Source organism: Rutidosis leptorrhynchoides, chromosome 6, assembly GCF_046630445.1.
Source record: "Rutidosis leptorrhynchoides isolate AG116_Rl617_1_P2 chromosome 6, CSIRO_AGI_Rlap_v1, whole genome shotgun sequence".
NCBI classification, from domain to species: domain Eukaryota; kingdom Viridiplantae; phylum Streptophyta; class Magnoliopsida; order Asterales; family Asteraceae; genus Rutidosis; species Rutidosis leptorrhynchoides.
In genome coordinates this window covers 177,956,002-178,028,090 of record NC_092338.1, presented here as the reverse complement: position 1 = coordinate 178,028,090, position 72,089 = coordinate 177,956,002, and positions in this window count along the sequence as shown.

The window sequence follows — 72,089 nt, the reverse complement described above, 5'->3', positions numbered from 1 at the left end:
TTGTGATCAATACTGAGATATGTATACACTGGGTCGTGGATTGATTCAAGATAATATATATCGATTTATTTCTGTACATCTAACTGTGGACAACTAGTTGTAGGTTACTAACGAGGACAGCTGACTTAATAAACTTAAAACATCAAAATGTATTAAAAGTGTTGTAAATATATTTTGAACATACTTTGATATATATGTACATATTTGTTATAGGTTCGTGAATCGACCAGTGGCCAAGCCTTACTTCCCGACGAAGTAAAAAATCTGTGAAAGTGAGTTATAGTCCCACTTTTAAAATCTAATATTTTTGGGATGAGAATACATGCAGGTTTTATAAATGATTTACAAAATAGACACAAGTACGTGAAACTACATTCTATGGTTGAATTATCGAAATCGAATATGCCCCTTTTATTAAGTCTGGTAATCTAAGAATTAGGGAACAGACACCCTAATTGACGCGAATCCTAAAGATAGATCTATTGGGCCTAACAAACCCCATCCAAAGTACCGGATGCTTTAGTACTTCAAAATTTATATCATATCCGAAGGGTGTCCCGGAATGATGGGGATATTCTTATATTATGCATCTTGTTAATGTCGGTTACCAAGTGTTCACCATATGAATGAATTTTATCCCTATGTATGGGATGTATATTGAAATATGAAATCTTGTGGTCTATTATTATGATTTGATAATATATAGGTTAAACCTATAACTCACTAACATTTTTGTTGACGTTTTAAGCATGTTTATTCTCAGGTGATTATTAAGAGCTTCTGCTGTCGCATACTTAAATAAGGACGAGATTTGGAGTCCATGCTTGTATGATATTGTGTAAAATCTGCATTCAAGAAACTTATTTCGTTGTAACATATTTGTATTGTAAAACATTATGTAATGGTCGCGTGTAAACAGGATATTTTAGATTATCATTATTTGATAATATACGTAAAGCTTTTTAAACCTTTATTGATGAAATAAAGGTTATGGTTTGTTTTAAAATGAATGCAGTCGTTGAAAAATGTCTCATATAGAGGTCAAAACCTCGCAACGAAATCAATTAATATAGAACGTTTTTAATCAATAAGAACGGGACATTTCAAAAGTAATGAAGTATCTTTCACCATTCCTAGTTATGGGCTTAAAGGGTCCACATACATCTGAATGTATTAATCCCAATAAGTCCTTAGCCCTTTCATAGGTTCCTTTGAAAGGTGCTTTAGTCATTTTTCCTTGTAAACAAGATTCACATACATCAAACGAGTCTAGTTCATTTGATTTCAAAAGGCCATTCTTTTGAAGTGTATGCATTCGATTCTTGTTTATGTGACCAAGGTGACAATGCCATAAGTAGGAATCACTCAAATCCCTTTTGAGTTTCTTGGTGTTTGCATGGTATATTGAGCTATTGTATGATGTGTCATCATGAACCAATTCATAAATACCATTCGAAGGCGAAGCCTTAAAATAGAACACATTATCTAAAGAAACATGGATATCATCATTAATAAAATTAAGATTAAAACCATATTATTTCAAACGGGATACAGAAATAATGTTTCGAGATAAATCGGGTGCATACAAAACATTTTTCAAAATAAGCTCCAAACCACTTGGTAGCTTTAAAACAAAGTCTCCTTGAGCTTTCACTTGCACCCTTGCTCCATTTCCCATGAAGAGACTTGTTGTTCCCGCATCTTGATTACTTCTTTTGAACCCCTGCAAAGAATTGCAAATATGAGTTCCACATCCTGTGTCTAATACCCCTGTATTAGAAGAAGTAATACTAAGCTCAATGTATACCAAATATACATTACCTGAGGTTTGCCCTGCATCCCTCTTTTCTTTCAACTCCTTTAGGTAGACCGGGCAGTTGCGTTTCCAGTGACCCATTTCACCGCAACCAAAGCACGGATCTTCCTTGGGGTTTGCCTTTCTAGCAACCTTTTGCTTCTTGTTGTTGTTGGTTGGGGCAACCAACTTCCCCTTTCCCTTGCCCTTGCCTTGGTAGGCTGGTCCTTTCCTCTTAGCCACCTTCTGTTAGAAGTGTTATTGCTTTTGGACCCGCCTTCATTGATCATAAACATGGGTGAAGCCCTTTTACCCATGCTCCCTTCGGCCATCTTAAGCATGGGATGTAATTAGCCAATGCTCTTATCCCATCCATTCATGATGTAATTCATTACAAATGTGTCAAACCTCTTTGAAAAAGAATTAAGGATAAGGTCCGTGGCTAATTCATTAGACACGTTGCAGTTTAGACGGTTCGCTCGATCAATTAGGCTTTTCATCTTAAGGACATAAGATGAAATGGATTGGGAGTCGTCCATCCGACATGCATGAAGCGCTCGAACCGTTTCAAAGTGCTCGACATGAGCTTGTTGAAGGAACATCTCCTTCAACTGTGTGATCATTTCATATGCACTATGATGCTCAAAATCCTTTTGGATTTCGGGTATCATAGTCCCAAGCATGAGGCAAGAAACTTGCACCAAATCGGTGCAATATTTCTCCCAATAAGCCATGCCTTCCGTATCATCCTCGTCCGGTTGATCGAGAATGGCGTCTTCCAACACATACGCCCTATCCTCTAGTTTGAGGACAATTCTTAGATTGCGAAACCAATCCATGAAGTTAGTATGGTTGAGTTTTTCCTTTTCGAGGATTGACCTCAACGATAGGTTGTTAAAGTTGATTGGTGCGTTTGGAATGTTGTTTTTATTGGCGGCCATCTACAAAATTTAACAAAGTTTTTTAAGTATTAATTTTAATTTAACAATCAATACCCTTTAAATCCAATTGATATTTATTAAATTTTAGAATCCAACGGTAAACCAAATTTCGGTTAGGTGACCTTTATCCCGTCATTTAATTTAGCTAGGTTGTCATTATATGACAATTGCAATCCTTTTGCAACTTCTAAGTTATGGGATCATGCAATCCTTTTGCATGGCATATTTATCCCATCAACGCCTATTTGTTCCTCATGCTTCGGTGACCCTAAGTTCATTATTCCCAAATCAAGTCGTCCTACTTGTGTAAACGTGTAAATTTAACATACAAGTGGTTAGGTGACCTTTATCCTACAAGTGTGCTAAATTCACCTTAATCACATTAGTTTGCTCATAACGGTTAGGTGACCTTTATCCCATTGTGAGTTCTCTAATATTTTTAAGTGTCACACAAAAGAATGGCGTTTAACTTGTTTGCCTTGTTAATTAGGGATTTTAAGTTTTCATTATTTCTAGTTTAAGAAAACTTTTATGCCATACACCAACATGCATTTAGTGTATGGTTCATTTGAAATCCATTTTCAAGTCTTGTAATTTTAGCCAATTACAATATATATGATCCTTATCATGTTCTTAATAACCGTTTATTAATGTCCTTTTAGCCATTTTTAATTTAACCAATTAAATTGTCGTTTTGCATGTCGTTTATTAATGTCTAATTTAACCAATTAAATTGCTATTTTGCTTGTTGTTAACTTGTGTGATTAACTTTTAGCATACAAACATACAATCCACAATCATACAATAAACAACCATGCATGCAAAACAAATATGTTCACAATCAAGCCAATTTGGTGGACATTTGTTTAGCCGAAAACAAATGTCACTGGTTAAGGGGTTATAACACAAAGTAGGAGATTTTAAATCTCCCACTTAATCTTTCATCCAAATGCTCCTTCTTGTGTTCTTCAAGTCATCATCTTGCATCTTCATTTTACAAAATATATCTTAATACATTTTTCTAAAAAATGAAATACAACCTAATCTATTTTATATACCACATATAAAATAAATTACATAACCAAAATAATATTATTACAAACCAAATTGAATGAATATTACAACCACGTGAATGAATTAATATTACATACCAAACGAATTATTAATAATCATCCAAACATGCAACCATTCAAACAAAAGGTCAAGGCTTCTTCAACATACAAAAAATATGACCAAAATGGAAGAGCCCAAACCCACTTTTGGGTCTCCCAAAATTGGCCAAACAATGCAACCCTCCCAAACCCAAAAATTTTTGTATTCCATTTTCATGCATGTACTTGGAATGCAAATATAATGGGTTTAAAGACAATATAAGAAGCATAATCCATAGACCTCGGCTCTAGATACCATTGATGGAATTTAACAAGTTCATAAAACATGTTCTTATAGTTAAGATAATAACAAAAACCAATCTGTATAAGTGTTAAAGCAAGCGGAAGCATAATGTTAAGTTCATGTTTATATGTAAAGCTATTAAGTTAAATTCCATGATAATATCAAGTCTTGGATAAATGCTTACAAATATAATAAGTAGAGAAGATATATATACCTCCTCAAGCTAGTTGAGGGTTGTTTACAAAGTTGCAAGATGATGATGGAAAATGGAGCTCCAAAATGTGAAGCCTCAAGTTGTAATACCCCAAGCCTTTACTACCAAACCTTTGTACTTTAGTTAGGATTTATGAACACTTGATTAGAGCTTGTAAAGACCAAAATATGAACTCCCTTTGACCACCAAAAGGCTACGGCATTCAGCAGCCAGAAAACTGGTTTGTGCAGTTTTTTTTTTTATCTTTTTGATGTGTATTTTGCAAGTGTGTGTTTTAATGAGTCAAGCCTTGCATGTATATGGAAATGGGACTTGTAATTGACCAATAAAAGGAATCTCTCGCACTCTTGCTTCCAACTCCAAGGCCACTACTCCATTAGTTTATAAAAGTTAATTTTATAAAAGTTAGATTTTATAAAATTTATTTTATAAAACTTCCATATTAATATTTATGTACATTTCATTATATAAAACTAATTTATATAAAATGTAACATAAATTAATTAATTATTTAACCTATAAATAATTAAATCCATATTATATAAATTATTTCATAATTTATATATATATATATATATATATATATATATATATATATATATATATATATATATATATATATATATATATATATATATATATATATTTGTACACATCAAGTAGTATTTCAGAAAACCATTTTTCTTAAAGTTCAAGTGTCGCGTATTTAATCAATGATCCAATCGCTAAGATTAAATACGAATAAGGTTTCGGTAAGCTTGTTATTGGGTATGACCCGACTTGGATCAAAACATATTAGCCACGTTAATTTAATATGTCTCTCGGGCATACGAAATACCTTCACTTCTGATTGTTGTTGTTGTTGCGGTTGTTATTGTTGTTGAGATGATTGTTGTAGTTGTTGTTGTTGTTGTTGTTGTTGTTGTTGTTGTTGTTGTTGTTGTTGTTGTTGTTGTTGTTGTGCCGTTTGTTGTAGTTGTGATTGATGTTGTGATTGTTGGGATAGTTGTTGTTTTGGTGACTCTTATCACCGTTTTCCTCCCACTTTCTTTTGACTAACTTCACGTTGGCCTCTTCGGCCGCCTGTTCTTTAATTCTTCCCTCAATCTGGTTCACTAGTTTGTGAGCCATTCTACATGCCTTTTGTATGGAGGCAGGCTCGTGTGAACTTATATCTTCTTGGATTCTCTCTGGTAACCCTTTCACAAACGCGTCGATCTTCTCTTCCTCATCTTCGAACGCTCTCGGACACAATAGGCACAATTCTGTGAATCTTCTTTCGTACGAAGTAATATCGAATCCCTGTGTTCGTAACCCTCTAAGTTCTGACTTGAGCTTATTGACCTCGGTTCTGGGACGGTACTTCTCGTTCATCAAATGCTTGAATGCTGACCACGGTAGCGCGTAAGCAGCATCTTGTCCCACTTGCTCTAGATAGGTATTCCACCATGTTAACGCAATACATGTGAAGGTATGCATAGCGTACTTCACTTTGTCTCCTTCAACACACTTACTTATGGCAAACACTGATTCAACTTTCTCGGTCCACCGTTTTAATCCGATTGGTCCTTCGGTCCCATCAAATTCTGAAGGTTTGCAGGCAGTGAATTCCTTGTAGGAGCATCCTACACGATATCTTGCAACGTTTGCTGTATTGCTAGATTCAGAGTTATTGTTGGTATGTAGCGCGACCTGTACTGCGGCTATGTTTGAAGCAAGAAAGGCACGAAATTCCTCTTCGATCATATTCAAGGTGTGTCGAGTAGTCGGTGCCATTTCCTTCAAAATAGTCAAATGAAACAATTTAATAATACAGAATATTAAGAGTAGTCAATAGTATCTCGTAGCATAATATGAACTCATTTATAAAAGCTTTTTCTTCATATTAGCGTTTTATAATTTTAAATTCGGGTACTACCTACCCGTTAAGTTCATACTTAGTAGCTAATATACAATTCAACTACTACAATTCCATATAAAAAACTGATTATAATAATATATCATATACAAATATTCTTCAAACTTACAACTTCGCTATATTACATATAACATGAAATATAGTACACTATGATACATGATAGTTTTGAAGATAAATCTAGTTAATACGCAAGTTGTTCAGCAAAGGAAATAAAGACACGTAATTCATAAGTCCAGAAACAAGTCATGCATTCTGGTTTTACTAAGACAACTTCCCATCCTTGGTCTTGTAGAAAATAACCGTTATGACCATTAGCTAGGCAGCATGTTGTAATGTCGTCAAAAGGACGAGGGTTTCGTAATGTCCAACAGCCCCGTAATAATCTAAAAACCTTGTTTCTCACCCCAACTACTGAATCTGTCACTTGTGGGAAAGTTTTTTTTAAATGCTGCAATCCGATGTTCTTTTTCTAACTTTGGTAAAAAAGCGAACATCACTAACCCGTAAGCATAACATGCTTCTTTATGTTGCATGTTAGAAGCTCTTTCTAATTAACGAAATCCTATGTTGGGATATGTTGAGTCAAAATAGGTTCTTAACCCGTAGCGTAAAATTGCATTTGGGTTCCCCGCATTTAACGCTTTAAAGAAAACACGGCGTAACTTAAAGTCTTCCCAATGTGATATACCCCACCTATCAAAGGAAAGCCTTTTATAAACTAAGGCATTTCTGGAAAGTCTTTCAAATGTTTGACAAGTTAATTTTGCCATAACTAAATGTGCTGATGTCTGACCGACTCTAGACAAGATTTCCTCAATCATATCCTCTGGTAGATCTTTTAAAATATTCGGTTGTCTACCCTTAACGTCCATTTTGTTTTTATACTGTAAAATAGACAAGGATTAGATTCGTAATAACAAACAATACAAGCAATTTTTACATAGAACATAAAAGTACAAGCACACTACAATACATTTATTACACAACATGCTCACACCCCTTTAATCTGAATCACTGGTTTCTTCTTCTTTGGACTTGGTTCTTTTTCCTAATCTTCTAGGAATATATGATATTCCTCTAATACGAGTCGTCATTTTCCACATTGGTTTAGAAAAACCTGGTGGTTTAGAGGTTCCCGGGTTATTGTCACGATATTGAAAATACGGGTGTTGACAGTACATATAAAGTTCATCGGGGTCGGAATCAGATTTCTCTATTTTGATGCCTTTTCCCTTATTATTTTCTTTTGCCTCAATAAATTGGGTCGGGTTAATTTCTATAACATCATCGGAATCCTCATCAGGATCCGATTCATCGGAAAATTGGTAATTTTCCCAATATTTTGCTTCCTTAGCGGAAACACCATTGACCATTATTAACTTTGGTCCATTGGTTGAGGATTTTCTTTTATTTGGCCGGTTTTCTGTGGTTCCTACTATTTCCCCTCCGGAACCTCTTCTTCTTCCGGTTCCTCTTCTTCTGGTTCCTCTTCTTCCGGTTCCTCTTCTTCCGGTTCCGGTTCCTCTTCTTCCAGTTCTTCGGGAACTTGTGAATCTTGTAAATATATATTCGACTCTTCGTTATTATTAGGTGAGTCAATGGGATTTGTGCTAGAGGTAGACATCTATCACACAATATCAAACATGTTAAGAGATTAATATATCACATAATATTTACATGTTAATAATATATAGTTTCCAACAAAAATGTTAAGCAATCATTTTTAAAGAAAACACGGTCGAAGTCCAGACTCACTAATGCATCCTAACAAACTCGATAAGACACACTAATACAAATTTTCTGGTTCTCTAAGACCAACGCTCTGATACCAACTAAAATGTCCCGTTCATATTGATTATAAACGTTCCATATTAATTGATTTCATTGCGAGGTTTTGACCTCTATATGAGACGTTTTTCAAAGACTGCATTCATTTTTAAAACAACCATAACCTTTATTTTATCAATAAAAGTTTTAAAAACATTACGCAGATTATCAAATAATGATAATCTAAAATATACTGCTTACACACGACCATTATATAATGGTTTACAATAGAAATATATTACATCGACATATGTTTCTTGAATGCAGTTTTTACGCAATATCATACAAACATGGACTCCAAATCTTGTCCTTATTTTAGTATGTAACAGCGAAAGCTCTAAGTATTCACCTGAGAATAACAATGCTTTAAACGTCAACAAAAATGTTGGTGATTTATAGGTTTAACCTATATATATCAAATCGTAACAATAGACCACAAGATTTCATATTTCAATACACATCCCATACATAGAGATAAAAGTCATTCATATGGTGAACACCTGGTAACCGACATTAACAAGATGCACAATAAGAATATCCCCATCATTCCGGGACACCCTTCGGATATGATATAAATTTCAACGTACTAAAGCATTCGGTACTTTGGGTGGGGTTTGTTAGGCTCAATAGATCTATCTTTAGGATTCGCGTCAATTAGGGTGTCTGTTCCCTAATTCTTAAATTACCAAACTTAATAAAAAGGGGCATATTCGATTTCGATAATTCAACCATAGAATGTAGTTTCACGTACTTGTGTCTATTTTGTAAATCATTTATAAAACCTGCATGTATTCTCATCCCAAAAATATTAGATTTTAAAAGTGGGACTATAACTCACTTTCACAGATATTTCCTTCCTCGAAAATAAGACTTGGCCACGGATCGATTCACGAACCTATACAAATATGTACATATATATCAAAGTATGATCAAAATATAATTACAACCATTTTTATTATGTTTTAAAGATTTGAGTGTATTAAGTCAGCTGTCCTCGTTAGTAACCTACAACTAGTTGTCCACAGTTAGATGTACAGAAATAAATCGATATATATTATCTTGAATCAATCCACGACCCAGTGTATACACGTCTCAGGCTAGATCACAACTCAAAGTATATATATATTTTTTTGGAATCAACCTCAACCCTGTATAGCTAACTCCAACATTACTGCATATAGAGTGTCTTTGGTTGTTCCAAATAATATATATACATGGGTCGATATGATATGTCAAAACATTTGCATACGTGTCTATGGTATCCCAAGATTACATAATATATTAGAATACATGTATAATACAATATAAATTAGCTAGGATATGATTTGGATAGATTTGTTAAACATTTCCCGTAGCTAAAAAGATCAAAAATATCCAATCTTGTTTTACCCATAACTTCTTCATTTTAAATCTGTTTTGAGTGAATCAAATTGCTATGGTTTCATATTGAACTATAATTTAAGAATAAAAACATAAAAAGTATAGGTTTATAGTCAGAAATTTAAGTTACATGTCAATTACTAAAGAGGTAGTCATTTTCGTCGAAAGAACGACATCTTGATGACTATTTTGAAAAACATACTTTCACTTTGAGTTTAACCAAGATTTTTGGATATAGTTTCATGTTCATATTAAAAATTATTTTCCCAGAAGAACAACTTTTAAATCAGAGTTTATCATAGTTTTTAATTATCCAAACCAAAACAGCCCCCGGTTTCACTACGACGGCGTATATCCGATTTTATGGTGTTCATCGTGTTTTTAGGTTTTAAATCATTAAGTTAGCATATCATATAGATATAGAACATGTGTTTAGTTGATTTTAAAAGTCAAGTTAGAAGGATTAACTTTTTTTTGCGAACAAGTTTAGAATTAACTAAACTATGTTCTAGTGATTACAAGTTTAAACCTTCGAATAAGATAGCTTTATATATATGAATCGAATGATGTTATGAACATCATTACTACCTCAAGTTTTATCCACTGGAAATGAGGAAAATGGATCTAGCTTCAAAGGATCCTTGGATGGCTTGAAAGTTCTTTAAATAAAATCATGACACGAAAACAGTTCAAATAAGATTTTCACTCGAAATAAGATTGTTATAGTTGTAGAAATTGAATCAAAGTTTGAATATGAATATTACCTTGATTTAGAAAGATAACCTACTATAAATAACAAAGGTTCCTAGATCTTAGATGATTACTTGGAATGGATTAGAAATCTTGAAAGTAGACTTGCAAACTTGGAAGTATTCTTGATTTTTATGAAACTATACTTATGGAATTTATGAAGAACACTTAGAACTTGAAGATGGAACTTGAGAGAGATTAATTAGATGAATAAAATTGAAGAATTAAAGTGTTTGTAGGTGTTTATGGTCGTTGGTATATGGATTAGATATAAAGGATATGTAATTTTGTTTTCATGTAAATAAGTCATGAATGATTACTAATATTTTTGTAATTTTATGAGATATTTCATGCTAGTTGCCAAATGATGGTTCCCACATGTGTTAGGTGACTCACATGGGCTGCTAAGAGCTGATCATTGGAGTGTATATATCAATAGTACATACATCTAAAAGCTGTGTATTGTACGAGTACGAATACGGGTGCATACGAGTAGAATTGCTGATGAAACTGAACGAGGATGTAATTGTAAGCATTTTTGTTAAGTAGAAGTACTTTGATATGTATCTTGAAGTCTTTCAAAAGTGTAAGAATACATATCAAAACACAACATGTATATACATTCTAATGGAGTCGTTAAGTCTTCGTTAGTCGTTACATGTAAGTGTTGTTTTGAAACCTTTAAGTTAACGATCTCAATTAATGTTGTTAACCCAATGTGTATTATATCAAATGAGATGTTAAATTATTATATTATAATGATATTATGATGTATGAATATCTCTTAATATGATATATACATTAAATATCGTTACAACGATAATCGTTACATATAAGTCTCGTTTCGTAATTCTTGGGTTAGTAGTCTTGTTTTTACATATGTAGTTCATTGTTAACACACTTAATGATATATTTAAATATAATTTTATCATGTTAAATATAGTGTATCAATATCTTAATATGATACATATGTATTTAGTAGACGTTATCATAACGATAATCGTTATATATATCATTTCGAGTTTCTTAACTTAGTAATCTCATTTCTTATGTATATCACACATTGTTAATATACTTAGTGCGATACTTACTCATTATAATCTTATGTCAACCATATATATATGTCTATATATACCACAACATGTAGTTTTTACAATTTTGTAACGTTCGTGAATCGCCGGTCAACATGGGTGATCAATTGTCTATATGAAACTTATTTCATTTAATCAAGTCTTAACAAGTTTGATTGCTTAACACGTTGGAAACATTTAGTCATATAAATATCAATCTCAATTAATATATATAAACATGGAAAAGTTCGGGTCACTACATGATCTATTCACCCTCTTTGATACATTCTTAAGCGCAAACATTGATTTACTCAGCATGTAGACAACTTCAATTTCATTTACCAAATCCAAGATTGTTTTTTTTTTTTTTTTAGAAAAGGCAGCCAGCCACCAGAAATGCTCAACTTTTATGGTTTTGAACCTTTATCCGATATGAAGCACCACGTCACTTTAACGCCATCGTGCGTTAACAATGTCCGCAGGACCACTATTTTCAACTCCAAGAATGTTATAGAACTCAGGTGGAATACGCTATATAAAACCAAATAAAAAGTACAGTATTAGAAAACATTTTAGTGGAATATGAATGAAATCTTTGTGTAACATATATAAAATATAAATAAAATAAAAATTAAGAATAAAAATGTGTTAATGAAATTGAGTTTGAGCACATCAGTTAATTTAAAAGGAGAAGAATCATACAAAGCATCTTGCTTTGAGGATTTTAAAGTTGATGAAACGATCTTCCACATTAGATGTTGAAGGAACTTCATTGTGCTGATGTTGTTATACAACATAAGTAGAAGCTTCCTTCATAGGTGTGGTTAATGGTTTGTGAGGCAGCTTAGTTCCAAGGTAGCTTATAAATAGAAAATTATCATTGTCTACAGGCTTGAAGATCAAAATGTTGAGCTGCTGGAGCTTCATTGTTTCCAAAAAAGTTTTCCATCCGGTAGTAAACATTAACTGCACATCATCAGAACTGATCTTTATGATCGAACGATTACCTATGCTGGTTTTAATGAAGACTACAGAAGGAGGAACTATATTGTGATATGTCATGTCAGCCCACTTTAAAGGTAATACCTGCATAACAAATCAATACAAATGAAGTTAATAATATTTAGGTTCATTAAATAATTCACTAAATGTAAACCTAAATGTAATTAATAAACATACCATGCTTGGGTCATGACAATCCAGCAACCATTTCATGAACATGGGTGGTCGATGTTGTGGAACATGAATTTCAACCAAATCATCACTAAAAACAGCCAAATCAAGTGTTTTCCTATCAAGTAATGTGATTAGAAGTATGTGTTTCTTGGTAATCTTAAGATCTTCCACAATCTAACTCCACCCAGTTGAGAAAGTCAGATCTTCTACTATCCACTTCAATTCAAATTGACATTGATAACCGGATCAATTAATGATGTTCATTAACTTGGAGGTTTTAATTTTCCTAAAGTAGTTGTTTGCAAAATCATGCGGCATAGTCTGAAAATTAACGCGACATATGTATAAGAAAGTATTATTTGCACTTGTCATTATATAAATTTGATAACATTATAAGTAAAATTGTTTATTTAAAAAGGTTAGCATCGTAATACCTGTAATGGATCATACAGGCACCTAAACATGATAATAAAAGAAGGAACCCAGAAAGTTTTGGCCATTGGTTGAGTATATCTATCTAGGAATTAAAATAAAATATATTTATATAATGAAGTTCTGAGTATATGATAAAACAAAATTTTAAACTAAATATTAATGTTTGTATATTTTGAGAACATATGTAAGTTACAATGTAATGTAAATAATATAATTATTAATGATACAGATTTGTAAAAGCACAATCTTATTTTTATAAAAATCACATCACAAAGTTAAAATTAAAGCTTCTAGTTTTATAAATTTAGAAGAATATATAGATTCTTTAGCTAATATTATCAACAGACATATATACTAACACAATATTCGGATTAAAAGTGTCAGATAGAAGTATCTATATCATTAAAATCAATATACGGATTTATACTTGAAAATCAAAATTACAAAGCCGATTTAACTCTACGGAAGGGGGCATGCATTCATCCATTAGCAATTTCTTTTACATGGAAAAATTATTAAGAAACTAACATAAATACCATTACAAACCCTAACAAATTTAATAAAATCGATAGCAATATAACAACTCGAAAAAATAAATACATTTATAGATACTATAGATAGTTGAAAATCGAAATACATATGGAAAAAAGAAACTAAAAAAAAGAAGATGACAAGGTATATTGTGGTCCGTGTGCGTAAAAGCGGTTTCGAAGGTCGAAAGATTTTGAAGAAGTCAAGGCGACAAATATATGTTTTTTTATCTCACCTACCTTTTTTATTTTACAATAAAAATTAAGCACAGTAAAAGGGCTTTTTTTTGTTGGACTAAAAAAACATGGACTATTTTATATGTACTATATTATATTGGACTGAAGCAAAACTTAAAATGTGGTTTTAAAAAATTATTGGGCCTCTATACAACGAAAACAAATTAGCCCAAGATTAAAAAAAAACGAATAAAAAGATTAATGCTGTTGTAATTAATCGAACAAGACGAATATCAAGACACCTACTCTAAGAAGCAAAAAATATCTTTTTTAAAAGCCGATTTTTAGAAAATAAACAGACATTAACTGGCGAAGAAGAATATATCATTGATTGTAAGTACAAAACTGTTTCCATCACTTTCTACTTCATTTGTTAAATCAAGAGTTGTATATGGTTTGGTTGTATACAAAGTTGTTTATTTAATAATTAGTTATATATATATATATATATATATATATATATATATATATATATATATATATATATATATATATATATATATATATATATATATATATTTGTGCTGTTAGGGTTTTTAAAGATCGTAATTTTAAATTATTGTAAACATGATCATCATTTGATAGATAAACTTATACGGATTTATTTGTTTTGATATTTTTATAGGTTGCATGTATGTTAGTTGTTGGATAATAATAAGTGCTTAATATATATAAATCCAAAATTAATTATGTGACGACCCAGAAATTTTTGACCAAATTTAAACTTTAATCTTTATATTATTCCGACACGATAAGCAAAGTTTGTTAAGTTAAATCTCAAAAATTTTAAACTGTGTTCATACATTCATTATAACCTCGACCAAATTCCGACGATTCACGAACCGTTATATATAAATAGATATGTATATGTATATATATATATATTATAACTTGAGAATATTAATAAAGTATTAAACGTATAATACTTTACACGAACGTATTTGTTTCAATATGATTTTCGACGAAATAAAAAAAATATATATATTAAATGATTGAATTATCAGAAACATTAAATTATGATTACAAGTCTCTATTGAGAGGTCCACTATGATTTGAGAAAATCTATTCCTCTTAACGATATTCAGAATAATTTGTAAAGCTATTTATAAATAAAAACATAAAGTGTCATTTACGAAAATTAGACAAAAGTTAATGGAGAATTGGTTTCCATAATATTCTATTAATCTATTTCCAAGCGTACAATGACGTTTTCAGTTTAAAAAGAACTTTATTATTAAAACGTATATACTTTTATAAATATCTAGAATCACTTTTGACAACTCATTACTTAACCAGTATAATAAATATAACGATATTTATATTTTATTTCATTAAATATATATAACGATTTAAATTAATATTATATATATTTATACGCGCATTATACATACATAGTTTTTATACTTTTACTATACTTTAACTTTACCTTTACTTTACTTTTACTTTACTTTAACTTTAATAATTCACTTTAATAATTCATACTTTAATAATTCATACTTTAATAATTCACTTTAATAATTCATACTTTAATAATTTACTTTAATAATTCATACTTTAATAATTCATACTTTAATAATTCACTTTAATAATTCAAAAATCTATTATAAATAGAATTCAATAGGTTTCATTATTTCATAGAAACTTGAAAATATATTTCTCTAAACTCTCTCAATCGATTTATATATATATATATATATATATATATATATATATATATATATATATATATATATATATATATATATATATATTTACTCTGTATTATTTCAAGATATTATTAGTATACATAAAATATTATGACGGAGTGCTGTCCGAGTGATTTCAAAATAGTTTTTTTGAATGAGTCGAAGCTAAGGAAATTATGGGTTATAGCTATGGAGGTGATGGGTATGGTTCATGGGTATGCTCGTGAGGTCAATCTAGTGTTTATCATCTTCGTTGCGTCTACGTACTTTCCTGCAATATTGAATCTCAATATTGATACGTTCGTGAATCTGAGGCCAACCTTGCACTTGTTAAATGACTTTATATGTATTTTTACTACGAAATACAGTATGGTGAGTTTCATTTGCTCCCTTTTATATATATTTTTGGGACTGAGAATACATGCGCTGTTTTTATAAATGTTTTACGAAATATGCACAAGTACTAAAACTAATTCTACGTGGGTTTAAACCAGAAATATACCCTTAGCTTGGTAACATTAAACTACTTGTCTATGTACGGTAGGCGCGAATCCTAAAGATAGATCTATTGGGCTTGACAAACCCCATCCTGACTATGAGATGCTTTAGTACTTCGAGGTTATTTTAAACACACCTGATCTGGTGTACTTCAGAGGGTAAAAACTGAACGTTAAGGCTTGTTACCGGGTGCCTACAACTTATAGAATACTTTTATACACTTGTGAGTGTACATATATTTATAAACGGAAATCTTGTGGTCTATTAATATATTGAAATGATTGTTATGATAAACCTATGAACTCCCCAACCTTTTAGTTGACACTTTAAAGCATGTTTATTCTCAGGTATTAAAGAAATCTTCCGCTGTGCATTAGCTCATTTTAAGGATATTACTTGGAGTCATTCATGGCATATTTTGAAAGACGTTGTATTCAAGTCATTGAGTTCATCAAGATTATTATTAAGCCAATTATAGTTGGATGTATTATGAAATGGTGTGCATGCCGTCAACTTTCGTTGTAAAGAAAGTTTGTCTTTTAAAAATGAATGCAATGTTTGTAAAATGTATCATATAGAGGTCAAATACCTCGCGATGAAATCAACTATTATGAATCGTTTATAATGTATATGAACGGGTCCTTTCAGTTGGTATCAGAGCGGTGGTCTTAGCGAACCAGGTCTGCATTAGTGTGTCTAACTGATAGTCTTTAGGATGCATTAGTGAGTCTGAACTTCAACCGTGTCTGCATGTCAAAAGTTTTGCTCATCATTTTTGTCAGAAATTACCTGCTTATCATTCTTAGTCTAGACACATTTTATTGCATTGATTGCATGAATAGTGTATAGAAAAAATTCATATCTTAGCGTATCTGCTAATTCATATCTTAGCGTATCTGTTACTGTAAACTTTGTCTGACATATTCCGTAAATTCCTCCGTAATCTACGAAACTTTTTGCTATATATAATTAGAATACCACCCGATAGCCGGAAAATCATTTCATATCGAAAAATTCTTTATTCAATCGTACGAAATGGAATTCGTCATTAGTTCAAGTCCCTCGGATTCCGAAATGGAATCCCACTCATGTTCCGAAAGCAGTGTGACCGGAATGGATCAACCAATTAGTCATCATCTATTCTGGATGAATTGGGGATAGGTTCGTAGCCTCCTTAATCATTGGAGACAAGAAGAAGGTGATCCCTTCCATCCACCACATTGCCCTCTTGGCGAAGAACCTGAAGCACTTACCGGTGAACCTATCTGAAACACCATTTTCTCTCTTATTTCTAGAGTATCTCGTCACGATTACATACTACACCAAATTCTAGATTTTATTTATCCGCTCATCCGAACCGACAATCACCCCGGTGTAATAGAAGAAGTCAACGAGCTTCGCGCTCTGGTAGTGGCTTTGGAGAATATGGTGCAAAGGTTACAAATACCAGCAGCAGCACTAGCAGCATAAACAGTACCACCATCAGCAACACCAACATTACCATCACCACCACCAACAACAACATCCACATCCCACACCGCAACATCACAATCTGTATCTCAAACATCAACGTCACACGCCCTGTAAATATCCAGGAATATCAACAACAACAAACGATGAAGTATTAATTCATAAACTTCATTGAAGAGATATCTCTGCGGCAGTTATGTAATCTCTAAAATCTTAGAGATTATTTAATTCTGACCGTAAATCGGATGAGTGAACGGAGATGGTAGAGTAGAAACTTTGATCGAAAATAGTGTACGATTTACAAGCTAGAATTGTTTTACCAACAGCATCAACAGGACCGTAGCATCATCAACACAGTCAGTGCCGTCAGTATCGTCAGAATCAACAGCACCTGTAACATCAAAAACTCTGTCAGTTCAAGAATCATTGTGGACATCATTACGAATCAACAACAAATATATTGTATCAATGAGTTATGAAGTATTAACTCATTTCCAATCGAAAGATTTATATGTATATTTTATATGTATAAATTTTTAAACCATAATAAATCTTTCCGTACCAAGCTATTATGTGTGAATCTTAACTACTCAGTTAATTCATATTACAAATATGCAATGATGTACATCCTTCGTCCGCAACTTAACCATCGTTAATTACAATCTCTGTCTCAATTCAATAAAATTCCAATTCATAATAAACCAAGTGTATTATTCGAATATATGTTTGATTTTACACTTTCATCATCGATGTACTCGAAACTTTTCAAATAACATCATTCGTACCTTGCGAAGTTCACAAGAATTTCACGAAAACCAACAAATAACAAAGTAATGATTCATAATTTCAATATTATTGAAGAAATACTTATGCAATTTATAAAGTTTTAGGGATTACTCAATTCTAGTTCCAACCATAAAACAAATGAGTTTAATTTAATATTAACTCATTAAATCTATATTACATCTAAAGAAAATATACACATATATTTTCATAAAGACTGTAATAAACTTCTTTTGTACAAAATATTAATTGTGAATTTTTTTTAACGGGTAGGTAATACCCGAGAGATATATAAATTCACAATTAATATATTATATTTTTCGAAACTGATTCAGCAATCATCAACTATACTCCCTACTTTCACAACAATATCCATTCTTTCATATAAATCAAAACAATCATACTCATTCAAATTCAATTACATATTTTGATTTTGAAATCGCATAATTCAATTTGAAATATAACCAGTATCATCACTCTTAGATTCCTATATCTTTCAAAGCTAAACTTTGACTTCAAAACTGTGTTAGAACATCATATGTATTAACGATTACAATATGCGCTCAAACCCTTCGAAATTCCTGAAGACACTTCAACTAAGGAACAATCGAGATGATGATCCAACCACATGTTACCCACAGTTATACACCTGAAAAACTCTCAAAACCCAAGTCATAGTTAGACACGTATCCGTGTTAGACCCTTTGGCATTTACTAGCTAAAATAACTTTTCAATTCCGTTTCAAAATAGACAGTTTTGTCACAGCTCCAGCAAGTTAACTTCGACTTCTCAATCAAAATAGTCTTATTATAACCTCGATAGATACGTTACCCTTTCGCCAACGTTACCAGGGAATCGTTTATATTCACCACATTAGCAAAAAACTTACCAACAACTTCACTGATCTTTGACTTTCCAAAAAAAAAAATCATTATAATTATCGAAACCCTATCATATACTCATTCGTACCTTATAACAAGAATTGCCATACCAATTATAGAGAATCAGCAATCAGTATTTTGAAACCTCGCAGCATGTCTACATCAACAATTACATATACACACAACGTCTACCTCCAAGACTTACATTCTTTGAATGAGAAATTTCTAAAAAACACCCTAAACTGCGAACCAGTTCTCGAAATTTTGGAAAATGCTGATGAAGCAGCAAAAACTATAAACGACCTTAACAGTAAAAAGTTGGATGATAAAGGATAGTATATTGGCAAAGCTCAGAAAAAGAGAAGCTTTGGAACTGGAAAACGGATTGAGCAAAGTATGAAGGAGGCTGTGGACAAATCACAAAGGCTGAACCTGTCTTCAAAGAATCCAAATGATTCAGTACTTGCTAAAGTCATTAACAAATACCTTGCTCCTGACTTTAAACCCATGCGGACAATATCCTTCATCATCCTCTGATATTAGACATTCTAAGATATCATCGTATCTTTCATTATAGATATCATCCATACTTCTGAAGATATTTTTATAATTATTCTTATCTGAAATCATTTACCTCTTCGCGCTATCTGTATTATATCATAAAAGAAACTATTTTAGTTTCTAAATTCTGAAACATTCGAGTTTAAAATAGGAATATTCTTGAAAAAGTGTTGGGATCTGAAGCATGAGTTAGTATAATATAATGACACTTGATCAACGTGATTATATTACAGTAATTCATGCTGAGTTTCTAAATGGAACATGATGATTCACAGATTATAACGTCATCATGTGCTATGTTACACGACTCTTGTATTCTCTTTGATCTCTAAATATCAAGAAAATATTTCTTGATGATTCGGCCTTTTCCGAGGTATTCTGGTAATTTGACAAGTCAAGATCGTGCCATTACAATTTCCTTCCTAGAACATTAACAATGTTCATTCCGAAATTTATATCTGCGAATTCTGGACCATTACAAACGGTGCTTAATCGCAAGAAGAAGAAACGAAAGGACAAAGCTCCGAACTAGAAATGGGAGTATAAATCATAGCAAATAGAAGAGAGCATTAACTGTGGATGATAATGATTATAGAAGAAGCAAGGACTTTGAAATATAAGGGAAGATATAAAACCCAACAACAACCCAGAAATCACAAACCGTATATATCAATGCATATAGCAATATAAAGACACGGGAGAACTAAAAACACTATAAAACCAAGAGTATAGTAGAAGTAAATAGATTCTTTCGGAGGCAGATGAAAAAGAAGAGCGACAGATATGAAAGTGAGGAGTATATCAAGAATCAGCACTGGATGAAGCATATTGACAAATACTTTAAAATATGAGTTGAGAAGGTGTGAGTTGTAAGAAAACAAAGGAGGTGTATTTATAGTGAAATATCCGACAGAGAAATCAAAATGGATTATCGCATTAATTAGAAGAGGATCATAATTTACTTAATCGCCGAATAATCAAATCCAATATAGATTACAAAGATTTTCTTTTCGGAGATCAATCGTGATGACGTAAAAAGATACGACGAATCACTATTATCTTATTTCATTCGTTTACGATAACTTCACTCACACGCTTCGAGTAATCGAATTATTTTATCCATGCTTCTTGAACATGATAAAACTCTATAATCGTTATAATAACATTCTCATTGTTAGTCATGACGACCTCTATCAAATTTCGGGGACGAAATTTCTTTAACGGGTAGGTACTGTGACGACCCGGAAATATTCGACCAAATTTAAACTTTAATCTTTATATTATTCCGACACAATAAGCAAAGTTTGTTAAGTTAAATCTCAAGAATTTTAAACTGTGTTCATACATTCATTATAACCTCGACCAAATTCCGACGATTCACGAACCGTTATATATAAATAGATATGTATATGTATATATATATTATAACTTGAGAATATTAATAAAGTATTAAACGTATAATACTTTACATGAACGTATTTATTTCAATATGATTTTCGACGAAATAAAAAAAAATATATATATATTAAATGATTGAATTATCAGAAACATTGAATTATGATTACAAGTCTCTGTTGAGAGGTCCACTATGATTTGAGAAAATCTATTCCTCTTAACGATATTCAGAATAATTTGTAAAGCTATTTATAAATAAAAACATAAAGTGTCATTTATGAAAGTTAGATAAAAGTTAGTGGAGAATTGGTTTCCATAATATTCTATTAATCTATTTCCAAGCGTACAATGACGTTTTCAGTTTAAAAAGAACTTTATTATTAAAACGTATATAACTTTTATAAATATCTAGAATCACTTTTGACAACTCATTACTTAACCAGTATAATAAATATAACGATATTTATATTTTATTTCATTAAATATATCTAACGATTTAAATTAATATTATATATATTTATACGCGCATTATACATACATAGTTTTTATACTTTTACTATACTTTAACTTTACCTTTACTTTACTTTTACTTTACTTTAACTTTAATAATTCACTTTAATAATTCATACTTTAATAATTCATTTTAATAATTCATACTTTAATAATTCACTTTAATAATTCATACTTTAATAATTCACTTTAATAATTCATACTTTAATAATTCATACTTTAATAATTCACTTTAATAATTCATACTTTAATAATTTATTTTAATAATTCAAAAATCTATTATAAATAGAATTCAGTAGGTTTCATTATTTCATAGAAACTTGAAAATATATTTCTCTAAACTCTCTCAATCGATTATATATATATATATATATATATATATATATATATATATATATATATATATATATATATATATATTTGCTCTGTATTATTTCAAGATATTATTAGTATACATAAAATATTACGACGGAGTGCTGTCCGAGTGATTTCAAAATAGTTTTTTTGAATGAGTCGAAGCTAAGGAAATTATGGGTTATAGCTATGGAGGTGATGGGTATGGTTCATGGGTATGCTCGTGAGGTCAATCTAGTGTTTATCATCTTCGTTGCGTCTACGTACTTTCCTGCAATATTGAATCTCAATATTGATACGTTCGTGAATCTGAGGCCAACCTTGCACTTGTTAAATGACGTTATATGTATTTTTACTACGATATACGGTATGGTGAGTTTCATTTGCTCCCTTTTATATATATTTTTGGGACTGAGAATACATGCGCTGTTTTTATAAATGTTTTACGAAATAGGCACAAGTACTAAAACTAATTCTACGTGGGTTTACCAGAAATATACCCTTAGCTTGGTAACATTAAACTACTTGTCTATGTACGATAGGCGCGAATCCTAAAGATAGATCTATTGGGCTTGACAAACCCCATCCTGACTATGGGATGCTTTAGTACTTCGAGGTTATTTTAAACACACCTGATCTGGTGTACTTCAGAGGGTAAAAACTGAACGTTAAGGCTTGTTACCGGGTGCCTACAACTTATAGAATACTTTTATACACTTGTGAGTGTACATATATTTATAAACGGAAATCTTGTGGTCTATTAATATATTGAAATGATTGTTATGATAAACCTATGAACTCACCAACCTTTTGGTTGACACTTTAAAGCATGTTTATTCTCAGGTATTAAAGAAATCTTCCGCTGTGCATTAGCTAATTTTAAGGATATTACTTGGAGTCATTCATGGCATATTTTGAAAGACGTTGTATTCAAGTCATTGAGTTCATCAAGATTATTATTAAGCCAATTATAGTTGGATATATTATGAAATGGTGTGCATGCCGTCAACTTTCGTTGTAAAGAAAGTTTGTCTTTTAAAAACGAATACAATGTTTGTAAAATGTATCATATAGAGGTCAAATACCTCGCGATGAAATCAACTATTATGAATCGTTTATAATGTATATGAACGGGTCCTTTCAAATTAGTATGAATTGGTATTTAAATAGGGTTTACAAACCAAAATTACTAATAGAATGTTGTTGTATAAATAATATTTAGATTACATAAATAACTTAACTAAAGTCAACTAATACTTGAAGATTCAACTCTATTATGATATTAGGGATTATGAGGAATAATATATTAAGTTAGAAAAGAATTATGTTCTCATTATACTATGTTTTTCATGTTTGAAATTCTGTTATTGATTTTAAGTTTGATGTATTTGTAATTAATTAAACAAATTTATAATGGATAAATGTAATAGAATTTTGAATTAACTAGTATGTATTAATGTGATTGATCATATAATAGAGTTAAATGGATTTCTCAAAGACTACCTTCGTTTTTGACGGTCATTCATGATCCAAATGGGAAGGAAATGGTAAACGATACACGTACATATTTATTTATAGGATAATCTTCTGTTAAATTATTCAGCATATGCTGATAAAAACTTCTCAATGTTTATTTAACTGAAAATTTATTCATTTTCCAGCAAGCACCAGCAAAATTTGTGAGAAGACATATTGATCCACCAGGTACTATTGATTATTTCAGCATTAAGTTAAGACGCACATATTCTATTCGGATTCAACTGCGATGGGAAGGTACAAAATTGTTCTTCAGTGATGGCTGGGAAGAAATTAATAAGTATTTTCAAATGAACATAGTGACATGTTAAGGTTGGCATATGTGGGTGAGTACACATTTAAAGTGAAATATTGCGTAGCAAGAGATGATTTCTGTGAATGTTTTTCTTCGAAAAAGCCGTGTCTTTCATGCTTAAAAATGAACATGAATCCAGACACATCAGAACTGGTATTGTATTCTGTACACTAATATATTGTACATGATCTGTGATTGTTAATATATTAAACATGCTTAATTATTAACAGGTGTTGCCAACCAAATGGATTGGAAATCGGGCAATGGATTATGATAGAGAAATTAGATTGGAGGTACTCAACATCATAGGATATGTATATACCGTGGAGATGAGTTGTATTAGCAATAAGTTAGTGTTAAAAAATGGTTTTCGAAAAGTGCTAAAGGATCATAAAGTGAATAACTCTGATGTGGTTTGCTTAACGATGATCGATGAAGATCATATAGGGATGATGGTTTACTCTGCTAATGGATGTGATAATCAATACTTGAAAATTGAAGATTCAAAGACATATAAACATGGAGAACCTTCTAGCAGCAAACCGTCTTCATCAATTGACATAATTTCATTGATTCATCAACTGATTGTACCGAGAGTGAGACATCAAAAGGTAGTGAGAATGGTGATATATCAGTGGAAAATTCTTTTGAGGTTGACACAGATGGAAGTGAGAATGAGGATATATCAGAGGAAGATTGGTCTGATGATGACACAGATGGTGTGGAAAACACAGATGTTATAGTGAAAATGACCATTCAAAAAGCAAATATGTTTGTAAGCATTCTTTACTTTCATATAGGTCATACATATGTTTTAATAGTTATTTAATCTGAAAAATCCATTAGTGTTTATGTTTATGATTAACTGCATGTTTTCATAACGTCTACCGGAATAATTCGCTGGATTGCGGGTACTGAAAGATGGGATGAAGGTTGATGTAGTTAATGAAGATGGTATTGAATGCATCTGGGGGTTGAAACAGATTTCACAAAGCGTCAGCTTAATTTATATGTATGTGGTGGTTGGTATGAGTTTAAGCGCGTCAATAATCTCAAACCAGATGATGAAGCAGTTTTCACCTTTAAGAAAAGTGAAAGAAAGTTCATTGTCTCGAATGTAAGGCGAGTGATTTAACAACTGTGCTGTTGTTTAAACATGATGTTATTTCGGCTGATACTAAAACAATTATCTTTTGTAAGTGTTTGTAACTAATACCACTTTGTGATGTGGTATGCATGGATGTTGTGATCAAAAGTTTTTTGTGATTGTGGTAGGTTGAACACTATATGATAAATAGTAATGACTTTTGTTAATTAGCTATAATTAATATGGGGCCGTATTATATGTTGATTGTCTATCTTTTTATAATATCATTGTAGTAAAAAATGTTTATGTTTGATGTATCAGATACAAATGTATGTACATTAGTAATAATGTGTATCGAAACTAATTGACCTGAATATACATGTACATATAATGAGACATATTGCAAAATAACAAAGTGTAATGGTAATGTTTGGATGTTTCACATAAAAAAAAGAACACTAAACAAATTTATAAAATAAACATAAAGAAATAACCACATAACCTTCAAATGATACGCGATAATTGTATTCATAAAAGAAAAACAAAAGCATGAGTCATGAATTATTATTTAAAAACAAACCATAAAAGCAAATAAAGAAAACTGAAAAAAAAGTTCAAGGCACTCTTAAAATCAACTTCTCATATTAAATCTAAACAAAATGCTGCATCTTGATTCAGACACCTTTTTGCTTTTGTTGATGAAGATTTAACAATTGGTTGACTGGCAGAAGGAGTGACTATGGAACCACACTGTAGAGATGAACAATTGTAGAGTAAGTAAAAGAATGAATGAATCATATTAATGAAAAAAGTAAGAAAGGATCTAATGCTTTATCACTTATAAAACTGAATAAATATAGTGTAAATACATTGCACTATTTAAGTAAATATACATGTAGTACTAATTTAAGTAAATATCGTTCTTATATTTGCCCCATAGAGTACAGCTCAGATTAAGGACACTAAGTAAATAAGCAAAAAGATATGATGAATATATTTTAAATTTTAATAAGTAATAAGTAATAAGTTAAATAAAATATACATGTTAAACATAAATATTATTGTAAAACTTAATGCAAATCTTTCAGCTATGGCTTTTCACCGCTGATGTAAGTAACGCTATCCATGACATCTAAAATAATACCAATGATAATAATAGATTAACTTTAATTTAAAATACATAAATAAAATAAATTATTTATTATTTATGATTGGTATTAAAGTTAATGTATTAAGTAAAATGTCACATTGTAAACTGAAATGCCAAAAATTACCTGCACTAATATGGAGAAAATAAAAATACAAAAGAAATTATAAAAAGGTTCTAATCTGAAAAGAGATATATGAAATATACTAAAAACAGATAATGAACACAAACCTCCTCATCCGAGACTATTAGCTCCAAAGTGGTAATATACTGAAAAAGTTCTAATCTAAAAAGAGATATACGAAATATACTAAAAATAGATAATGAACCCAAACCTCCTCATCGGACACTTGCCTTCATCGTAACCATATCATAGCTTTTGAAGGAGCCGAACGACTTTAATTTTAGGTGTAATATTAACTTTATGTCCTTCAATCTCTGAAACCTTAATGATGTTCTTCGATATGGCCATTATTTAAAACTAAAATGAAAAGAATCATAAGTTAGAAAATAATCTTTCAAAAAACACCAAGATTATTGAAGTTGAGTGAAAAAATTAAACCTAGAGATTTTTCGAATTGGAAATCGAGAGAGAATTTGAATTCAAAATAACAAAAATGATTTTGAAAATAATCGTATAATGGGCGGGTTAAGGTAATATTAGATGTGTGAAGTAAAGATATGTTGGTAAATGTGTGCACTTGAGTGTATTTTTGAAAAAAGCAACCTTCTCACCACTTTCTATACTAAAAAGTAATTGTTGAGTTCCCAAAATAATTAAGGATTTAATTATGACAAAACTGTCATTTATTTGCACTAAAATGTTTTTTGCAGCCATCACAAGTTTTTTGATGTATAGACAGTAGATATTGGTGTGTCGAGTGTTTAGTTTGCTGTCTAGTCTGCCAGCACAAGGTAGACAGTATTCTTCAATTAAGCACAGGATGTGTACTCAGCAATTCAAGAATATCAAGTGACTCAGCAATTAAGAACCAGCATAGCTGGAATGCATCTTACTACACAAGACAGCTATGCTCCATTACAAGTATAGTGGTTTCCTGAGTGGTCTACATCAATCGTACTATTCAACAGAAGTCAAAGACAAAGTTGAAAAAAAAGGACACGCGTCGGCGACTGACAAGTGACCTTACAAGACCACGTGGGAATGCAGAAGTTTAACGCATGTGCAGACATGTGTTATACTTTGTCAATGCCTAGGGAACACAATATTCTATTTGTTTAAACAAATAGTGGTGCCAAACCGAATTGGGGTGTTCCTACAAATAGCTACCAAAGAGGAAAGAGGAGAGCACGCTCTCTGATGCATTTTTCCCCATAAGTACAGACATCCTATGTACCAGTGGACAATATAACAATTACACGGATAATAGGACTAGTATAAATTGATGTATCCACTATTGTAACAACTCGTGGTGTGAGTTTGTTTATTTAGAGTCCCAAAACGTGTAATAGCTTAGAACACACTCTATAGCTATACTTAGGTAAATCTGTATCAACCAACTATCATTCCGCCAAGGATAGTTGTAATTCTTTGTGATTTAATTAATAAAGAATAATCGTTTAAAAATTACCTTTGACTCTATTTAAGTTACTTGCTTGAATACTAAATTGTGTTTAACTGTTAAGTTAATTAAAAAGAATTGTATTCACCCCCCTCCCTACAATATTCATGTTGTTTATCAAGGGACTAACAACTGGTATCAGATCTTCAGTCTTAATAATTTAATATCTTGGATCTGAATTCTCTCATGACTTCATACTCAAATACAGCTTACCTTGAAAATGGCTCATCCAATAGACCACCCAAATTTGATGAAGATGAGTATGAAACTTAGAAGGCAAGGTTCATGCTTCACCTGGAGTCTATTGACCCACTCATGCCTCGTATTGCCACAGATGGTCCATTTTTCCCAACATAGACTATTGATAGCATTCCAGCTACTGCTGACACTCCTGCCATTCCTGACAGAGAGGTTGTTCTCACTCCAATCAAATGGGATGCTGAGGACAAACATCGTGTTGGACTTAACCCTAAGATCAGAACTCTGTTAGCTATAACTTTACCTAACCACCACTTCAAACTGATTAAGGGAAAACTGAATGCTAAGCTTATGTTAGACTATCTAGATGTTACTTATGAAGGCATGGATGAGGTTAGGCAGAACACGATTATTGCTTTGAAAATAGAGTATGAAATGTTCTTTGCCTATAAGAATGAGACCTTTAAGCAAACCTTCATTAGGTTTAACCCCTTAGTTGCTGACCTGATTACTTTGAAAATCACATATACTGATTTTGAACAAGTAAACAAATTTATTGACTAATTATCTGCTAAATGAAAACCAGTGACTGACCCTCTAAGAATCACCCAGACTTTAAAGAACTTTAACATGTCTTTCCTCTATGGTACACTCTGGAACCATGAGAAGGCAGAAGCTAAACTTGAATTAAACTTGAAAGAAAACTTTAAGTCTGCCCCCACCACTTCAAAATCTTCTAAAACAGATGATACTACTCTTATTGTTGCTGCTAAAAAGAAAGCTAAAAAGGCTTTACTGGTTCAAAAATTGATAGCAGAAGAAGAGTCAGCTGAAGATGATGTGGATAGTTGATATCGGCTAAAAAGTCACGTTTTTACCCCGGTATTAAGGCCCAAAAACAAGAAAGATTCAAACTTTGTCGGCAAAATACCCACTTCGTCAGTTAGAATTGAAGAACAAGTAATTACGAAGACGGTGCAAAAAGAATCAATAGAATCAGAGCTAAAACGAAGATTCTAGAGCGAAAACGGTGAAAGACAAGAAATCAAGTTACGATCCAGGGAATTCAGGCTGACCAGCAAGCCATACGGCCTGCCATACGGCCTGCCAGTATGGAAACGGCCTGCCAGAAATGTGCCACCACACGAGTCACCAAACGGCCTGCCTTGCATACGGCCTGCCATACGGCCTGCCAAACGGCCTGCCAGGCATATTTGGCAATTTTCAAGTCTATTTAAAGGGTCTTTGTCATTCATTCCAGCACACACTTCAATTCACTTCTTTCTCTCTCTTGTACAATATTAGTCATACTTTCAAGGCCTTCTCACCTCCGAGCGGGAAATTAAGTACCCGGAGGCGAACGCTGAAGATTGTATTAGGAGCGGTCTGGAGTCTTGAAGTTGTCACTTTTGTATTCGGAACTCGTTTAATCTACTGGTACTTCTATACTTTATCTTATATAATGTTTTATGATATTATTGCCATGATTAGCGAGTAGTTATCTTTAGTGTATGCTATGATGTAAGCAGTTATAATGCTGAAATAATATTATGGTCTGTGTATGTTGTCGAAATGCTTTCCGATTATGCTTTAAACTCAATCGCTTTCCATCTAATAGAACGTAGTTATAGGCTCTATTATTGGGAAGTCGCGAACCCCGATTCAGAGTAGACTATCTGAGTCACCCCTTGGTAAGAGAAGTCTATCGGATACAAGGTAAGATCGACCGAGGCACACTGGTTGTAGTAAGTCTATCGAGCTTTGGATTTCAATTGAGGACTCTTTCGTAGTGAAACATCTGACTAGACACTTAGTACATTGTAGGTCCCAGACCATGTTTGTGTAGTCACCAAGCATATAAACTTCGTACGTGCACGCTGAAGCACAGCGGTTGTTGTAAGCTGTACCTCTACTAAGTAAGGCCATGGAACACGGTTAGTGTTGACCAGTACACTGCACCATAACGAGGTCTCAAGCATTGCACCCCGCTTAAGGGATTCTTAGTTAATTAAGGAACTGTTTGTTTAGACACATAAAGGATTAGACCGTTAAAATAACCGAACGTGTTCATGGAAGTCAGACTTGGCTTGGCCATGGTGTTCTTTATGGTTGAACTCTTTTTAAGGGCCTAACTATCACTTACCAATCATTAACGAAAGCATTGAAGCACATCACGTCTCTCGGATATGGTACACCATGTATTCTATTTTGCTTAAGAAAGTTTAGACCATTTTGGAATGTTAATACATCACCCAACTGAGTCGCTCAATTGGATGAGCCGTCTGAACGTGTATGCCTGTAGTCAGACTGAATGGGCGTCGGGGGTAAGGGACGTTGCTGTCTATTCAGAATCTTCAAGCCTAACGCAGTACCCAGTGACATGTCTTATGACAGGGGCGTTTAGGACTAGTGTAATGAATACAAGGCCTCTGCCTATTCATGAGCCAGCATTCCATAATCTCGGCAGAATAACTGATGAAGTCATAGTATGCACTTACTTTAACCTTATTTGAATTACAAATTTTATCGCATTTATTTATCTATCTTATAAACTAGAAAATCCCAAAATAAATATTCACTACTCCCTAACTATCTTAGGCTAAAATATAGGTTCGATGTTACTGATATCTCAAAAATACGACTCTAGGTCATACTTCCTTTACTTATAAGGAGTAGTAAGATTTAGGCCCCGCTAAATATAAATTTAAAACAGTACCCTCTCCCACGAGTGGCTGATCCTGGCGAGCCACGGCCTAACGACACCGCGCAAATAAAAACCGTCCGTTTCGGCCATATCAAGAGAGAACTACTATTTTTTGGCGTCGTTGCCGGGGAACTGGTATCAGGCAATACTGCTCTCTATCAAACTTATTCACAAACATTTAGTGGTGTCTAAGAAAGAAAATTATACACTGACTTGGTTATTGGATTTTCCAAACAGTCGCCAATTATATTGGGACCAAAAGGATACTGCCTCTCCGTAGTCAGCCTGGCCACTTGGTTTGTTGAATAGTTTGTGAGGAACTTTGTTACCGAAATACCAGGGAATCAGTAGCCAGAACCAAAAACATATTCCACCGTAGGATAGTTAGTTACTTTAGATTAGATTAAGATTACATTAGATTACCTTAGATTACCTTAGATTAAATTATATTACCTTAGAATTAGATTAGTTTAGTTTAGCTTGTTATAATTAGCTTATTTGTGAAAATTAAAAACAAAAAGGCATACCTAGTGTATGACCCAAACCCGATCTAGACCAGGGCTGTTGTTATTCGTACCTGATCCAGACGCAATAATCTCTAAAGCACTCAAGGAAGCACGAATCAGAAACCAAATGGCGTTACGCGTTACTTTAGCAGAAAACACGAAACCCTCGATTGAGGGTCGAGGAGGACCAATCAGATTTCCAGAGATTTAAGGACACCCGTTCGAGTTAAAACATCACATCATCCAGCTCATTCAGAATAGCTGTCAATTTCATGGATTACCGAATGACGATCCTAATTCTCACCTTGATAAATTCATATCTCTTTCGAACTCCTACAAACAGCCAGGGATAGGACAAGATATATTTCGGCTATACTTGTTCCCCTATTCTCTCACTCATCATGCTCAAACTTGGTTTGAAGGACTGAAAAAAGATTCCATCACGTCATGGACAGAGATGGCGACTAAATTCCTAACCAAATATTTCCCTCCTTCTAAACAAACCAAACTAAAGAATGACATCATTAACTTCAAACAAAGTTATAATGAATCTCTTTACACTGCATGGGAGCGTTTCAAAACCCTGCTGAAGAAATGCCCTAATCACCAGTTAGAACGGTCAGCCCAAATCTGTACCTTCTACAATGGTCTTACGGTAAATCATAGGACGACGATCGATGCAGCAGCTCAAGGGAATCTGATGAACTAAACCGCAGATGAAGCATGGGAATTGCTCGAGAACATGACGATGCATCATCATGACTAGAACAGTGGTGAAACAACTTCATCATCTGTCCCACTCTCTGCACTTTACAATCAAATGGAGGCCATCAAATCCCTCACGGATAAGATGGAATCTCTTGCAAAGCAACTCAGAAAATTGAATACGCAATCGCAACAGGTTAACCAAGCTCAGGCTTGTGTTAATTGTACCAACCCGCAACCTACTGAAGACTATCAAGTTGAGTACGAAAATCCTGACGGTTCAGTCTGTTACGTTCAATACCCAGCTCGTCCACCAAATCCCGGATTCAATCAACCACCAAGGGTTAATAAATTTCAGCGAAGCAATCAACCTTTTCGCTATCGCTATCCACCTTACCCAGCCCAGCAATCTCAATTGACCTACGATCAACCACTTCCACTCACTGGTCCCCTAGTTGAGGAAAATTCCCCTACCACCCAGATTACAAAAGCAACTAACCCCACTCTCGGAGCTGAAGATTAGTTAACTCAGTTCATTCAAGGACAACAATAGTTAAATCAGAGAACTGCAACCAGACAAGATCAGACGGAGATACTAATGAGAAATCAATTGGCTCTGCTCAAAAGTTTGGAAATGCAGCTCGGACAGTTATCACAACGCCTTGAAACCCGACCGCAGGGAAGATTGCCAAGTAATACTCTCCAGAATCCCCACATAGAAGAAGTAAAGAAAATGGATTTCGTAATCCCAGAGGAAGAACCACGGAGAAGGTCAACTAGGCTCAAGAACAAATCAACATATACTCAGAAGCTGACCCCTGAAACTCCAGTTTGCGTACCTTATCCTGAAAGGCTACAAGAAGAACCATCCAAGCTTGATCCCTTCAAACTTGATGGAAGATTCTTGGACACTATGTCCAAAGTTCCCAACCAAAAGAGATACATCCAAAGGCTGCTATCTACAAAGGAGAGGATACTAGATTCTAACAAAATTCCACTGAGTGAAGAATGCTCTGCATTACTCAGAAACTCTCTACCACCTAAGCTAGGAGATACGGGTCGATTCGTTTTCCCGTGTTCAATCTACCAATCTGGAACCATTCATGCGCTAGCAGATTTAGGAGCAAGTATCAACCTAATACCCTACTCTCTCTATAAGAGATTAGAGTTAGGAGAATTTTCACCAACCAAAATGACAATCCAACTTGCCGATCATACAATTCGATATCCTAAGGGCATAGTTGAGAACGTCTTGGTGAAAGTCGACAAATTCTTGTATCCTACGGATTTCGTAGTAATGGATATTAAGGAAGACCTACACACCCCAGTAGTGTTAGGAAGACCTTTCATGAATACGGCTAGGACTGTCATTGATGTGTACAATCAAACCATGATCTTACGATCACATGGAGAGAGCGTTACCTTCAAAATTGACCGACCAACCGATCTTTCTGGACAGGCAGAGATGTTTGCTATTTCCACGAGACGGATCACTTTCGATGATGAGTCATCACCACCAGCCGACGATATCGAGATGGGTGTCGAATCACAGTCTGTAGACGACCCAGAAATGGAAGAAGAGGATCCCAGCGAAGAAATAGAGGAAAAGGAGGAATCTGAAGAGGAAGAGGAAATGGAAGACGTAAAAGAAACTGCGACAACACCCGTTCCAAGCACTGAGCGTCATGAAGAAATAATGAGGCTTGAAACAGCAGATCACAGTTTAATCATTCGCTTCAAGAAGAAGACCGACAAGGCTGAGGTTAAGGATATAGAAATTGATCCTGTAAGTATCAAAGTAGAGAATCAGAATACTGAAGAAACCCGTTCATCAGACGCATCTTCAGAGGAGCAGGATACCGATGATGACGAGGAAGAGCATCACGAAGACATTCTGACTAACTCACACTCTCCAACTGAAGTAGATCAAGGGGAGTCGGACTCTTCTTCAGATCGAATTCCGGTTATATCCACACACGCAGACATGATTACCTTCATTAATGATACCGATGAATTTGAAGACATTCTCGAAGCCATCCGAAAGTTAACCATTGATTTTTCGCTACGCTTAACAGAACGAATCATGTCTATCTAAGAAGAGCACCACCTCTATCTCCGAAGAGAAGACAATGATGTTGAATTCCTGAAAGAACGCATTCAAGACTTTATCAACTCTCTTCACGATCATATCTATCACGAAGAAAGGCAACGAGAGCACAATTCAGTGGTTTGCACTATTCTCGAGACAAGATTATGTCGAGATCAGAAGATCATTTACTCTAAGGTTTATAACGCCTTAGCCGGATCTGCACTTTCGTTCTCACGAAACCAACGAGCACTACTGACTCTCATCCGGAAGCATATGGATCTTTCCACCGGCCGCCCGACTTATCACTCTGATTTGCAAATGATCGAGGATATTCACAGTATTTTCACTCTTCTGGATAGAGATAACTTCGAAAGCACACCAGACAGACTAGTGATTTACGTAACAATTGATCACCACGCTGATCTGATTATCAAAGAGTTACAAGACGCTGTTATGGAGGAAGCAAGGCGAAACAATCCATTTTCTCATCTTGAACCAGATCAAGTCAACATTACCACCTATGTTACGAAGCAGTTATCACGTATCTTCCACGAGTCCACAGATCCTAGTTTCATATTTAAAGCTGGATGTCGGGAGATATACTCAAAGACGGTGAAATTAATACTCGGATCAAGATTGCTGTTCACTTCTTTCCAGCTTCGTCTTTTAACTAATCTGTGCAAAGCTACAGACTCTTACTGTGGAGATCACCATTTCGAAGACTTCGAAATTCTAAAGATACAGTTTCTTACATTGTTTGAAGACCTCCGAAATGAGCATCCCATCAGAGAAATCATCAACACCAGAACTGCGACCATGATTGACATTCATGGGTCAACCAGCAGAGCTGTGGGTCATATTCTCATCGGACTTCAAGACATATCAAGAGCTGAAACTGCGCACTACTTATCGTTCAGAAGATCTTCAAGAGAAGTACCGGACTTGTTACCATTGTTGGTCCGACACTTTCTCAGAACTTATCCACCAAGACTCACATTCCCTCAAGAAGACCAAGATCACAACCATCAACGAGGAATGTTTGCTTTTTGAAGAATCACTACGGTCGAGCCAACGACCTTAAACAAAAGCGCTTCTCGAGAGGCAACCCGTGCAATAAAGTAGAGTAGAAGAATAAAGGATGATAAGTGAGCCGATAAAGGAGCAAGGAAACCAGCCGCATCTGCTAGGGGTATTTCTTTCTTTCGCTACTAGCTCAAGATTCAAACTATACCACACCCTAGCTTATCACTAAGTGTGGGATAACACCCAATAAAAACACTAGACAAACAATCCCAAATCTTCAACTAAAACTCCTAAGTGTGGGATACACTAGGAACATTGAGGACAATGTTCGTCTAAGTGTGGGATGTTGGTGTCTTTTTATGCTATATCATAATAAACCATTACGAAGATTCCAAGTCCTTAAGCCAAATTTCAATTTTTTTGCAAAAGAAACTCTTTTCGAAAACGTATTTTTGAAAACCTAAAACGTTTGTCAATAAAAATAAGGCTTAAGTAAGGTGGAAATCTTGTTAGATTGAAATCTCTAATAGAGCATTGCATGACTAAGGCATTATCGACCTAAATTGATTATGGTGATGCACCCCAAATAAGACCAGCATTCATCTTTAATGCTTCACTATTTTCCGTTGAGAGTGCCGATGTCTGTGCTCAGAATCAGAACTTGCTTTAGATCTACATCTCCAAGCAGCAAAGCGTGGTTCGGTTGTAATCAAAATAGCTACCCATTTGTCAAACATAAGCCTTCCACACCTTCACTACTTCTACTCCACCACCACATCCATATCACCTTTACTAATTCTCAGAAAACCCAGAAAATGAGATTCCTTCCGAAAACCCGATGTTATAAACCTCTCAAGTATCATGGCAAAGGTCTTGAAAAAGTTTGCCGGCAAAAAGTTTCTCGAGATGAAGTCTCCAAAAAAAAAAAAAATTTTGAAAAAGGAGCAGAACTAAATAAGAAAAATGCCGAAGAGAACTCGACCCGAAAATGATTATCAAACGAAGAAAGGTTCAAAAGTGCTTCTCAAAATACTTCAGCACTCCTATCTATCCGAATAAAAGTCTGTATAAAGACTACATTACCCTTTTATCTAACCTTTCAAAACAACTTCACTACCACTCCAAAATTCCTTTCCATCATTGACAAATAACCCATAAAGCTGAGATTACTATCGTTCTCGCGGTAGCAGAAAGGATTTGAGTCTTTATCAAGCCTATGACGATGGGTGCAGCATGACTGGCTATGAGTGTATTCATTTCTTAGATCTGTAGGGAACCCTAAACACTTGAGTGATTTGAGTGACCCATGAAAGCTAGCCTATGTCATACCCATGAAAGCTAGCCTATGTCATGTAACCTCCTCGCATGCTTGCAGAGATAATTTCAATCCTAACATAGATGACTCACCTTATCTTTTTGCTCTTATAATAAAAGCAAACTGCTTAGGCTATTAGAAAAGAAACGCCGAAAAGATTCTTTAAAATGAGAGTTTGCTTGAGGACAAGCAAAGTCTAAGTGTGGGATATTTGATATCGGCTAAAAAGTCACATTTTCACCCGGTATTAAGGCCCAAAAACAAGAAAGATTCGAACTTTGTTGGCAAAATACCCACTTCGTAGGTTAGAATTAAAGAACAAGTAATTACGAAGACGGTGCAAAAAGAATCAAGAGAATCGGAGGTAAAACGAAGATTCTAGAGCGAAAACGGTGAAAGACAAGAAATCAAGTTACGATCCAGGGAATTCAGGCTGACCAGCAAGCCATACGGCCTACCATACGGCCTGCCAGTATGGAAACGGCCTGCCAGAAATGTGCCACCACACGAGCCACCAAACGGCCTGCCTTGCATACGGCCTGCCAAACGGCCTGCCAGGCGTATTTGGCAATTTTCAAGTCTATTTAAAGGGTCTTTGTCATTCATTCCAACACACACTTCAATTCACTTCTTTCTCTCTCTTGTACAATATTAATCATACTTTCAAGGCCTTCTCACCTCCGAGCGGAAAATTAAGTTGAAACATCCCAACCCGTATTAAAACTGGCCCAATAAAATTTTTCCTTTTAATACGCTTTAAATAATACTTTAGTTAATTGTCCAAACGGACATACACGACCCGACTAGTTTAGTTTCTAACCAAAACCGAGCATGGTGATTTGGGACTACGCTACCCAAATCCTAATCAAGTACAAAAGCAAGATCTTCTAAAGCAACCTAGCCAAGATCTCTAATCCCCAAGCTCACCCGAGCCGCCAAGCATGCGAACCTATAAAAATATCAACAACGAGAGGGTAAGCTAACGCTTAGTGAGTGGAAATATACTACATACATATATATGCATAAAATGGACACGCCACAAAATATCAAATACCGCACACCGGAGCATCCAAGCATAAAGGCAAGCTAATACTAAGCATACCGTACGATCACTAAGCAACGAGCTAAAGATATATCAACAAAATATAAGTTCACCAACGACGATATGAACAACGCCAATAAGCTACACCCGAAGGTTTAGCTACACCACAACAATACATTAATTTATATATATATACAACAATACGACAAACATCGATGTTCACAACATCCATAGTACTCAAGATCTCATGGCTAGCCCAACGAATGGTATCGTCAACATCGAACTTAAATCCCATTCGCCTATATTAATGTGGTATCGTCAACACCGAACTTTAAACCCACATATGAGGTATCGTCAACAACGAACTTTAAACCCTCATCAACGTCACTACAATAATCATATAGCATCGTCAACATCGAACTTTAATTCCATACGTATGAGGTATCGTCAACAACGAACTTTAAACCCTCATCAACATCACAAATATACTCTAGGGTATGGTATCGTCAACATCGAACTTTAACCCATACCCCACAAATAAATAACTCATATACATACGTATATAATTATTCCACTCACAAGCCCATGTGATAATGTACACACGAAGTGTGCACCTCGTCAAAGGTGGTCAACCAAAACGCACATCTGTGCCAATTGGACATGTACACAAGTCCATCAATTCCACCTATATGTGAAGTGAGCTCTATAACCGAGAACCACTTCACCCGACCCGTACCCATCCTACACATACATATGCATATAGGATATTAACACTCACCTTGTCTCCTTGAAGAATGCTTCCAAGTAATCCGCAACTCGTCAATGGAAAGTACCTATTCCATTATCACAATACAAGCAACACAATTAGGGTGGACTTACAAATCAACTCAAATTGACAACTAGTGCAATTTCGACCCAACTGCACTTTCAAGCACAAACCGTGCCCAAACTAACCAATAATCACTAACATAAGTGACAATGGTCCTAATATGCCAATTAAACCTGAACACAAGTGTTAAACACTTATCGTTCTCAAAATCGCCCATAACCCTAATTTTGACCCACTAAGTCAAAATCTCACCATTTACAAGTTTTAACACCAAAACATATTTAACTCGGTTTCATACCTCAACTTAATCCATTTTAAGTTTATAAACCTCAACGAATCGACATTCGGGTCATAACCATCAACAAACCCTAATTTTGACTCTAGTCAAAATTAGTCAACCACAAGAACCCTAGAAGTCTCCAAAACATCAATAATCACTAATACTAGTGATTATACACCATTCTCAAGTCTTAAACATGATTAAATCATTAACCAACCCAAAACCCACCCTTAACACATATAAACCCGAATCTTGGTGTTAATCTTCAATTAACAACTAAATGGGTTCCATCTATGAATCATACAATCAAAAGCCCCAAATTTGAATGATGAACACAAAAACGAAATTCAGAGTTAGAGCTTACCACTAGTATCACCGTGTAGCTAAGAATGAGGAGAACAAACTTGTAAACTACGCCAAAGATCAAATCCCGCTTCTTCCTTTCCAAAAATCCCTTTGAATTCAATTGGGTGTTTGTGTTTTGAGAGAAAAATGAAAATAAAAGGAAAAGGAAATTAGGAAAATGAAATGAGTGGATGAGGTTAAAACCTCAAATCTGGCTCAAATGCGAAATGACCAAATTGCCTTTGAACCTTATTTAAAATTACAAGAATCTAGTACCAGTTTTCCCGTATCGCCGCGCCGCGACTTTAAGTGTGCCGCGACATTTGCCTAGGTCTGGGATCATTTTTAATCGGACTTCTGATCTGGATTCCAGTTAATTGCCGAGCTGCGGCCTCCTTCGTCGCGCCGCGACGTTCAATGTGGTCTGACACCTTTCCTTGCATACAAGACCTCAACACCCAAACATGTCCCGAACCCTTCATACGCCTATCGTACATACACAATACACCTATAAATCATATACATACACACTTCACGGTCCTCAAACATAAGTCCCAACCGACTTTCCTAAGTAATTCTTCCCAATGAAATGCCTTTACCAACTAAATCGTCACCCGCGATTTATGAATTCCACAATCCGAGCACTAAAACTTGCTCAATCCCTCACATCGGGAAACTTAACCAATCTCTTACTAAGATATCGATCCCTTAGCGTACCCTTACCGAGTACAACGTTAAAAGCAACCAGTCTAAACCTAAGGTCAACAACCCGAAACGATGAAGACCGAACCAAACGAATCCTTACGGATAACACCAATCACTAAACATCCCTTGTAATGCGCAATACGACCAATACGCAAACGACCATGGCAACGCTAACCCAAGGTGTACAAAATCGACTATCGTCACACCCGTAGCAACAGGTGAGCGAAACACGGCTATCGCATCACTAATCTTACAACAAGATCCTCACGACCCCACCATTGGCGTATAAAACACCCAATAGATCACACATCAACAACAATACACAATGTTGACATTCGACTCGATGTTGGTCAACGAAGAGCGGTAGGTCAAATACGTTAACCACTCACCAACCATCGCAACGCGCACGTGACCGACGAGGCCGAAGAAAAGTGCCACCGAGACGTTAACACTTACCTCAATCACACATGTGGCCGACGAAGAGCGATAGGTCAAACCTTAATCACTCGCCACATAACCAACTACCTACATGTGACCGACGAAGAGCGATAAGTCAAACATTAATCACTCGTCACATGCCTCACACATGGCCAAACCAAAGCGATTCCTAACAGAAAATGCATTCCACATACCAATAAGTAGCCAACGAAAAGCGAATCCTAACGGATAACACTTACTACTTATCACATTCCAACCGTGGTCAACGAAAAGTGAATCTTCGCCATTGGATAGCACTTGCCACAATACAACAAGCAAACTAAGTATATACGCATACATAGAATCATTCCACTCAACTTGGAATCTCCCACACACGAACCATACGTAGGCATAAAACATTGCAAACAAGATCGAGCAAGAACCACCTATCACGCCCATAGGCACAAAACAATATTTCTCTTAGAAGAGAACCCGACACACACATCCCTTAACTTAGGAATTTCACCTTGCTCGTCAAATACGCCCATTATCTCCCAACGAGATTCACCACATTACCACCCCGGTGATATTTCAAATCCAAATTCATAAGTACAATTTAACCAAAATTGTACTCTACTACAAATCGACCAAAACTAGGTCCCGACACGAATTCCGGATCTATCAAAAGCATCATCCGCAATCTCACACTAAATTTCCTCGTGCGGGAGTGTAACTCCCCCACTTGGAACTATGTTCCATAACCGCATTTTGTACAACCGTACATTGCTACCAAAGATAGACTTTACCAACAATTGGGTTCACACGACCCATCACTACATCTCGCTCCAATCTTCAGCACATGAAGGATTTCAACCAATCCTTAACACTTCGAACGAAATGTGTACCGCAAATTACATAACTCTACCCACGCAATCATCCAATTGCTATAGCTTGTCAAACTTCACCCAGTCACTCATGTAACTAAGGGTTTCACTTCGGTACCCTAAGTACAATGTAACCGCAACATAATCGGAGTCGAACACCACGCTAGTAGGTATAAAAGAGGCACCTAATGCCGCGTCACGTAGACTCCTTTACCAACATACATCGAGACCCAAAACATCCGATTTCTCGAGTTTCATCCCACCCGTCGAACCTCATGGTTCATCAACTTCAACACAAAAGCGAACACGCGCTAGACAACCGAACACCAAAACCCATTTCCATGGCTTGGTAGAAACATTTCCCAAATACTAAGGAACGCTTGGTTGCACCAAGTCTTACGCCCTTCACCCGACAATCAAACGTCACCATAGGGTACTTCCATTAGGAACGTCACCCATAACAACAAAATGCACAACTCAATGCATTTAACAACTCAAACTCAACTTCACTTAATAAATAATCAAAGACATATTTGTTAAAATGAAACGTACCTTAACGTTTCCTTACCGCACCCGTCCCCGCTAACTTGGGACATTTTTACTTACGATGTCCTTCCTCTTGGCAATTGAAGCACACCACCCCATCACCCTTTGGTACTGAACATTCCCAAGACTTGTGACCCCTCACGCCATAATTGTAACATCTAGGCGCACTAGAATCCAATATACTCGTCCGCGTACCACCCATGCGCACGCTCGGACCCTTAGTCCTCTTGCTCGGAGAACCATACGAAACAACCCTTCTCTCACTTGAAGGTTCACTCTTCTTGGATCGCGAATACGACTCGAAACCTCTAGCCAAGTTAAATAATTCCGTAAACGATTTCGCTTGACCCCGACTAATCTTACTCTTCAAGTCGTCATTCAAGGTCCGATAGAAATCCCCCATCAACAAACGATCATTCCCCAAATACTCCGGGCAAAAACGAGCCTTCGACATAAAGGTCGTCTTGAGAGTATTCAAGTCCATAGAACCTTGTTGCAAATTTCGCAACTCGTTTCGCATTTTCGACAAATCGGCTGAAGTTCGAAACTCCTCGAAGAATTCCTTCTTAAACTCGTTCCACGATAAAGCCATAAACATTTCACCACCGGCAAGATCAATCTTACCATCCAACCAATCCCTCGCCCTACCCCGCAACAAACTCGTAGCGAGTCTCATTTTTTTTCTCGGGAGGGCAATCAATAGTACGAAAACACCCTTCGACATCTGAGATCCAAGTTGCGCTTATCAAAGGATCCGGTTTCCCGTCGTACATCGGGGGTTTAGTCCTCATGAAGCTCTTAAGACAACGCTCCATTTCACTATTACGCCGAAATTCGGAATACTTCCTATCCATTTCTTCTCGTAACGCACCCACTTGCTCTGCAACGGCGGCCGCAACTCTGGCGTTAAACCCCAAATCGTTCGTCTCGATCCCATTTCCCGTCGCCATTCCAAGGAATGCAAAGCAATTAGATCACGAACGTATAAACCACACACACAACACCGCCCCTTCTTGCTAAACACTCGTCGTACATTACTTGTTAGACACGATTTGCACCTGTAATAAGGTTTGCAAGTCCTTATTACGCACACACGCCGCATCGACTAGTTAGTACAACGACCGCCTCGCTCGATGATATAAACAAACACAACCAAAATTCTATGTGATACAAACACACGCGAGAATTATTATTACATCACAATAGTATATTAATAATATCCGCATTACTAATATAAACGTTAGTCCACCTACAAACAAGGTACTAACTATAACCCATTCCGACCTGTAATCCTACAAGCCCCACAACAAATTAAGCACACACAAAAGTCTAAGTCTAGGCACCTATCTCAAGTCACCTAAATCCCTTAGACCATGCTCTGATACCACTTGAAACATCCCAACCCGTATTAAAACCGGCCCAATAAAATTTTTTCTTTTAATACGCTTTAAATAATACTTTAGTTAATTGTCCAAACGGACATACACGACCCGACTAGTTTAGTTTCCAACCAAAACCGAGCATGGTGATTTGGGACTACGCTACCCAAATCCTAATCGAGTACAAAAGCAAGATCTTCTAAAGCAACCTAGCCAAGATCTCTAATCCCCAAGCTCACCCGAGCCGCCAATCATGCGAACCTATAAAAATATCAACAACGAGAGGGTAAGCTAACGCTTAGTGAGTGGAAATATACTACATACATATATATATGCATAAAATGGACACGCCACAAAATATCAAATACCGCATACCGGAGTATCCAAGCATAAAGGCAAGCTAATACTAAGCATACCTTACGATCACTAAGCAATGAGCTAAAGATACATCAACAAAATATAAGTTCACCAACGACGATATGAACAACGCCAATAAGCTACACCCAAAGGTTTAGCTACACCACAACAATATATTAATTTATATATATATATATATACAACAATACGACAAACATCGATGTTCACAACATCCATAGTACTCAAGATCTCATGGCTAGCCCAACGAATGGTATCGTCAACATTGAACTTAAATCCCATTCGCCTATATTAATGTGGTATCGTCAACACCGAACTTTAAACCCACATATGAGGTATCGTCAACAATGAACTTTAAACCCTCATCAACGTCACTACAATAATCGTAGGCATCGTCAACATCGAACTTTAATTTTATACGTATGAGGTATCGTCAACAATGAACTTTAAACCCTCATCAACATCATAAATATACTCTAGGGTATGGTATCGTCAACATCGAACTTCAACCGATACCCCAAAAATAAATAACTCATATACATACGTATATAATTATTCAACTCACAAGCCCATGTGATAATGTACACACGAAGTGTGCACCTCGTCAAAGGTGGTCAACTAAAACGCACATCTGTGCCAATTGGACATGTACACAAGTCCATCAATTCCACCTATATGTGAAGTGAGCTCTATAACCGAGAACCACTTCACCCGACCCGCACCCATCCTACACGTACATATGCATATAGGATATTAACAATCACCTTGTCGCCTTGAAGAATGCTTCCAAGTAATCCGCAACTCGTCAATGGAAAGTACCTATTCCATTATCACAATACAAGCATCACAATTAGGGTGGACTTACAAATCAACTCAAATTGACAACTAGTGCAATTTTGACCCGACTGCACTTCCAAGCACAAACCGCGCCCAAACTAACCAATAATCACTAACACGAGTGACAATGGTCCTAATATACCAATTAAACCCGAACACAAGTGTCAAAAACTTATCGTTCTCAAAATCGCCCATAACCCTAATTTTGACCCACTAAGTCAAAATCTCACCATTTACAAGTTTTAACACCAAAACATATTTAACTCGGTTTCATACCTCAACTTAATCCATTTTAAGTTTATAAACCTCAACGAATCGACATTCGGGTCATAACCATAAACAAACCCTAATTTTGACTCTAGTCAAAATTAGTCAACCACAAGAACCCTAGAAGTCTCCAAAACATCAATAATCACTAATACTAGTGATTATACACCATTCTCAAGTCTTAAACATGGTTAAATAATTAACTAACCCAAAACCCGCCCTTAACACATATAAACCCGAATCTTGATGTTAATCTTCAATTAACAACTAAATGGGTTCCATCTATGAATCATACAATCAAAAGCCCCAAATTTGAATGATGAACACAAAAACGAAATTCAGAGTTAGTGCTTACCACTAGTATCACCATGTAGCTAAGAACGAGGAGAACAAACTTGTCAACTACGCCAAAGATCAAATCCCGCTTCTTCCTTTCCAAAAATCCCTTTGAATTCAATTGGGTGTTTGAGTTTTGAGAGAAAAATGAAAAGAAAAGGAAAAGGAAATTAGGAAAATGAAATGAGTGGATGAGGTTAAAACCTCAAATCTGGATCAAACGCAAAATAACCAAATTGCCCTTGAACCTTATTTAAAATTACAAGAATCTGGTACCAGTTTGCCCGTATCGCCGCGCCGCGACCTTAAGTGTCGCGCTGTGACATTTGCCTAGGTCTGGGATCATTTTTAATCGTACTTCTGATCTGGATTCCAGTTAATTGCCGCGCCGCGGCCTCCTTCATCGCGCCGCGACGTTCAACGTGGTCTGACACCTTTCCTTGCATACATGACCTCAACACCCAAACATGTCCCGAACCCTTCATACGCCTATCGTACATACACAATACACCTATAAATCATATACGATGAAAACAGGGCGTTACATAAGTACTCGGAGGCGAACGCTGAAGATTGTATTAGGAGCGGTCTGGAGTCTTGAAGTTGTCACTTTTGTATTCAGAACTCATTTAATCTACTAGTACTTCTATCCTTTATCTTATATAATATTTTATGATATTATTGCCATGATTAGTGAGTAGTTATCTTTAGTGTATGCTATGATGTAAGCAGTTATAATGCCGAAATAATATTATGGTCTGTGTATGTTGTCGAAATGCTTTCCGATTATGCTTTAAACTCAATCGCTTTTCCAACTAATAAAACGTAGTTATAGGCTCTGTTATTGGGAAGTCAAGAACCCTGATTCAGAGTACACTATCTGTGTCACCCCTTGGTAAGAGAAGTCTATCGGATACAACGTAAGATCGACCGAGGCACACCGGTTGTAATAAGTCTATCGAGCTTTGGATTCTGACTGAGGACTCTTTCGTAGTGAAACATCTGACTAGACCCTTAGTACATTGTCAGTCCCAGACCATGCTAGTGTAGTCACCAAGCATATAAACTTCGTACGTGCACGCTGAAGCACAGCGGTGGTTGTAAGATGTACCTCTACTAAGTAAGGCCATGGAACACGGTTAGTGTTGACCAGTACACTGCACCATAACACGGTCTCAAGCATTGCACCCCGCTTGAGGGATTATTAGTTAATTAAGGAACTGTTTGTTTAGACACATAAAGGATTGGACCGTTAGGATAACCGAACGTGTTCACGGAAGTCAGACTTGACTTGGACATGGTGTTCTTTATGGTTGAACTCTTTTTAAGGGCCTAACTATCCCTTACCAATCATTAACGAAAGAATTGAAGCACATCACGTCTCTCGGATATGGTACACCATGTATTCTATTATGCTTAAGAAAGTTAAGACCATTTTGGAATGTTAATACGTCATCCAACCGAGTCGCTCAATTGGATGAGCCGTCTGAACGTATATGCCTGTAGTCAGACTGCACGTACGTCGGGGGTAAGGGACGTTGCTGTCTATTCAGAATCTTCAAGCCTAACGCAGTACCCAGTGACATGTCTTATGACAGGGGCGGTTAGGACTAGTGTAATGAATACAAGGCCTCTGCCTATTCATGAGCCAGCATTCCATAATCTCGGCAGAATAACTGATGAAGTCATAGTATGCACTTACTTTAACCTTATCTGAATTACAAGTTTTATCGCATTTACTTTATCTATCTTATAAACTAGAAAATCCCAAAATAAATATTCACTACTCCCTAACTATCTTAGGCTAAAATATAGGTTCGATCTTACTGATATCTCAAAAATACGACTCTAGGTCATACTTCCCTTACTTATAAGGAGTAGTAAGATTTAGGCACCGCTAAATATAAATTTAAAATACTACCCTCTCCCACGAGTGGCTGATCTTGGCGAGGCACGGCCTAACGACATCGCGCCAATAAAAACCGTCTGTTTTGGCCATATCAATAGTGATACTGGGTCTGAAGAGAGCAGTGATGATGAAAATGATGTGGAAGGGTTTGCTGAAGGTATGGCTTTGCTGGCTAGGCAGTTTAAAAGGTTCAATCGTAATAGAACCAGCAAGCCATATAAAGGGAGTAAGAACCGAGTGCTAGGTATAATAGCAAATCAGTCAAAGGTCCTAAATCTGAGTGTTACAATTGTGGGAAGGTTGGACATTTTGCTGCTGAATGCATGTCCAGGAAACCTTCAATCTCACATGCTAACTCTTTCTCAAAAGCTGTTAGTACAAGAACAAGTACAAAGCTATGAAAGCTCAGATGAAGGAAAATGCGAAGACTGATAAGAAGGGAAAGAAGCCAGAAAAGGTTCTAGTTGCTAAGCATCATGACTGGGATGAAACCAGCTCTTCTTCATCTTCTGACAGTGATACTGATGATGATGATACTGGTTATGCTTCTGGTAAAAAGCCGTGTTTGATAGCCAAGGATGTCGAGGAGTCTGATGAGGATGATAATGGTAGTACATTTGTGTCTGATATGAGGGAAGCTGACCTGAAAAAGGATTCACCTCAATGGAAAACTGAAATGCTGTATAAGGTTGATAATTTTTGAACTTATACTGATGATGAAAAAGCTGAAATGTTTGACTACCTAAGAGTTGATCTATGCAGAGGCAGTAAATGTGAAGAACTTTTGAAAAATGATAACAAATCTTTAAATGATAAACTTAAAAGCAAAAATGATGAAATTAAGATCTTGAAGGATGAAATTTCAAAACTTGAAAAACAAAATTTTTCTTTAAAGTCTCTTCACGTTGAGGCAGCAGATGTTAAGAACCAGCTAAACGACCTCAAGAAGGTTATTGCTTCATGGTGTACATCTGCTCAACGCACAGCTAAGTGTGTAAATGAGTAAGTGCCTGCCCAAGTTGAAGCCTTCTTTGCTGGTGACTATGCTGCTGCTGCTGATCTTGCAGAAGTTACTTATATGGACCCCATTCTTGAAACTGATCCTGAAGCTGTCTTGCCAAATACTTTTGCCAAGATAGTTAAGGGTAAAAAGGTCTTAACAAATAAGTTTGTTAGACCTACAGAGACCCCACCACCTTCCATGAAAGAATTTTTGGAGGATGAAGTAAAAGCCAAGGAAATCAGTACTTCAATTGATGAAACTACTGATCCCTCAAGCATTTAGTATATGACTCCAAAGGAAAGGCGCATTAAAAGGGAAATCACTGAAAATAATTAAAGAAAGTCAAAAGCAATTGATTCCCTTTCGTGTTTAAATTCCACCAATGCTGAGCCAGCTGATGAAAATTGTACTGGTCAACTAGTAGTTGCTGACAAGCCAGCAAAACGCAATTCTGGAAAGTCAAAGGTAGCAATCAAGATTCACACAAATCGACCGGTATCAGCAGACGGGTCAGTAACTTTCCACACTGGCTCGTCGAACAACAAAGGCAAAGCAGTAAACCATGATTATGGTACTGGTTCTAAAAGGAAAGCTGCCCTTAAGGGAAAAGCTAAAGTGAACTAAATTGTGGAATCATGTGCTGAGTCATCTATCACTGAGATAATGACTATCAAGCTTGACCAGCTCATAGCTGCCATATCTGAAAGCAGACCCGACCTTACTGCACCCATTTACTCAGTGTATGACTAGTCACCGAAACCAAATATGAGAAAATGCTACAAATGTGGCAGCAAGTTTCATTTAGCCAATCGGTATACTCTAACCCTAACCCCATCTGCTGCTGCCTCTTCAAGCAAACCAGCAGACAGGAAGAGATCTTCAAAGATGACCCTTCCAGAACCCATCCTTGGATGGGTTCCCAAAAAGAACTAATCTCTTAGCTACTGTGCAGGGCATTCAAAACAAGCAAATCTGGAATCTCGATAGTGGTTGTTCGAGGCATATGACCGGAAGTAAGTCCCTGCTAATGGACTATCAAGAAAAGGATGGTCCAGTTATTTCATATGGAGATAATTCGTTGGGTTACACAAAGGGTTTTGGTACTTTAACAAATGGGAATGTTACATTCTCAAATTTAGCATATGTCGTTGGGCTTAAACACAACTTACTCAGCATAAGCCAACTGACAAGCAAAAATAATATAGTTCAATTCTGAAAGAAATTTGGCACTATTTTTTATAAGACAAGGAAGCTACTGCTGACAGCCAAAAGACATGAGAACATGTATCAAATTGACATGAACACAGCAGTCACAACAACTGATACTTGTTTTTATTCAAAGGCAGCAGACAATCTCAAATGGTTATGTCACAAGAGACTCTCACATCTCAACTTTAAAGATATTCACAAATTATCTAGTAAAAGTTTGGTGTCTGGAATACCCACAATGTCTTATGTGAAGGACAGATTATGTCATGGATGTGAAAAAGGGAAGCATCACCATGCCTCATTCAAGTCGAAGCAGATTTCATCTGTTGAGAAACCATTTCACCTACTTCATATGAATCTTTTTGGTCCTATTAATATAGCCAGCTGTAGTGGGAAGAAGTATACACTGGTGATTGTTGATGAATATTCCAGATACACTTGGGTATTCTTTTTGAAGCAAAAGAGTGAAGCTGCTGATGAAATTATCAATTTTATCAAAAGAATGGAACTACTGAATGGGCAACTGGTGAAGCAGCTTAGAAGTGATCATGGTACATAATTTAGAAATGCTACATGAGAAGAATTTTGTGCTGACAATGGTATTTCACCAAACTTTTCTGCTGTGAGAACACCTCAACAGAATGGTGTTGCAGAAAGAAGAAATAGAACTCTCATTGAAGCAGCAAGGTCTATGTTGGCTGAGTTTGGGCTGAAAAACTCATACTGGGCAGAAGCTGTAAACACCGCTTGTTTTACCCAGAATAGATCTTTAATAGTGAAAAGATATCAGAAAACTGCTTATGAAGTTCTCAAAGGCAGAAGACCCTCAATTTCATTTCTTCATGTATTTGGCACTCCCTGTTTCATTCTAAACAATAGGGATCAGCTAGGCAAGTTTGTGATAATGCTAAAAATGAACATATATTTCATAGCATTATTCCTCAAGAAAGACAAGCTTTTAGTTGCAATTGTCCTATTTACAAGTGATATTCGTTTAAATAATAAAAGGTGAAGACAAAAGACAGATTCGACGAATTGAAGACGCAAATGACCAAAAAGCTCAAAAGTACAAAATACAATCAAAGAGGTTCCAATTATTGATAAGAAACGTCTCGAAATTACAAGAGTACAAGATTCAAAACGTAAAGTATAAGATATTAAATTGTACGCAAGGACGTTCGAAAATCCGGAACCGGGACCAGAGTCAACTCTCAACGCTCGACGCAACGGACTAAAAATTACAAGTTAACTATGTATATAAATATAATATAATATAATATATAATTAATTATATAAATTATATATATATTATATTTATATAATAATCCGTCGGCAAGAAAGGCTCCAAAATGGTGTGAGCTGAAAAATCGAACTCCGCGACTTGCGGAGTTCAAAGAAGGAAAAGGCCGCGACTCGCGGAGCTCACCTGGACGAAAATTCCTATAAAAGGCAACGCATTCTGATCGTAAAAATATCCATTAATCTATCTCTCTCTCAATATATACGTAAATATATATATAATTTATATTTTAATTTTAATTTTAATTTTAAATCCTAATAATAAGGGTATGTTAGCGAATGTTGTAAGGGTGTAAGTCAAAATTCTGTCCGTGTAACGCTACGCTATTTTTAATCATTGTAAGTTATGTTTATATTATTTTCATTAATGTCTCGTAGCTAAGTTATTATTATGCTTATTTAAAACGAAGTAATCATGATGTTGGGCTAATTACTAAAATTGAGTAATTGGGCTTTGTACCATAATTAGGGTTTGGACAAAAGAACGACACTTGTGGAAATTAGACTATGGGCTATTAATGGGCTTTATATTTGTTTAACTAAATGGTAATTTGTTAATTTTAATATAAAGATTTACAATTGGACGTCCCTATAAATAACCATATACACTCGATCGGACACGATGGGCGGGGTATTTATATGTACGAATAATCGTTCATTTGACCGGACACGGGAATGGATTAATAGTCACTAGAATTATTAAAACAGGGGTGAAATTATGTACAAGGACACTTGGCATAATTGATAACAAACTATTAAAACCTTGGGTTACACGCAGTCGATATCCTGGTATAATTATTAAACAAATTAATAAAACCTTGTTACAGTTTAAGTCCCCAATTAGTTGGAATATTTAACTTCGGGTATAAGGATAATTTGACGAGGACACTCGCACTTTATATTTATGACTGATGGACTGTTATGGACAAAAACCAGACGGACATATTAAATAATCCAGTACAAAGGACAATTAACCCATGGGCATAAAACTAAAATCAACACGTCAAACATCATGATTACGGAAGTTTAAATAAGCATAATTCTTTTATTTCATATTTAATTTCCTTTATTTTATATTTAATTGCACTTCTAATTATCGCACTTTTATTTATTGTTATTGTATTTAATTGCACTTTTAATTATCGTACTTTTTAATTATCGCAAGTTTATTTTATCGCACTTTTATTTATCGCAATTTCATTATCATTATTTACTTTACGCTTTAAATTAAGTCTTGTATTTATTTTTAATATTTTACATTTAGGTTTTAACTGCGACTAAAGTTTTAAAATCAACAAATCGGTCATTAAACAGTAAAAACCCCCCTTTTATAATAATAATATTACTTATTTATATATTTGTATTTTTATAATTTAAAACTAATATAGCGTTAAGCTTTGATTAAAAGATTCTCTGTGGAACGAACCGGACTTACTAAAAACTACACTACTGTACGATTAGGTACACTGTCTATAATTGTTGTAGCAAGGTTTAAGTATATCCATTCTCTAAATAAATAAATATCTTGTGTAAAATTGTATCGTATTTAATAGTATTTCCTTGTAAAATTTATAAGCTATTTTATATACACCTCGCATAACATCAAGTGTTTTTGGCGCCGCTGCCGGAGAACTTAAAATCTAGCTTAAAAGCCGGAAGCGCAACGCTAATATAAAAAAAAAAGATTTTTATTTTTAGTTTACTTTTATAAAAATACGTTTTTGTAAAAATACGTTTTAAATATTCGAAAACATAGAAAAGAAAACAAAAATATAAATATTTTTAAGAGTTTATTAAATATTTAAGTTTTATAAAGTTTCTTTATTTTTATTTTATAAAAATATAAGTCTTATTTAAATATTTTGTTTTTATTAAAAACATAAATAAATAAATAAATATATATATATATATATATATATATATATATATATATATATATATATATATATATATATATATATATATATATATATATATATATATATATATATATATATATATATATATATATATATATATATATAATTACGTTGAACCTGTCAAACGAAACAACCTGATCTGAAATTTGAAATCCCGCGACTCGCGGAGTTTTCCAGCTTCGAGAACCGCGACTCTCGGAGTAACCCTGACACGGGTACACAGAAACCCTAACAGCATCATTACGTAATTATTATTATTATTATTATTATTAATTAAAATACCCTAATTAGGTTTTAATTTTTAATTAATTAAGTTTTGTTTATTTATTTAATTTGTATATTTAGTTTAATTAATTTAAATAAATTATAAAATTAACACTTTTATAAAATAAATAACATAAAAATAATATTTTTATAAAAATTGTACTTTTTACAACTTTTAGTATATTTTTATATTTTGTCCCTTTTTAATTATTTTAGCGTAATATTTGTATTTTTCGCTCATTTTTAGTTTTAAAATATAGTTTTTGCCATAGTTATTTTTATTTATAGATTTTTAGGCCTTGCCGTAAAATCCCTTAGGTGTTTTTTCTTTAGACTAAGATTTAGGTGCTTTAGAATTTTGTGACGCCTTTTTAAGTTTTAGTTCTTTTTTAAGTTATTGCCATTTGGGATATAGTTTTACTTGTAAGCTTTAATATTTTTAGAAGCAACTTTTAATTTTTAGTTTTTAGTGCCTTGTTAAGTTTCAACACGCTACTTTCTTATTTTTATTTTTCGACGCCTTTTACCTATGTATCAATTATCACTCCAATTAGTAATCTCAATTTGCGATTATAATTTTAAGTTAGTGATAGTAATAAGGTTGGGTTAGTCGAGTGTTTTTAAGTTCTATAAGTCATTTTTTTTATTTCTTATTTTTCGACGCCTTTTATTTTTCGATCTTTTCTTTTTCGACCTTTTTCGACGCGCTCTTTTTCTTTCTTATTTCTCGCAATTCTAGTTTTAGGACATAGATTTTTATTCTACTTCTTATCTAAATTTCTTAAAATTACGAAAATTTATTTTAAGTGGTTAAATTAATAGACATCAAAATTTTCTGGTTCGTAGTAATAGTTGGATTTGTACGTGGACCGGGTTATTGGAGCCAAACAGTCCTCAATTATATTGAGACCAAACGAATCCTGCCCCTCTGCTGCATCTTTTGGCTATTCGAAACGTGGGTAAAATCAGAAAAGTCTATTAATTGGATAACTTATATAATTTTTCTTTCCTTTTAAATACTAATAGGATATTCAGTGAATGCACCGAGCAAGACGTTCACCACCTTTTGTACGTTCACGACCTGTAACTAGATCAAGACATTTAGCAAATATTACCGCCGTTGATTTTTCTTTAGAATCGTCATCCAGTCTACCAAGTACTCCAATTCAAATTTCCGATAATCCATTTTTTGAACCCGACCTCACAATTGAGAATCCGGAAAATATTCAGGGACGATTCGTAGATCCTGAATCATTAATTTTTCCTCCGGAACCACCAATCATTCAAACAGATATTGTTGAGGAACAAACCATTAAATCAGAATCCTCTAGTGATTCCGATTCAAAAAATTCAATTATGGAGAATCTGGAACCTTTAAGTATGGAAGACCGAATGAGAGCTAAACGCACTGGGCAAGGTCACGCAATTACTCATCCAGACATTAATGCACCAGATTATGAAATCAAAGGACAAATTCTACACATGGTGACTAATCAATGCCAATTTAGTGGTGCGCCGAAGGAAGATCCAACCGAACATCTTCGTACCTTTAATAGGATCTGCACACTATTTAAAATCCGAGAAGTGGAGGATGAACAGATATATCTCATGTTATTTCCCTGGACTTTAAAGGGAGAAGCCAAAGATTGGTTGGAATCGTTACCTGAAGGGGCGATTGATACATGGGATGTTTTAGTTGAAAATTTTCTTAAACAATTCTTTCCGGCATCTAAACCCATAAGACTTCAAGGAGAAATTGTTACGTTCACACAGAAACCAAACGAAACTCTATATGAGGCGTGGACAAGATTTGGAAAGTTATTGAGAGGATGTCTGCAACATGGTTTAGACACCTGTCAAATAGTACAAATATTCTACCAAGGATGCGACATCACTACAAGAAAAGACATAGACATAGCAGCTGGTGGTTCTATTATGAAGAAAACCGAAACTGATGCTTACAAAATTATTGATAACACTGCTTCCCACTCACATGAGTGGCACCAAGAAAAAGATATCGTTAGATCATCTAAAGCAGCTAGAGCCGATTCTAGCCATGACTTAGATTCCATTTCTGCAAAGATAGATGCTGTTGAGAGACGAATGGAAAAGATGACTAAAGATATTCACTCAATACGAATTAGTTGTGAGTAGTGTGGAGGACCACATTTGACAAAAGATTGTCTCGGTATTGAACTAACAATGGAACAAAGAGAGAATATTTCATACATAAACCAAAGGCCTGGAAATAATTATCAGAATAATTATCAACCGCCAAGACCAATTTACAATCAAAACCAGAATTATAATCGAAATATTCCATACAACAATCAACAAGGTCCTAGCAATCAACAAGTATCCAACAATACTTGCAATCAGCAAAGACCTAATTTTCAATACAAACCACCACAAATCGATGATAAAAAACAGAATTTAGAAGATATGATGACAAAGCTAGTTGAAACTCAAACATAGTTTTTCACATCTCAGAAACAAACTAATGAACAAAATGCTCAAGCATTTAGAAATCAACAAGCTTCTATTCAAAATCTGGAACAAGAAGTAAGTAACCTAGCAAGGTTAATAGGTGAAAGAAAACAGGGAAGTTTTCCTAGTGATACAAATGCTAACCCCCGGAATGAAACAGCTAAAGCCATTACCACAAGAAGTGGTACAACAATTAAACCACCTGAAATACTTGTAACTTCTGATGAAGCTATTCCTACTCCACAAGAACCACAACCTGATCAAGATAAGGAAAAAGAACCGGTAGTTGAAAAGGTTAATGAAGATAACACAGTTAAGGCTAAACCTTATGTTAAACCATACCAACCACCACTTCCTTATCCGAGTAAAATGAAAAAAAAGAGACTTGAAGCCGAGCAATCCAAATTCTTGGATATGTTTAGACAGATAAATGTAAATCTTCTTTTCATTGATGTGATTTCAGGAATGCCTAGATATGCTAAATTTCTGAAAGATCTAATCACAAATAGAAAGAAAATGGAAGAACTCTCGGCTGTTACTATGAATGCTAATTGTTCAGCAGTGCTGTTGAATAAGATACCAGAAAAATTATCTGATCCAGGAAGTTTCACAATTCCATGTTTTCTGGGTAGTCTTAGTTCAATAGAAGCATTGGCAGACTTAGGTGCTAGTATAAATTTAATGCCGTATTCACTATACGCTAAACTAGACCTTGGAGAATTGAAACCAACACGAATAAGCATACAACTAGCCGATCGATCAATAAAATATCCTAGAGGGATAATGGAGAAGATGCTAGTTAAAGTTGGTACTTTAGTATTTCCAGTAGATTTTGTTGTTCTGGACATGGATGAAGATTCACAAGTTCCTCTCATATTAGGAAGACCATTCTTAAACACGGCTAAAGCAATGATAGACGTGTTCGGTAAGAAACTGACCCTAAGTATAGAGGATGAGAGTGTTATCTTTTCAATTGATAGAGCAATGCAACAACCGCAATCTGCAGATGATACATGTTATTATATTCAAACTATAGATTCACATGCAGAATTATTAGAAGAATTTCCAGAATTACAAGGAACGGGAGAATGTTCTTTAGGAGAAGGAACTGAACCAATTGATGAAGCTGAAATGTTAGCTACACTAATAGCTAATGGATATGAACCAACAACAGAAGAAATTCAAATGCTAAAAGAAGAAGACAGATATCGATATAAATCATCGATAGAAGAACCTCCGACATTAGAGTTAAAGCCACTTCCAAACCATTTGGAATACGCTTATTTACATGGTGAATCTGAATTACCTGTAATAATATCGTCTTCTCTTACTGAAAATGAGAAATCACAACTCATTTCTGTGTTGAAAGCTCATAAACCAGCCATTGCATGGAAGATTCATGATATTAAAGGAATAAGTCCTTCGTATTGCACACATAAAATCCTCATGGAAGAAGGTCATAAAACGTATGTTCAACGCCAACGAAGAATAAATCCTAATATGCAAGATGTTGTTAAAAAAGAAATAATTAAACTGCTAGATGCAGGTTTAATTTATCCAATTTCTGATAGTCCATGGGTAAGCCCAGTTCAATGCGTGCCTAAGAAGGGTGGCATCACTGTCATTACAAATGAGAAAAATGAGCTTATTCCTACTAGGACTGTAACAGGATGGTGTGTATGTATTGATTATAGGAAATTAAATGACGCCACCAGAAAAGATCACTTTCCCTTACCTTTCATTGATCAAATGTTGGAAAGATTAGCCGGAAATAGTTACTATTGTTTTCTAGATGGTTTTTCCAGATACTTTCAAATTCCAATAGCACCCGAAGATCAAGAGAAAACCACGTTCACGTGTCCTTATGGTACTTTTGCTTACAAATGCATGCAATTTGGACTTTGCAACACCCCTGCAACCTTTCAAAGGTGCATGATGGCGATTTTTCACGACATGATAGAAGAATGCATGGAAGTTTTCATGGATGAATTTTCAGTCTTCGGTGATACATTTGAATCATGTCTAGCTAATCTTGGACGAATGCTTATTAGATGTGAACAATCAAATCTAGTTCTTAATTGGGAGAAATGCCATTTCATAGTTAAAGAAGGCATCGTTCTTGGTCATAAAATTTCAAAGGAAGGAATTGATGTGAATAGAGCTAAAGTAGATGTAATTGCTAAACTTCCATATCCCACCAATGTTAGAGGAGTTAGGAGTTTTCTAGGGCATGCCGGTTTTACCGACGTTTCATAAAAGATTTTTCTAAAATTGCCACTCCTATGAATAAACTCCTAGAAAAGGATGCTCCATTCATCTTTTCAGATGAATGTATCAAATCTTTTAATATTCTTAAATAGAAACTCACTAATGCACCGATCATGATAACACCAAATTGGAATCTACCGTTTGAACTAATGTGCGATGCAAGTGATTTTGCAATGGGAGCCGTTTTAGGACAAAGGATTGAAAAATGATTTCAACCTATATATTATGCTAGTAAGACGTTACAAGGAGCACAAACAAATTACACAACTACTGAAAAAGAACTCCTTGCTATTGTCTTTGCTTTTGACAAATTTCGTTCATATCTCGTTCTAGCTAAAACGGTGGTCTATACCGACCATTCTGCTCTTAGATATTTATTTTCGAAACAAGATGCCAAACCAAGATTAATCCGTTGGATCTTACTCTTACAAGAATTTGATATTGAAATCCGAGATAAAAGAGGAGCAGAAAATCTCACCGCCGATCATCTTTCTCGTCTTGAAAATCCCGAATTAGAAGTTCTAAAGGAATCGGCCATACAAGACAACTTTCCTGATGAATATCTATTGAAGATAGATTATAATGAAATTCCATGGTTTGCAAACTATGCAAACTACTTAGTATGTGGATTCCTTGAAAAAGGATTGTCGTACCAAAAACGAAAGAAATTCTTTAGTGATATAAAACACTATTTCTGGGAAGATCCACATTTGTTTAAAAGTTATCCAGATGGAATAATACGCTGATGTGTATTCGGAGATGAAGCCAATCAAATCTTAAACCATTGTCACACAGGACCAACAGGAGGGCATTATGGGCCTCAACTAACAGCAAGAAAATTTTATGATGCTGGATTATATTGGCCTACAATTTACAAAGACGCACACCTTCTTTGCAAATCCTGTGATGCTTGTCAAAGGGCCGGAAAAATAAGTCAACGTGATGAAATGCCACAAAATGTCATTCAAGTATGTGAAGTATTTGACATTTGGGGTATTGACTTTATGGGTCCATTTCCAAAATCTCATAATAATCTCTACATTCTCGTAGCCATTGATTATGTATCTAAATGGGCGGAAGCACAAGCTCTCCCAACTAACGATGCACGAGTTGTAGTCAATTTTTTAAAATGTCTTTTTGCATGGTTTGGAACACCGAAAGCTTTAATAAGTGATCGGGGAACTCATTTCTGTAATAATCAACTTGAGAAGGTTCTTAAAAGATATGGAGTAACTCATAAAATTTCCACTGCTTATCATCCACAGACAAGTGGACAAGTTGAAAATACCAACCGAGCTTTAAAACGTATTCTAGAGAAAACCGTAGGATCAAATCCGAAGGAATGGTCCATAAAATTAGAGGATGCACTCTGGGCTTTTAGAACAGCCTACAAAACTCCAATTGGAATCACACCTTTTAGACTCGTTTATGGAAAAGCATGTCATCTTTCAGTAGAAAATGAACACAAAGCATTTTGGGCTTTGAAGACATGTAATCTTGATTTACATGAAGCTGGACGTCTACGGTTAAGTCAACTAAATGAATTAGAAGAATTAAGACATGAAGCATACGAAAATTCATTAATCTATAAAGAAAGAACGAAGAAATGGCATGATAAAAGAATCAGAAGTTCAAAAGAATTTAAAGAAAGAGACGGAGTTCTTCTTTTTAATTCACGATTCAAGCTATTTCCTGGAAAATTGAAATCAAGATGGTTTGGACCATTCATACTCAAAAGAGTTTTCCCATACGGAACAGTAGAATTAATAAATTCAAATGGGATTGAATTTAAAGTTAATGGTCACAGAGTTAAACATTATATAGATAGTCCAATGGAAGTTGACAACGAAGTTAATCACAATTTCGATACCACAGCTAACTAAGTGTGGGGAGAATCAAGTCTTTAAAGGTTTATGTATTTCTGTTAGAGTTAGATTTTCTGTTTTCGTGTAGTTCTCAAAAATGGAACCCGAATGGTCTTTCCCTAGCAGACCCTAAAGAACTAGTCTTCTCCCCCATTCTGAATTTTTATTTTTTTAGGTTTTTACGAAATGAAGACTTCCTGTAAACTAAACCATGGTCTAATGCTACACGCTTTGATCACTAAACGTAATAATGACACACTTCTGAGTGAACTAGTATCAGTAATCAGAGAAAGATTGGACGGAGTAAGAAAAGAATCCAGATGCGAAGATAATAAGTTACAATTTGGTAAAGGAAAATCAAAATCCGCAGCGAAAAGAAGAGCACGACACCTTGAAAAATGTCACAAATGCGGAAAATGGTCACATGGAGGTAAATGTTCAAATAATCAAACCTATTCAAACACCGAATTTGTTACTTTATGCAGAGATTGACCGTTCATATGTTTAGAAGAAAAAACACTGAATGCTCGAGGTTACGCCTATATAGCCATGGAAAATCAATTAAACCGACTATCTTATGAGTGGGATAGATCGTATCACTAAGAATACTATCTCACAGGTAAGTCTGTACAGTTTTTATTTTTATTTTTATTTTTAACCTTTTGATAATAAACGCTAATTTGTTCGCTATAAAGTATTAAATTGGTATTGAATAAAATTGGGTTTGGCGACCGAAATTATTGATATCATACAAAAAATTTATTACATCACTGCGAAATTTAACGTTTATTGTTAAGGTATAAATATCTTTAATCAATCAACCCAAAATATTTCAAAAATTCGTCATAAGTTAAATTAGGTCATGGAACCGAAATTACTTTACCGAAAAGAGGGGCGCATATTTTTGATAATATTTGATTGATTAAAGTGGATAAAAGACCAAAAAGATTTTTAATTTTATTTTTACCATGTTTTTAAAATTAATATATAAATCTTAAATTAATATTGTAAACTTTTTAAATTAATATATTTAAAATTGTAAATATTTGAACAATTGATATTTTTAAGTTTGTATGTATAAAAACAAAAATATAATACAAGTTTGGTGTGAATTTTTAATTTTTAAAAATATGAATTTTTAATTCTATGCATTTTAAAATTAAGTTTGGTGTGAATTTTTAATTTTATGCATTTTAAATTTAAGTTTGGTGTGAATTTAAAAACAAAAATTTACTTTATTTCGTTAAGTTAAAAATATGATTTTTAAAATTCGTCGTGAGTTGAAGACTATGTCTTTGAACCGAAATTGCTTTACCCGAGGAAGGGATGAGAACTTTTATTATCATTATTTTTAATCTTATTGAATTAAAGTATGCCAAAAACATTAAAAAAAAAAGCCCAAAAATCTAAGCTTTTAAAACAATCGCTTGAAAAAGACAAATTTTAAAATTTTGTCGAGGGACAGACTAGGACATCAATCCGAAACGACCTCATCCTAAAACAAAGGAAAATAAAAATTTAAATTTATTTTATATTTGTTTTATAAGTTAAGGCTTATTAAAAAAAAAAAAAAAAAACCAAACGCCGCGACTCACGGAGTTTGAAGAACAAAAACACCGCAAGTCGCGGAGCTTGAAAAATCCAGAAAAAAATAAAAACGCTGGATCAGATCAGTTTGCACACCACAACTCAAAAAACTGCGAAAATACACACACAAACACACCGCAAAATCGAATTGTTTCACCATTTTTCATCAAATCTTTCACAAAATCATGTTGAGAAGGATGCTATCAAGGAATTACTCAAGTAAAACGGTAAATTTCTACACCAAAACACCCTTTAATCCGAAAATTAGTATTCTTGAGCAATTTTATACCCAATTCGATTTTGATGCTTTTTAGTGTAATTACGCTTAAATTGTTATGTATTATGCTTGTATAACCTAGATTGATGCTATTTAACATGATTAGAAGCTTTAAACTTCAAATTTTGAGTAATCTAGGGTTTGTGTTCTTGAGCAATTTGGGGCTTTTTGATATAAACAGGTTATGGCCGATTTTTGTCTTGAATTGTTGCTAAATTAAGTAGTGTAACATGTTTAGGTAGTTAAATGATCCAAACTTTGAGCCTAAACATGATTTTGAGAATTAAAGTGGACTTTTTCAAGTCTAAAATTCATGAACTTGATTTTTGAGAGATAATGCCATTTGAAACTTGTTTAATTGCTAGTAATGATTATTTTGACATGTTATTTGAGTTGAATGCTTATGAACTTGGCGAACATTTTCGTATATGCTTATTTGAAAAAGTGTAGATTTGATAAAAATATGAAAATGAGCATAAGTTTGATATAAATTGGACATGTCATTGTAATTATTTTGATTGATGATTTTGCTGACACTAATGCATATTTGGATGCACAAAAATTGTGTTTGATGTGTTTTGCAGACTGAAAGGGGTGAATCTTCATCCCAAGCTCGCAATGCTCCTCCTGAGAATGCGGAACAACGGGATGTTGATAGCTAATATAAACAAGATATACCTCATCCAGTTATGACATTTTCGGATATGCACTTGGAAGATTTGTACCCGAACTTGAGATTTGACAGACGTTGGATAGATTATCCATAATACCAAAGGGGCTTGCATACTCTTCATTCTAAAGTTGTTGAAGTACCTAGGGTAATAGAATGGGCACCGTTAGAAGCTGTAGAATTGGCAGAGCCAATTAGAGAATTACTTACACAGAGGTATGGTAATTCTACTTTTAACGACTGGGTACGTTTATTCAACATGCGTAGACCTGTATATAAAGTATGGTGTGAAGAATTATTATGTAGTATAGAAATAAATGATCGGGTAGCTAGTTTAACCGATCGATCTTTTATTAGATTTTTGTTAGGAGGTTCGATGCGCCACATGTCTCTACTAGACATGGCTCAGGCCTTACGTATATATACGCCTGAGGAGCTAGCATCTGCCGATTGTAGAGGGTTGATATTGAACGGTAGGAAAATTGATGAAAATTTTGATACGCATGGTGTATGGAGTCAAATGACTTGCCATCACCGATTTAAAGGGGAAAATTACTCTTATTTGGATATAGATAGAGCAGAGTTAAGAGTAATTCATAGGTTTTTAGCTAATTCGATTACACAAAGAGGTAAGAATAAGGAAAAGGTAAATGAACAGGATTTGTTTTACCACATGTGTATTCGAGACCCACAAAGCGCTGTAAGTATACCTTATTGTGTGGGTTATTATTTATCAGCTATGGTTAGGTGGATTAGACCGCACAGTATAATAGGAGGTGGTATATTTATTGCACTAATTGCTGAGTATCTCAATGTGGATATAAGTCGGGGGGGGGATTATTAGTCGAAGAACCAGAACCCCACGATACAATTGGTTTAAATGTATACCATGGTGCGAAGGTTTTGAAGAGGCGAAATAACGCCGCAGTACAATACCATGGTAGACATCCACAGGTTGAGAGAAACCAACAGCCAGGTAATGTGGGAGGGGGAAATGAAATGACAGAAACGCAAAGGTTTATAGCTTCACAAGAGTATGAAAATGCTAGACATAGAACATTTGAAGATTGGCAGGTTCATCAAAACCAAATCATAGCTTATTGCCAACATATAGGTAGAAACTATATTCCTACTCCAATGCCCATATTTCCTCCATGGTCTATAGAGATGCAACCACCGTATCCTACTTATAACCCAGCCGAAGCATTCTATAACACATACGGTTATGCATGGAACCCCTACTGGTATCAGTATCATCCATAGTCTACTTAGTTTTATTTATTTTATAATTTGTAATGTTGATACATTTAATACTTATGTTAATATTGTAATAGTTTTTATAATTTTCTAACTTTTATTATTAGATTTTAATAATTTTTGAATGTGGGGTAATATACCAAACTTCAAAAATATGTATATATGTTTGCAGTTTATCTTATGTACACAACAGGGTAAAACAACGCATATTCAAAGACTGGCATTAAGTTCAGCAAAAGCTAGTTTTGATGACAAAACGAAAAACAAATGTGATGTAACAACAAGAAGGAATGAACAAATGATGTGCATCATTTATCATTCATCAAACAAACGCCAATATGTTTGGAAACTTTGGTAAAATTTAATCAATTCTACTCTAATCACCCTCAATAATTTAAATTGTTACTGATTTCTTGCAAATGAGGGCATTGCAAGTTCTTAAGTGTGAGAAGAGGTTAAATTCTTTCGGATTTTAAAATTTTTACTTTATACACTTGGTTACCATTAGAAATACTAGTAAAGTAGTAGTTGTATTAGAATCTAGTGCTCTCTGATAATAAAGAACAGCCCTAGTCTTATATACTGACTACCCAATTCTAGTAAAATTTTTCAAAATTTTCAATTAAATGAACTCAAAATGATGTTTATACATATTTATGAACGATAAAACTAGGTGTTAACACCGAAATTATTGTTACCTCGGAAAGGACATAAATTGAGAAACAAACCAAAATGTTAAAATTAATTTAAAATGGAATAGAGGACAATAAAAAGGAAAATAAAAGCCAAGTGTGGGAAAAATTACCAAGTTATCTTAAACATATGTCACATATTTCTGTAACAAATAATTGAAGATACTTTTGCTTTGGACTAAACTAAACAGTTTTACCCGATTTACTGTAATATATTTGAAAGAAAGATGGATCTACACGATGAATCAATTCCATCGTTAAAAGGAAGTAAAGTCTTTTGAAAAAGAAACGCGCTTCTTGATTTAGGTCATGAAGTTGTCGTCCAGACCAGCTGTAGGTTGATGAAAAATCTAGAAAAGTCATCACTAAAATCAGCAGGAAATCCACGGACCTCAGCATAAAACAGGGTCGCCAAGTGGTCAGATTTATCCTAACCATGAGAGGATCTGTCTTGTAAAATGGGGAGGGCGCCGTGCAAATTAGCTGGATAAGACTAATGAATCAGATCCCCAGAAAGGATAATCTCCTTAAAGATCAAAAATCAGCTTTTAAGACTGATATTACTCAATCCTAGAGATTGACCTTAAAGATTGAGAATTACAAACTCATGGAATTCAATGATATCTAAACTCGAGCTTGAACGAGAAAATATTTTGATCAAATTATAAACCGATTTGTTTTCTGAAAACCCATTTTCAATGCGTTCATTACCATTGAACGTAAAATCCTAGGAATTCACCTGGAATTCATTAGGTCACCTGAACCAAATTGGGTGTCAACCGTAAGAACGGTGGTTGCATAGGATGGTCAAAGACAGGACCTTGTGCTAGACCGAAAAATTATAAGGGTGAGCTTTACTATTGCTCCTACAAAGGATAGTAATTGCGTCCGACACGTTATAGACCATAATTAAAAGCATGTCAGGGGACATTGCCTTAAACAGTGCTTGTTCAACGCTTTCCTTTACAACCGGACGGTAGTTTACCGAAAGGTAATATACGGAACAAGTAAACTGGATGTGTTGCTTTTCCAATACAAGGTTAGCAAGTGGGTGACATAAAACCACAAGTTTTGAGCTAAAATTTCAAATCTGAAACCCACCAAACCCACAAAAAGAATTTGCAAACACCGGTGAAGGGTTATTCCGGAAAACTTATCTAGGGTAAAAGCTAGATTGAATTTTCAAAAAGATCAAATGTTTTCATAAAGTGTAAGACCCGAATATTTGTTGTGTACACATGTGTAAATAAGCTACTTGAAGTGGGGTTCTTGTTGTACATTTAAAAAGAAGTCAGAATCTGGCCTGGTGATATTGCGCGCCGCGCAGCCTTCTGGCGCGCCGCGCCACTTGCCTGCGACAGATTCCCCTTTCTTTTTAAATTAGATATTTTGAGGGTATTTTGGTAAAAACACTTAAGGGCCGAATTAAATGCCTTAGATCAGTTTTGGGAGCTTCATTACTCCATTCACAACCACCAAATCTTCTCCACTTCAATTTTAGAGAGAGAGTGCACTTCAAGAGTGAGAAAGCTCCATTAAAAGAAGAAGGAGGTTGAATCGGGTCTAGGTGCGTGTTTTAAAGTCGTTCATCTAGTCGATAGCTACGTGGTGATTGTGTTGGTAAGTTATAAAACCCAACTTCCTACTTTAATTGCATTAGGGGTTAGGGTTTGGGTTATTAAGACTCATAAAACCCATTTGCTAGTAAATTAGGGGTTTCTTGGGGAATTTGGGTCATGAAGACTCAAGGATGACCAATTAGGGTTTTCAAAGTGTTAAATTAGATTATGAACCTAAATTGGTTAGTTTATGTACTAGAACACCTTAATGATATGTGAATGGGTGTTATTTGGGTTTGGATGACCCAAATGGGTGTGTTGACCTTGAAATGGGTCAAATGGGTCTTTAATGACCTAAGTGGCCTTGCATGTATGAAAACGAGTTAACTTCGTGGTTAAAAGTGTGTTAATACCTTAATTGGCTAAAGTTAGGGTTTTTGGTGAAGTTAACCCATTGTTAGGGTTAAAGGTGCAAAATGGGTCGGGATTGCACTTAGGGTCAAAAGACTCTAGATTGTTAAGTGAGTTGCTTGACCGACTTGAGTTGTGAATTGATTATGTGCTAAAATGGAATAGGTACGTTACATTGACGTTGCAAGTGCGGTTAACTTACACGAAGACTTCGAGGTGAGTGGAATAATTATATGCGTATGTATATAATGTATCTATTTGTTGTAGCGTGAAAGGTGTAGTGTCGAGGTGTTAAGACACCACGTTTCACGTGAAGAGTGTAGCATCGAGGTGTTAAGATGCCACTCGGGTGTAGCATCGAGGTGTTAAGATGCCACCTAGGAGTGTAGTGTCGAGGTGTTAAGACACCACTCCGTAAAATAATGAGTGAAGCATCGAGGTGTTAAGATGCCACTCGGGGTGAAGTGCCGAGGTGTTAAGGTGCCACCCTAGGGGTTAGTGGTGCGAGGTGTTAAGTGCCCTAACGGATGTTGTGAACACCGATGGCGTTTTCGCGAGCGCCGTTCCCTTGTACTATTGGCTAACCATGGTTATTTGTGTTGTAAGCATATTATATTATTCGAGTTATATTTATATGCGGTTGTTATGCTAGCTTGTGGTATTGGAGATTTATAGCTTGATATTGCGACGATAAGCTAATGTTGTTTGCTAGCATGTTTGGGGTTGTGTAATTGTATGCAAGTAGGTATAATTATATATGTATTCGTATAATTATTGCATTCACTAAGCTTTGCTTACCCTCTCGTTGTTTACCATTTTATAGGTTCGGTTTTGGACAAGGGTAAGGGCATCGTTTTGGACTAGAGATCCCGCTTGATGCTAGGGGACGCTTTTGGCTTTAGTAGCTCTTGGAGTTTGACCGATAGTTGGGTAGTTTAATCCCAAACGCCATGCTCATTGTGTAGTTTGGAACTTAAACTTTTGGTGGTCGAAACTCGTACATTTGTATTAAACTCGTAAAACGGCCGATGTGGGCCCCGCTTGTAAAACTTTAATTTTATGTTTGAAACATGTTAGTTTTACATATTTGGTAGTATGGTAAAAAGCGTTTTGTCTAAAAGTGCCGGGAACTAGTCAATCTTTTCGCGGTTAAAAAGTCCCGGGGACAGCCAGATATGGCGCGGCGCGCGGGCCATATGGCGCGGCGCGCCGATGGTCTGCAACAGAAATTTTTTTTTATTTCGTATTTCACAAGGTTTTGTCGGGTGTTGGTTTGGGTTGTTACAAGTGGTATCAGAGCATGGTCTAAGGGATTTAGGTGACTTGAGATAGGCGCCTAGACTTAGACTTTTTGTGTGCGCGCTATGCGGGACTTGTAGGACTTTGGGTCAGATCGGGATTGGTTTGTGCATAGGTTTATGTAACTAATCATGCGCTATTTGTTATGTATGTTTAGCAAGCTTCGAGCGAGATGGACGTTGTACTAGCAAGTTAATGCGACGTGCTCGCGTAACAATGATTAGCTACCATTGTTACGGGCGCAAATCGTGTCAAACAAGTAATGTACGACGATTGTTGAGCGAGTTGGGGTAGTGTGGTATATGTATGTTGTTCCTTTTCGTTTCGTTGTTTAATCTATATGCATTCTTTAGAATGAAGACGGAAGATGGAACCGGAACGGACGCGCCTATTCATGAGGGGAAGGATGAGTTAACATTAAGGATTGAGGCGGAGTTTGAACGCTATATCTTGATTTTCGCCAACAAGGTTAAGCAAGTTCTCCAAGAGTCGTTCGAGGGAATAGTGACCGAGATGGTTCGAGACCGAGTGCCTAAGGTCGTGAAGGAAGAGTTAGAAAAGAGGTTTCCTAAACCTCAAGGTGACGGTGACGAAGGAGCAGCTATGGGGATTGAATCTCATGCTTCAAAATTTGCTGATCACTCTTTGGGTAAGAGAAAGTTAGAATCAAGAGGTGCTCCTAGTAAAAGGGCGAGAAGTACGCCCGGAGGTGTTGAAAAAGTGAAGAAGAGGAGTAAGACAGGTTATGGGCCTACGTGCTTTCGGTGTGGAGGACGGGGTCATTTTGCACGGGATTGTACGAGTGTACCTTTAAGCACGATCAAGTGCTTTATTTGCCAAAGGAAGGGACACCGTAAGTCGAAATGTTCCGAATCGTTTGTAGATCGGGTTAGGAGGTTAGAGCGTGACTATCTGATGATCAGTGGAGAGCAAGGGTCCAACGATGATGTTTCAGGTATTTTCGTCTTTGGTACAAATATGCCTTATTATTGTTTATTTGTGCCGATGGATTCGTGTATGTATTAGGGACTTAAACTTTGCTTCGAGATCTATTTAGACTCAAGTGAACTCGGTGAAGATTCGATTTGTTGATGGTTTTGATGATAGTGCACCAAGGTAGCGCCTGAGTCATTGACTCGTGAAAACGCGCCCTGGGGACGAATGCATAGTGGTAATACGTAGTATTGATGCGGGTGACATTCCTAATGGAAACACCCTATGATGACATTTGTATTGACGGACGAGGGCGTAAGACTTGGTGCAATCAAGCATTTCTTAGTGATAGGTAAATGAATCCAGTAAGCCATGAGAACGAACTTTGGCGTTAGGTTGTGAGCGCGTGTTCGCGTTTGTAGTGAAGTGGGTGAAACCCTTGAGAGCATGTGTGTATCGTTGACCGGATGCTTTCGTAGTGGTAACTGGTAGAAAGGATTTGATAGTTGGAAAAGTCTACCTTGCGGGTAGCGGTAATTTCGTTCTAAAAGGATACGTGTTATGTTGACATTGTGTCATCACTTTAGTGGCGCAATCGGGTGACGGTAGACGTTAGTATTTATTATTATCGAATTTAGCTCTCGAGAATTCAGGAAGAGGGACCGACGCCAAGTATGGTCGTGTACGACGGTAAATGGCGAAATCGTTTGACTTTGTAATCTTGACGATTTGATTTAGGAAAGAGGTTCTACTTTGGGAAGTTGGTAGTGTTACATCAAAGAAATTGTGTCGACTTTATTAGGATTTATATTCCTACTGAGGAAGCGTAATGGGATTTGAGGAAGGGTACGATGCCTCGTTGTCGTATACTTTGGGTAGTAGTTACAAAATAGCCATTTTGTGTACTACGAGGAAAGTAGATATATGTGTTTATTTGGGGTCATCTCTCTGTTGACCGCGTTTGACTTGTGATAGGTGATGAGGGATATCCGGAAGGATTAACTCTTCGTTACCACCCTTGGTTGTGATGGATGGCAAGCGGCTCTCGGGAAGAACCGTTACTTGTATATTTACGATTTTAATTGCCCGTAGGAATTGTGCACATAGCCGTTTTGTGCACATGGTTGTGAGTAATAGTCGGTTTTACTCACACATTGGTATTAATAGTGTGGTAGCCGTGTTTCACACACATATTGTTGGTAGTGTTGCAATAGCCGTTTTTGCGCACTACGGATATATCACGATAGCCTTTTTGTACACCTTGAGTTTTGTATTGAATAACCTTCTTATTGTTAGTATTGAAAACTACTGGTTGTATACGCCGGTGGTTCGGTCATGAGGACCATGTTGTGTGACTAGTGATACAATAGCCGTGTTCTGATCAAATACTTGTGGTAGATGCGTATTAGCCGTGTATGCGTACTAAGAGGGGTGTTAGGTGGAAGGTGTTATCCGTAAGGATTCATTTTTACTTGGCCTTCATCTTTTGGGTTGTTGACATTAGGTTGAGACTTGGTGGTTGTTAGCATTGTACTTGGTAAGGGTACGCTAGGGGATTGATATCTTGGCACGAGATCGGTTAAGTTCTTCCCGATATAAGGGATTGAGCAAACTTTGTGCTCGGAATTGTGGACTTTAGTAAATTGCGGGTGACAATTTGATTATTAATGTTGACTCTTAGAGAATGATTGCCTAGAGAAGTTGGAAGAATACGTGACGACTTCGCGTATTCTGAGTGATCATTATAGACTTCGGATGTTGTGTGTATTGCACGTTTCGGAATGCGTGCAAGTGTGTATTTAGTTATTGGAATAATCTTCGAATTAATGATTAATTGACGATTCAATTTCAATGGCGGTTTTGTGATTGTGTGGCGAGTGTTGTACGCTCTTGACGGCCACCCTTTTCTTTTATGATTTTGGGGGTGTACTCGGTGTGCCGTTCTTGAGGCATTTCCGTTAATCGCGTTCGTGTGCGAGTAGAGTCTTGGTGGTTAACTATCCTTATGTATGTAGGTAACCGGGTTAATGGTTAGGACCAAGTTGGAAAGGTGTAAGCCTTGGTGTTCCAAGCGCCTCCTTAGTGTTGAGATGGAATATAAGTAGACTAGCTATGCGGCCTAGGTGGATAGTGACTAGCAGGTGCTGCTAGGAAGTCATGGGTGTCGAGCCGTAAGGTTCGTTAGATTTGTGTGACCGCGTGTAGTTAGGTGACGTGTGACATCAGGAGTAGACCCCGTAAGGGTCGAGTCTGGGAGACTCGGTGTTAGTAATCAGAGTTGGATAACACAACGTCAGGTGCCTCCTTATACCTACTAGTGTAACTTTTGACCCCGATGATGTGATTGCTTTGATTTTGGTTACCGGTGAGAAACTCGAATTTACAACGGTGGTATAGTGTGATGTTTAGCGAGCGTTGACACTCAAATGATTTGAAAGACCGAGGTTCGAATATCTTATAGCGAGTCCTTGGAAGGATTATTTAGTATGACCAACGCCGGAGAATGCGGAAAAGTTCTTATCTAGTAGACGTGATGAGCGAACGGGTGTCGCTCATTTAGGAAAGGAAAGCTTCGATGGTCTTCAAAAAAGTCCCAAGTTGGACTTTGGGGTTAATTGCGAAGGTAGTTAGCAACGTGAGACGGTATGGCGAAGTTCCCGATAGAGGGATACGAGAGATTTTCGGAAAGTGTCGGGATGATTCCCGAATATTCCACGATTGTTAGACGTGACGACAATGATTGTCGATGGATTGTACTACTTTTAGGACGATTGTGGAGTGTAGGGTACTAGTTTGGATACTCGGCGTAGGAGCAAGCAGTTGTGGTTGTTTTGTCGGGTTGATTACCCGATATCGTTGTTATGATAAAATGATAAGGCTTTTGAAAAAAAAAAATATTATGGTGTTTCCACGGTATACTTCCGAGTGAGTGGTGAGAATTTTGATCGAATGGAAATGAGAACCCGGATGGGTGATTGCTACATGTGCAATTCCGCATTGGAGACGGAAATGTTCAAGGTAGAAATGTTTAACTTCTAGTTTTGGTGCGGATCACGAGGACGTGATCTAATCTAAGTGGGGGAGAGTTGTAAGACCCGAATATTTGTTGTGCACACATGTGTAAATAAGCTACTTGAAGTGGGGTTCTTGTTGTACATTTAAAAAGAAGTCAGAATCTGGCCTGGTGATATTGCGCGCCGCGCCACTTGCCTGCGACAGATTCCCCTTTCTTTTTAAATTAGATATTTTGAGGGTATTTTGGTAAAAACACTTAAGGGCCGAATTAAATGCCTTAGATAAGTTTTGGGAGCTTCATTACTCCATTCACAACCACCAAATCTTCTCCACTTCAATTTTAGAGAGAGAGTGCACTTCAAGAGTGAGAAAGCTCCATTAAAAGAAGAAGGAGGTTGAATCGGGTCTAGGTGCGTGTTTTAAAGTCGTTCATCTAGTCGATAGCTACGTGGTGATTGTGTTGGTAAGTTATAAAACCCAACTTCCTACTTTAATTGCATTAGGGGTTAGGGTTTGGGTTATTAAGACTCATAAAACCCATTTGCTAGTAAATTAGGGGTTTCTTGGGGAATTTGGGTCATGAAGACTCAAGGATGACCAATTAGGGTTTTCAAAGTGTTAAATTAGATTATGAACCTAAATTGGTTAGTTTATGTACTAGAACACTGATAGTGTTCCAAATGAACATATATTTAGTAGCAATATCGTTCCAATATGTAAAGTTTTTAAATGTAATTTCCTTATTTTTAGTTGTAATAGTTAAATAAATAAGTGCGAAGACGAAAGACGCAAATCGCTCGAAAATGAAGATTTAAAGACAAAAACGAAGATTTGAAAGACCAAAACGTCCAAAAAGCTCAAAAGTACAAGATACAATCAAAAAGGTTCAAATTATTGATGAAGAACGTCTAAAAATGACAAGAGTACAAGTTACAAAACGCAAAGTACAAGATATTAAATTATACGAAAGGACGTTCGAAAATCCGGAACCGAGGCATGAACCAACTTTCAGCGCTCGACGCAACGGTGTAAAAATTACGAGTCAACTATGCACAAGAATAAAATATAATATTTAAATAATTCATAATAAGAATAATATTAAATAGTAAAAAGTTGTTATTTGAGCATAGTTCAGGGGTCGTAAATGAAAATTTCAATTCTAATTTGCCTATAAAAAGGCAACGATGTATTACGATGAAGGGAGACTTCTTTTTTTTCGATCAATTTCTCTATCTTTTTCTTACTTTTCTATATCAAATATCAATATCTATATTTATAATTCTCTATCATAATGTTAATGTAATAAGATATAACAATAATCTTAATTTTAATTTTAAATTATGATAATAATAAGATTTATGATAGAGATCGTTTGAGTGTGTAAGTCGAAATTCTGTCCGTGTAACGCTACGCTATTTTTAATCATTGTAAGTTATGTTCAACCTTTTTAATTTAATGTCTCGTAGCTAAGTTATTATTATGCTTATTTGAGCCGAAGTAATCGTGATGTTGGGCTAAAATATTAAGACGGGGTTATTGAACTTTGTACCATAATTGGGGTTTGGGCAAAAGACCGACACTTGTGGAAATTGGACTATTGACTATTAATAGATGGGGGGTATTGTCTAATTGAGTGACAACTCATTGGAGTCTGTCGAACCTATCTTCAAATTAATTATCCTAATAATTAATAATGATTATGGTTGTCCTATTTAGTGACGTTCATATGGAATCTATTATAATCATTTAATTAATTATTCGGGTTGGGTAATTGATTATTCAAACTGATCAAGTGGGTAAATTAATATTCATATCTAATCAAAACAGGGGTAGATTACATACAGTGATAACTGGTGTAATTGTTGACAGAAGTGATAACTGCGTCACAGTTTAAATCCTTAATTAGTTGGAATATTTGACTTCGGGTATA